Here is a 72089-nt window from a genome sequence, read left to right as displayed (position 1 = left end):
TAGGGTTCATCGAGCACCATGTCAATATCCACACAATATGAGATATGAATGTTGAACAACTAAAATTGTTAAACTAAGAATTTACCAAATCTATAATTGAATGACCATTAATAAATATATTCACTATGAAATTGGAAGTACTAATACACAAAGATAAGTATATATACCATGAGAGAAGGTATTTAAATGTGGATTGTGGAAAAATTTTACAACTTTTTCAACCTACTTGAAAATCATTTTTTTAATATAATATAATGCTATTTGTGCATCCATTGATGTCATATTAATAAAAATTCATTATTTAAAAAAATAATAAAAGAATCAAAATTATATAATTACAATATTCAAAAGACTTTAATTGTTGAATTAAAATTTAAGAAATTAAAATTGTTCACCTAAAAGTATAATTTTAAAAAAATCTAAAACTACATTGTCAAAGAACTCAAACCTTAGCCCTTATGACCAATGTATGATAGTATAACTTTTAATTGACCAGTAAGTATAATATATGTGTATTGCATAAGTATTTTTGAAATTTAGGAAAAATAAAAATAAAATATCAAAGAGAAAAAATAAGATTATAAAACACTACGCACAATTAATCAAAATATAGTATAAATAGATAATTAAAAATAAAACTTGTTAAAAGTTATATCGAACATAGATAATTGATTCAAAATAATTCAAAATTAAAATAAGAGCAATTAAGAATGGCACGTGACATCTAAAATCTAAATATCATTTATTATAATGATTTATAAAATAATTTTAAAAGTGTCAAACACCAACACAATATTATTAAGAGTTGTAGCTAACAAAGATCACCTAAACTTATAATAAATAAAAAGTAGTAAAAAATGATCTAATATTAATAGCTATAATTTTAGAGGGATAAAATTAAAGATTTTTTTTACAAAAATCAAAATCAAAGTTCTCTAATTTTGTAAAAATTAAAAACATATTTAAATTACATTTTGAGATAACTTTCTCAAAACCAATGAAGTAGATATGGAAACGATCATGGGTCATACTGTGTGTCCTATACAATAAGAAGGTCCTCGTGCAAAGAAAAAAACAAAAGATACAATTACCCTTATTTGTTTAAAAATTTAACCCTTGAAGATTTTTCTTGCAAGTTTATGTGTAGAAATTTGTATTTGGAGCATAGAATGTGAACTGAATTTAAATGACGAAGGAACAAAGCAGATTCAGAAAGTCGAGGTCGAGGCCTATTAGGTTTGACAAATCAGGGCGTGTTTGGAACTTCACACAAAAACATAAATGCTTTGGACTAAAACGAAGAAAACAATATGAATTTCCACGTTTGGGGAAAGAAAGTTGTGGAGTTAATTCATCTACCTAATTTGTTCCTCGAAAATAACTCGTAATAAATGTTGCAATTTTGATTTTGAAATAAAATTAAAAGGGTTCAAATGTGGATCTCTCTTTAACGTGTGTGTGTGATGTTGAACTTTCTTTCTTCTTCTAATTAATGTTTTCAACGATCAAAATCAAATATATTGCTTGCTAGATCGGTAATCTAACAAGCCGGATATGTGGTTGTCGCCAAGCAACCCATTCAAGTTTTGTTAATGTGAAAACGATCCTTCCACGTTAGAACAAAATATTTTACTTTTAATTCAATTATTTTCCTTATTTTCTAGGCTAAAATAACAAAGTTTAAGGGTTCTTTTATACAAGTTAAAAAGTTAGTAAATAAATAAAAGAGTGTCACAATTTTATAAAGTTAAGCTCATTAGTATATATGTATATATTAAAAATTCATCATATATAGCCTATATGTATATATTTAAAATTCATCATACATAGCCTATTTAAAATTCTAGACTCTAGGAAACTGAACTCTCATAGATGGAGCTTCATGAAAGACCACTGACAGCACACTCTTTTTGGCTAAAGCATCAATCCCTGATTTCCTTCCTTACTTAGAATATGTTGGGTAGTGAGTAGAACATTCCCCATCTATTTGCAACAAAAGATGCATAACAGCTAGTTCAATACTATAATGATGCAAAGGCTTCACATTTGATTAACCAAAAATCAATTCTATTGTTTCAATCAGAATAACAGACTAATCATTATTTATAGGTAATATTAAATATTGTTTTGGACAAAGATTAATATTTCTTTGTTCTCATAATAATTGTAATGCAGAAAGAAAAAATGTTTTAATAAATACCTTCTCTATTCTCTATTTTAAGTAAAAATAATTGATTTTATGTGTATTAAGAAACTGAATTATTTCCACTGCTATTCCCATAAAATTTTCCGGCTATAAAAATTAAAAGAAATAGTGTAACTAACATGCATTAAAGAAAAAATATTTTGAGAGAAAATATCATTAAATAAAAAAAATTAGTTAAACTTATTTATATTTAAGAAAAGAAACATATAATTTTCTTACTTATAGTAAAGAAATGAAGAAGTATATTTTTTTAGCGTTGCATTAATTTTTAAAAATTTATACCTTAATATATTTTAAAAATTTACTGAATTGTATAAAAAATTTCACGAAAAATTTAATAATTAGATTGATTTTATAAAACTATAATTATTTTTCATCTATTTATCAACTTATTTTGGCCTAGTAAAAATCCCTAGGACAATAAACTATTAAGTCTTGAATATAAACAAAAAAATATATATATATTGAACTCAAATAATTTTTTTTTTAACTTAATGATCATTTTCTTAAGTACTGTCCATTTAGTTGAGATTCTATTTTAAATGTTACTTTTATTCTTAAAATAAAGTTGCAATGATGTTAGTTCATAAAAAAATGAGTTATTTTCACACTCGCTCGAAAAATGTGCTTCATAAAAGCTACCCTTGGGAAGCATAATTCAACCTCATTTGTGAGAACTACTTATTAACATCAACAAAGAATAACGTAAGATCTAAAAGTTATTTGGAAGGTTCATCCATACTCTTCCGTTATAGCTGGAAAAAAAAAAAAAAAAAACAAAAAAAAACAAAAAGATGGCATAAAATCACTCGAAACTCGTCACAGCCTATGCCAGCGTCTCTAACGTTACACTTACATTGTAAACAAATCATATGTAGACAAAAATATATACCTTGAACTATATTAGAATACGGTACAAGCTGAAAAAGTTTTCAACTTCAGCAATTCAATATTCAATATCCACTATAATTAACATGGCAAACAAACGCTATCATCTAACACATCTTATCTTACTAACAGTGAAAGGCACCGAAGGTGAAGCAACAGAGCTGAGTTCATAGCAGAGAATTGATAGACAGCATCTAGAGATTTTGGCTTTCTTGGTGTCATCTCTGGAAGCTGAATAGATCACAAATCTTTCAAATTTTGGTCCTTACTGTTAAGTATTACTCCCTATATTTTCCAAACATGTAGATTTCAATCATCAAAATATTGTTTTCCTATTCCATTCAAAGAACTAGTCTCAATAATTTTCATTTATTAAGGTAGTAGTTCGGTGACCAAAATTCTAACGAATGAAAATAAAAGGATGGATATCCAAAAATAGAAAATCTGTAAGAAATAAAATCTTATTTAGTAAACTTAAGCTGTAATCTGCTTACTGTTTACAGTCATATGCTGGAACAAAAATTATAAGACATGTATTGAAACCTCAAACTAAAACATCTGTAGCAAATCACTTAAAAGAACTTAATAGTTTAATCCACTAACACTAAACAACTTTACACTATCAATGAACCATAAAATGTCACCTTCTAAAATGGGGTTAAAAGCTTTTACAGAAAAAGGAATATCTTAGTTATTACAATGATGTGCCTGTTCCTTGTTTACTAAAAACAATTTTACAATTTCAATCCAGTTCATAAAAAAAAATACTTACGCTGACTGTTGGGTGCCAGTTTGTTGTATCAACTGAGAGTAAATATATTCATCAACTCTCTGTTTTGCCAAGGCTACCTGCTAACAAAATTCAAGTTTCAACAAAAAAATAAAAAAAAATAAACCTTAACAGCCTAAAATAAACAAGTGAAAGAGCATGCAAAATGTTCAATTCCATGCAAGTACTCAGTAACACTTCGGCCGTGATATGAACACTCAAATTAGTATCTTGATCTAAAGCTGAACAGCCTCTCTATTTTCTTTTCAAGGAAGATCCTAGACCAGGAAAAAGGAGGGAGGAACGGACATAGCCACACATGATTTGAGAAGTTCACACACGTTTTGAATTGTCTAGTCTGATGTGTGACACAGACAGCCCTTTCCCAGTGTACTAGTTTCAACAAGGATTAATATTCATCAAGGTCAAAGATTGAGTTTTCTCGTATGGTGCGTTCGGTTTGAAAGAATGAAATATGTGAAAAACATAGTGGATGAAACTACGAAAGATAGCATTATAGTGAACGGAAATAGGTGAGATAAAAATTTAGAGGAGTTTGATTTAAGAGAAATTGAGGAAAATATAAAGAGGAAAATAGGAAAAGAATAAAATAAGTGCAAGGCAAACAAATTTTTTCATGACAATCGATAGTTGAATGAAAATCAATAATGTAGGATGGAACCAGGACAATCAATTATTTTCAGTTAGAAACAATATTACTACTCATTTCCATCTGGTTTTGCAAAAAAATAAAAAGTCGTATTACCCACACCTTTTTATTTCCTTCCCCCTCTACCAAAACGACACCCAATTTCTATTTCTCACTTATTTCTCCTTTCTCCTCCCTATTTCCACACCATTTCTTGGTAACCAAACGAAGCATGAAAGAAGATAGGACTATGCTACAAGACCATTGCCAAACACCCCTACCCTGGCCCCCAACCAGAGGAGGGTACCACTAGGCAGCCTACACTACAATGCCCCTAGCTCTCCCTCTCTCCGACATTTATTCACAAAAGAAATAAATAATCCACACTTCATTCCTTAATGTAAGAAACTAGAAATATTGAATTGTTAAATGGGGGGCCTGAACTAAAACCATATCGGAGAAAACAAGTACTAGCAAAATATATACAACTTGATTTATTAGTCTACTGTTGTAATCTCAGTTCAGGCCATAAACCCCAAGCCAGTAGCCATGTGATAAAATGCACGAGTCAAACAGATAAATAAAACACAACAATAACAACATAATAATGATAATAATAATAATAAATAAATAAATAATGCCTCATACATCAAAAGTATATTGTTTTTTCTTCTAGAAAGTAAAAACATTAAAAGGTTAAAAATCAATAATAAAAAAAGATCACCTGTTGTGCACTACCACCAAATTGAATTTGTCTATGCTTTTGTTCACCCTTACCACCATAAACCTGCAAAATTTTCAAATTGATGAAAGATATAAATCATATGAAAATTAGTCGGGGAATTTACATAGAAAAAAACAAACAATTCAACAACAACCATTTAATATACAATAGACTTAAACAAGCTCAAGAACTTATTAAAGTGTGTCATTATGTTAACAAAATTTGATTTATCAATATGGAAACAGATTAAGTGTTCAAATATGCTGTTTAATAAAAAGTTAAATGTAGTATGAAAACCAAGGGCTTCCATTCTAATCATTCAAGTGTAGAATCCTCAATTTTCTTCATATTTTGTTTACTAATGTCTATCTTTTGTAAGTACACTAGGTCCATATAGAGACTGAAGCTAATGGGAGATCCAATAAGCCTTGTTTCACAAATAAGGTAATACATAATACACAAAAAATTTAGGGTCCAGCATCTATTTTGGTGTGTCTATGTCCTATAATCTTATGTCTTCCATGGTTTCAAATGCAAATGTGAGATCAACGAGTGCTGTTTTTTATGCAGAAAACAGTAGTAATAACAATTGAACATGAATCCAAGAAGTAAAAAAATATGTTGTATAAGGACAGTGTCTTTCTATTTGATGCACTCACATATTTAAACTATTGTTGTGCTTTAAGCCAAGTATGAGACTAACCTTAATCATTGCTCCAGACTCGTTTCTGATCCTCGATATGTTTGAGCCGCACCGGCCAATCAACCCACCAACCATTGTTTCCGAAATCAGCATCTCGAAGGTAACATAATCAACTGCAAGATTGGTTGTCCTAGAGATGAAGTGATTGTAAGACAATATTCAAAACTTGATATAACTGTTAAATGGCAGCCAAACATTGTTCTGATATAGAAAACATTAAATAACCTGAAGTTGGGTCAAGATATGGTTGGGATGGTCGAATTGCAGCATAATTATATGTTGGGCTAATTGAAATCACTTGTCTCGGTGGGTTTTCCCTAAACAATATTTGAGTTGATAAATGGGTTAGGCAAAATGACAAACTAATTTTCAAAAGTAAATTAGAACCAGGTTCAAAATTAACATGCATACCTTAGCTGACAACCTATCTCATCCAAAGCCTTCATTACGGCAGGAAAATCTCCTGATAACTAAATTCAACAAGAATGTTGATCAAAATTCAGGAGTAAATTAAAGTATAAGAAACACACAAAAATAGTAACTAGAAAAAGTGAATCCATATTTGTTTTTCTTAAATTAAAAAGAAAATAATTTCCAAATCTACACTTTAGTTTGTGACCTTTCAACAAAAACCTACAACTCCTAAATGTAGTTTCACAATTGAAATTATTCAAAATGCAACAAATAAAAATGATTCCTCGTTAATTTTAAAAAGAAAAAAAATACAAATCTAAACTTTTCTGCGAAAATCTGTAATAAATACCTTTGAGTATTAAAAGCTTTTTCATGTCATTCAATATAATGTGTAATATTTTTTTTACACCCTTGAATTGTCTTTTTGGCTGTTGGATTTGGCATATATAGCATATTAACATGCTTCTGATCAGAGGATTAACCAACAAAAAGTAGAAAATTTATGTCCAAAAATTTTAGCAGCTTTGGCATGGATAAAGGAGAAAAATTATCTTCAGATTTGGACTGTCCAACTGAGAGCTATATCACAGATAAGACCAACCATTTACTACAACCAACTCACTCTATCACATTAGCAGTTGAGAGGCCCAACGACCTCAGTCTGTGGGCCTCAGACATTCAAGCCCAGTGTAATAAAATTGATAGGTCCTTCCCTGAACGTGATTGAGGCACCATTGGCACCCCCTCCCTTGCATGAGACAAAGGCATCATTCACATCACTCCCCAGAAAAGGTGGGAACCATCAAAGTATATGCTTGTTAAATAGTAGGCATGACTAGCCTAGGTCATGCATTGTTTAAGTTGACTGGGGATTCTTGAGTTCATACTGAGCTTTAGGAGCCTCCAACAAATGTGTTCTCCTTCTCTAGCATGAACAAGATTAAATAGCAAAATGGTATGGTCTGTGTTGTAAATAAGAATATCTTAGGAAATTTGATATTATTTTATAATATTTTCTTATTTTCTTTATATTTGTTTATTTTCATAGGGTACGAGAAGAATGTAATTAGTGTGATACAAATTAATATAAATTCTCTCTTTCAACTGTCTGTTTCATAAGTAGAATTGAGAACTATGATTTAAAGTAACATCAACACATCAATACTTCATGCGCTGAAGAGCATGTACCATTCAACACCAAGCATAGTAGTCAATCCCGGATAGCGGCGCGGAGCGGCCGACCCTAAAACTGGGATAGCGGGATGACGCGGAGCGGGATAACCGCTATTTAAATATTAATTTATATATATTAAATAATTAATAATATATATATAAAAGCTAAAAAAACAAAAATAATTAATAATATATATATATATAGAATCAGAAATTAAAAAAAATATGCTGCTGAAATAGAAATAGAATTTTCTGAAATTAAAAATAAAATTTTCTGAATTAAATTTAATCAGAAATTAAAAATAAAATTTGCTGAATTAAATTTAATCAGAAATTAAAAATAAAATTTTCTGAATTAAATTTAATCAGAAATTAAAAATAAAATTTTCTGAATTAAATTTAATTAGAAATTAAAAATTAAATTTGCTGAATTAAATTTAATCAGAATTTAAAAATAAAATTTGTTGAATTAAATTTAATCAGAATTTAAAAATAAATTTTGTTCAATTAAATTAAATCAGAAATTAAAAAAAAATCAGTTGAAATAATTTAATAAATAATTAAAAAAAAATATGTTGCATGTTGCATAAAAGGCATCCTCGAAGGAGAATAGAAGACAAACGCGCGTCGGAGCTTTCGGCCACGTCGGAGCTGCGTCGAACCTGGAGGCGCGTCGGAGATCGAGGTGCGTCGGAGCTGGAGGCGCGTCGGCGATGGAGGTGCGTCGGAGCCAGAGTTCGTCGGAGCTGCACGTTGCATGCACGATAGCCAGAGAAGAAGAAAGGGAGAGACGAAAGGAGGGGTTTGGTTTGGATGAGTCTAAAATCGCGAGAGGGAAAGGGAGGATTAGGGCAAAAAAAACCCCATTGAAAAGACCGACTTACCCTTAATGAAGGGTAAGTCTGAAATCGCGCCGCGATTCCGCGATTTGGGCCGCTCCGCTCCGCCTCCGACGCGGCCGCTCCAGCCGCTACACAAATCCGCTCCGCTCCAGCAGCCAGATTGCAGGGTGAGGCCGCTCCGCTCCAGAGCGCCGCGATAGCGGCCGCTCCGACCGCTATTGACTACTATGACACCAAGTAAGCATAATTTTGGAAAAACTACAAAAGATGAATAACATTGTTATTTCCTAGTCCATTTGTAAATTTAACCATTGAAGTTGTTAACGCACACAGTTTGGATACAAGCCTAGAAAGGCTTTTAAGAGCTTCTCTACTGGAAAATACTCTCTACTTTCTGTAGAAAAGCTTTCAAAAGCCCTTTTAGACTGGATCCAAACAAGCTCATCATACATGAAGTTTCAAAGAACAAACTAAAGTTACTTGTCATCTTTGTTAAAATATTGAAGTCAAAATATATGGTGAAGGCAAGGTTACATTGAAACATTGATAGTAGTGTTTCAGAAATAACCAAATCCATCATTTTAGACATCTCACCTGTACTACTCTATCAGATTCATGGGCAGAAGCACATAAAGGCAACTGATTCGGGGCAAGAACAGTAATAGTGGCACCAGATAAGTTCCTTAATTTCTCGATATTTTGACCAGACATCCCAATTAATCCACCTGCCTGGGACCCCGCAATCAAAAGCCTTATCGTATTGGCAGCCACATGTCCTGCAGTAACTTTTGATGCATCAAAACTGCTATCATCCTCCTGTTATATGAAGCATACCTTTATCAATGCCTTAGCCGACAAACAAAAATAACACCCAACATGGCCACATAATAATTAACTGAAGAACATAATTATCTAAAAAATAGTGGTCTATAGAAAACCTAAAGTGGCCATGTGCCTATCTAAATTACAAGAAAATGAGCAGATTAAGGCCCCTAAGAAGATTTACAATTAAATCAAGCATAAAAAATTATTTAAATCACGATGCATAGATATAGGGGCATGTACTGTTTCCATAATACCATACAGGGGTACATCAATTAATAAGAAAGATGGTATACAGGTTTGCTGGGGTATATAAAAATATTGTGCAACATGAATTCATGACAAAAATAAATAAATATTTGGTTTGACGTGTTATAGAATTTTAGAGCTAAAGATTTTATGTTCTCTGTATATTATCAAATGCCTTATTTGTAACATGGTTACATATTTCAACTTATTTCTAACCTGTTTAAACATCTACCAAAATGTTCCCTTTTTTTCCTCAAAATAGATAGATGTATCATGTATATAGAGGAAAGAGTAGATTAAAATGCAAGCATAGGTACTTCTCAAATTTTAAAGCTAGACAAACAATAAACCATGTTATTTTAAAATAAAAATTAAACAAGGTCCACCATGGTTTTAGAATAAATTATGAAATGGGATAATAACAAAATCAGCAATCAAAAGTCACAACAATCTTCAAAGCTCGTGTCTAATTATGCATATTACAGAAAGCATGCGAGCACAAATCGATCAGGACCATCTTACCTTTAAAATTAAATGAGCTATTTGCTCAAGAGCTTTCTCTGCATCAGTAACCTTTTCATCATTGTCCTTGGAACTAATAATTATAACACGCTCTTCATGTCTCTGCCCAAAAGAAAACATGAGACTGGATTTGGTAAAAGACCAATTAGTCTGAATAATAACCAGACAGTTTTATCTTAAATGCCAATTTAAGCAATTCAATTCATTAAACCCTCACTAATAATCAGCAAACCCAAAACTGAATGAAGTTTACAGCATCATTCAGATGATTCCTAGCCGAAAAGGAGAAATGGGTGAACTCAATGTAGCAGTTACACAGTAGTTACAGTCAGCAAAATAAAACTTTGCAAAAGAGACACACCAGTGCAATAGCCACACCCCATCATTGTAGGATTTGCAGCAAAGGGTGAACATGCTTCAAATTCTACAATACCATTTCCAATGTGTTTGAAAAGAGTTGCAGCTGAGAAATCAACAGCCTCTGATTACATTGTTCCAAATCCAACCAAATGGTAGAATAACGTGACCACACACCATTTTCAAGCAACAAGCATCCATTACAACAACTGAGTAGCCACTACAAATAATAAACAATTACCCCCTACGACCACTACAGCTATCTTAATTCACTAATTTAACTCCCAACAAGCCTTAAACCCAAACTAGATACTAAGGATGGTTTGGGTAAACTTTTAGGAGAGAAAAATAGAAAGGAAAAAATGAAAGAAGCGTCTATTTAACCTAAAATTAACTTATGCGTATGCTTATTTGTAGAAACTCTCTCCTATTATCTTCTCCAAAATCTCATTTTTAACTTATGCATAAGCTAGTTTTAGTTTAGGAAGAACCTTATTTTCATTTTCCTCCCTATTTTTCTCTCCTACAAGTGCTTCTGAAGAAGTTTATCCAAACAGCCTTGGAAAGTAGCTCTAAGCAAAGTAGTCCTCAGTTCACACATTGTTTTTCTCTCAGCTTACTCAGCCACTGAACAGATGCCAAAAACACTAATTCAAACAATCAATCCCCAATTCCACAAACCCCAAATTAGATAAATAATTCAACAGAGAACAATAGTGCTATATTCTAACTAGTACATAAACCACTTTTTTTTTTTTCTACTCCTGTCTAAAGCAGCTACCAAACAGACACCCTAAAACCAAAAACAACAAGAAGCCACAAACTGATACAGAATATTAGTTCTACCGAGCATTTAAATCCCAAAATATAAAACCCCCTATTCTTTTTTATCTCTGCAGCAAAAAATGTAAATTTATTAATGAATGAATAGAGAGACTTACAGCGATAGCATCCGCGATCTTAATGGTGGCTCTGGTGTCTTCTCGAATCTTCTGTATGCGGCACCCTTCCTTCCCAATGACCTTTCCGATCTGGCGCGAGGGCACAACGATCCTGAATATCACGTCCTGTCCCTTAACACGCTTCGCCGCCGACTGGTCGGCGGCGCCGGCGGTGCCCGGAGCCTCATCATCGCGGCGGCGCTTTCCGGAGGAGGGGGCCGCGGCGGCGGAGTCCTGGACGGAAAAGGGAATCTGGAGCGGCATGGGGAGGGGCATCTGCATCTGCATCTGCATGGGTAAGGGCATGGGCATGGGTATGGGCATCTGCATCTGCATGTGCATAGGCATGGGAACCTGCATGGCCATTGGGTTCTGCGGAGGAACCATAGGGTTTATCGGAATTTGACCTTGCTGCGACATCGCTGCTTCTTCTCTCACAGAGAGGTATCGGAGTGGGAAAGAAGGAGTGACGAGTTTTCTAGGAGCAAAATATAGGGTTTTGTCACGTGGAATTACTGATTTGCCCTTTGTCTATTTTCTGTTTTAAAAAAATTCTCTTATAATTTTAGCTTAAGTTTAGTTATGAGTAAATTATACATTTGATTCCTTTTTTATTTTTAGGTTCCACTAATTTTTAAATGATTTAATTTACTTTTTTAATTTTTAAAAAATGTTCAATATTACTTCTACTTAAATTAATATTAACTGTAATAATAAAATTGGGAACAAAATTTAAAAATAAGATGATCAAATTAAACTATTTAAAAATAGTGAAATTAAATTAAATTTTTTAAAAATAAAGAGATCAAATTAAATAATAATTCATCTAATATTTTTTATTTAGATAAATTTAAATTTATTTATTTATTTTATTAATTAATATTTAATTTGATCACTCTATTTTTAAAATGTTCTATTTAATTTCACTATTTTTAAAATATATAATTTTATTTTCTAATTTTTTATAAAAAAATATTCAATATAAATCTTTTATTTGAATTCATTAACATCAAATATTTTTAAATATTTAATTTGACTCTCTAATTTTCAAAAAAAAATGTTCAATGTAAATCTTTCATTTGAATTCATTAACATCAAAAACATCAATTTGGACAAAATGACAATATTAAGCATTTTTAAAAAAAAAGATAATTAAATTAAATAATATAAAAATAATAAAATTAAACTCAATCTAAAAAAAATATTACCTTTTAATTTAATTCATTAAGAATTGCACTAAAAAAATTTAAGTCATCAACAATAACAACAAAAATAATCTAAAGTCGTTAGAACAATAAATTTAATATTCGTTTATTTTTTAAATATGGAATTTGATAGTCTTGAAGATAAAAGTATAATCAAAAGTATTATTTTATATCTAAATAAGTCAAATAGGTAAAAATATATTATAGCTATGAGATATAAAAAAAAAAAAAAAAATACGTTTATAACAAGAGAATAATCGATGCATAATTTAGTATATTAACTTTTTTTAAGTATAAATTTAAGGTTTAATAATAATGTACTGTCAATAAAAAATCATTATTTATATGATTTTTAAGATAATTATTGTAAAATTTATTAAATTTATAATAAATAATAATTAAATAAATATGTAACATTCTGCATAATCCTTTTTCTATTCATTTAATATATTAATATTCACTTGTATTGATTTAATGAGAGAGGATAACATTTTGAGCATATTGAGATGTAAGAATCTCAAACAAGAATTACATCAAATAATAAATAAACTTTTTTTTTTGTTAGATATGGGGAGAAAATGATCATTCATACTTTAGATTTAGTTCCAAATATAAACTTATTGTGCTGGTGTTTAGATTTCACAGTCCTGAGATATGTTGAAGAGTTCATGACAACTTTTTTCGTGTGAATTTGCCCTGTGTCTCCAAAAATTAGGCTTAGATTGATCGATGTCGTAGTGTTTTCTGTTAAAGAAATTGTTTCTAAGTTTATTGCAATAAGCCAATAGCTTTATGTTGCTTAAATACATCTTATATTGTGATTACCATTATATTACAGTTGCAAAATCTGAAACTGCCCAGCCACTACTGGGGTACATGTTAAGAGATAAAGGAAGAGAAGCAGAGAATGACAACCCAAATGGATAGTTTAAAGAATTCAGAATATACTAATATGCCAGAAACTCAGATCCTTTCCTTTTCAGTATTGCAAAGCCTTCTTAGAAAATTTATCCATCCACAGAAAAATATACAAATTAATAAAATAAAAATTCTGAACTTATAAAAGAAATTACTAAACCAAATCTCTCATTTTTGAACCAACACTAGCACTTGAATATGTTCAGTTCAGTATATATATATATTATTATAAAGAGTATATAAATTCCATCTTAAGACATAATATTTTTTAGTTAATCATTCTTATACTGCCAGTATAAATTTTTTTACATTAACAATCAATCATATTTTTTAAAATTATTTATTTTATTATTATTTTATTAAATAAACAACTCACATGTCACTATTAAAAAATATAATTAATTATTCACTCACAGTGCATAACTCGTATTTTTTTTCCTGGTTATAATTTTTTACCGTGGCGCAAAACATGCACTGTAGTCAAAGTCAATAAAACCAAGAGTGTTGCATCAATGGAAATTGGAAACGCCTAGAGTGTTGTTACTCTGTTCCGTACACGATCCAGATATTACTGAACACGCGCATTTTCTCTCCGCCTCTTCGATTCACCTCTGGCGTCGCTAGTTTCGACTGATACTTTCGCCGTCAAAACGACTCGCCTCCGTGCGTTGTTTTCGCCAACGACGGTGCGTTTCGTATTCTACTTGTTCAACTCAATTCGATTCGGATTTCTGCCAATTGTAAGAGAATGAATGGTTTCTTCTTATTTTTAATAGATAATGCGTTTGCGACTGCTCTAATCGGTTAAATCGAAAAATGTTTTGGACTTTAGACACGTGTTATATACATACATATATATAGCATTTTTTTTTCTGTGTTTTATTAGTAGCTCTATTGTGTAATCGTTGCATGAAAGATGTTAGAATGCTTGAAATTTTGACAAATTAGCGTCGCATTTAGCTTTAATTCTATCGTTCTATTACTGTATGGAAAGTGCCTGTTTGGATTCACTTAACTTATTTTGAAGAAATAATTGTTTTTCTTTTGTTGTTATTGCATCTTTCTAAGATAGTTAAAATAAATAAATAAACTAAACTAAAAGTAATCTATAGTCAAACACGCGCTTGGGTTACTATTAGTATCGGCTAATTTCATAATGTGCTGCAATGAATAATTGGAGTTTCGCTTGCATTTTACAGGTGGTAAATTTCTGCATTCTTTGTATCTATGGCATTGAAACATTGAATTACTAAGGGTTTTGTTTAGGGAGAATTGAAATCAGAGGCTGGAATTTGTTGTTATGGCTTCAAGGGTGATTTTGCGAAAGAGAAGGAGCATCTTCTTCAATCCCTTGTGTAGCCAATCTACCCGCATTAGTTTTGGATTCTCAAGTGTTGGGCATGCTCAGCCATTTGAATCTAGTGAATTAGAAGGTTTGAGTCAGTTTCCCTTCTGTTCACCTGCCACTACCAAACATGTACAGGAAATAAATTTATTTACTATCAACAAAGATGATATGGCAGCTCATACAGCTTCGAGATTTATCTCGCATAGTTCCTTTAGAGTATCAAGTTTTGGATTTAGATCTGACAAGATAGAGTTAGATTGTCTTTCAAGATTGGGGTGGATATCCCAATGTACCCGTTATATTTCCACGGTTGCACCTGATCAATCTGGATTGGGTGGCAGTAATATGGGAAGTGAACAATCGGCTACTAAACAAAAGAAGGAAGCTTCACCAGAGGAATGTGATGAAGCTGTTGAAGGCTTGAGCAATATAAAAGCAAAAGCTAAGGCTAAACAGTTGCAAGAACCACAGAAGAGTGTTGATTCTATTTTAAAGAAATTATGGGCTAAGATTTTAGGAATTGGTCCAGCTTTCAGAACAATAATGTCAATGAGCAGGTTTAAAATTTACTGCATCTTTTTTTTTTTTGTATGATATAAATGTATTTGTGAGACTTGTCTGATTTTCCATTAACTAGGGATGACTGGGCAAAAAAGTTTAGTCATTGGTGGGATGAATTTAAATCTACCCTGCAACACTACTGGTTTGGTACAAAACTACTCTGGGCTGATATTAGGATAAGCTCCAGATTATTGTTGAAACTAGCCAATGGAAAGAGCCTTTCTAGAAGGGAGAGGCAGCAACTTACAAGGACAACAGCTGACATTTTCAGGCTAGTTCCTTTTGCTGTATTTATCATAGTTCCATTCATGGAGTTATTGTTGCCAGTATTCCTTAAACTGTTTCCCAACATGCTGCCATCCACTTTCCAGGACAAGATGAAGGAACAGGTGATTATTATTGTATTCATCAAACAATACATGCTTGGTTACTGGTGTGCTTTATTATGACTCAATTTTGGGAAGGCTTAACTTGTAGGAGGCATTGAAAAGAAGGCTAAATGCAAGAATAGAATATGCCAAGTTTCTTCAAGATACTGTAAAAGAAATGGCAAAGGAGATTCAGAATTCACGAAGTGGAGAACTGAAGCAGACAGCAGAAGATCTTGATGAATTTATGAACAAGGTCAGCCTTGCTCTTCATGATATTGTTTTACAGTTTAGACATCCTCTTATATGTGATTATGTGCAATATTTATATCATTGTGTCTGTATTTATTATGTGATTGAAATAGGTCAGAACAGGTGCCCGAGTTTCTAATGATGAAATCTTGGGATTTGCAAAATTATTTAATGATGAGCTCACCCTGGATAACATTAGCAGGTTGGGGCTTCTACCATTGCTTATGTTCAACAAGATGTGCTCTCCAGTTATTAATTTCTTTTTTTGGGATTCCATTCATTATCATTATTAACATTATTTTTGGTTGCAAAAATGGAGAACAGGCCTCGCTTGGTTAATATGTGTAAATATATGGGCATAAGCCCATATGGAACTGATGCATATTTACGTTACATGCTCCGCAAAAGATTACAGGAGTAAGATTCATTCATTCATTTTTTCTTTTTTTGAAAATTCTGGTTCTTGATGCATGCATAGCTCATTGGCCCTTATAGGTTAAGATATGGTAATTTTCATTTTATGCTTTATGTGAAAAGTTTCTTTGTATCTGGTTTATATAAGTTTTTGTAATTGTCATAGATTTCTTTTATTTGTTGCACGGTTGCACCAATTTCTGGATGTCTGCCTCATCTCTCATATTGGTTAGTCATTGTGCATAATTCAATTGTAGGAAACAGAATTCAAGGGATTCTTGCCAAATCCTATTTTAAGAGTGAACAGAAAATAGTATATTATTTCAAGATGTTGTGCCTTTACTGTTGCAATTGGGCAGTATTTGGTGACTGCTTTAATTGACAGATCTTGTAGAAGTTTAAATGTTTTTGTTGTGGGAGAAAGTTATCTTTTTCTGGCATGGCTTGCTGTGCTGATGGGATTTTAAGGGAAATTCTCTTGTTCGCATTTAAAGAACTTAGATGGGTATAGTCCCTTAGTCTCTTTCATTTTGTTAGAGTATGTCTTACTATTTGAGCCCATCTATTCTAGTTCAGATTGGTGTTTCAACTGATCTTCTGTGCACAACTCTGATAGCCCAATCTTAGTGCTCATATGGTTTAGAGTTTGGTATGCTTGATTTTGAATCATTGAATGTAATTGAGATGTATGTCTAAATTAATTTGAGCCATATATTTATATTGGAACGTGTGTTTTCCATAGGAAAGTGCAAGAGTTTACTTTCTAACTTTAAAACAAACAAGGCCTTAATATAAAAATATAATTGATGTGAGCTTAATTTCAGTGCATCCCCTTTATGTTCTCTCTCTTTCTTACATGGTCAATTCTGATTTGACAGAAACCCTATATTCCCAGTATCCAAAATTGTTTTATTGACATCCCCAATGCCTTGTCATACATCATATTTCTTCTCATAAAGTATGTCTTGGTCTTGCCTTCTTGTTGATGCATGTCTAACTGTCACACTTGATGACATCCAGTGTGTCCCAGTAAGTTGTGAAATGGTGGATTGTGTGTGAAGCAGGCATCTGTATGATAAGGAAGTGATAGGCCGCTGGGGGTGGGGGGAGGGGGGGGGGGGGTGGTGCACATGTCAATACAGAGTTCCACTTGAAAGGTGGAAAGAGACACAAATTGCACGCATCAGTGCTCAACAATTGACCAATTACTAAGAAGAAACTAGAAAGGGATGGATCAGTTTTGTGTAGAATAGGATTTTTTTGGGAAACCAGATGTGGATCTATATTTCCAACCTAGGTTCAGAATGTAGTTCTTGATACCATGAAAAAGAACATCAAGAGGAAGGGAAAATTCGAAAGGAGAAGAATTTGTGAAGGGGATGCATTTACCTCATACCTGTTAGGGTCTCTGTATATGTATTTATACTAATGAATTAAGGTCAAGCACATGTACAATACAAATAGTGCAAGTTTTACCATATGATGTTCAATTCATGCTAACACAACTTTCCAACAAAATGCAAAAAGAAAAACAAAAGGCCCTTCCTAGGAATGAAGAAAAGAAAGGGAAAAAGGGAATTTCTGCTTGACACTGCACAGAGCACACCACACTTAGAGTTTTGTGCTTTCAAAACTACCATATTTCTTGAACTAAATTTGCCATATTCAGTCGATAGCCTCATTAGTGTTTTGAGGGTCAATAGATGTAAACTGTTTGCCTTTGGCAGGATCAAGAACGATGATCTAATGATTCAAGCCGAAGGTCTGGAATCTCTTTCAGAAGCAGAGCTTCGTCAAGCTTGCAGAGATCGAGGATTACTTGGATTACTTTCAGTAGAAGAAATGCGGCAGCAGGTTAATCATAAATGTTTAAGTGGAATTTGGTGGTGCTGAAGCTCAATTATGAACTCTCTAACTTTGTGTTAATTTACAACGTTGGCAATTTTTGTGAACAATGAATTGGTCATACTTCCTACTTTCAGAAGTCAGAACCTTTATCTTTTCATAATTGCTACTTTGAGAACAACAATAACAGCCAAACTTTTGCCCCCTTGGTGTTTTCTGCTACATGGATCAAACAATACCATAACACTATCATGAATTATGTCTGTAGACTAACCATTGACCTCTAAATCCTTCTTAATGGTTTCTCCAACATTTTTTCTCAATTTTCCTCTAGCAATAGGGCTACCCTCCATCTGATCTACTGTCCACACATGTCAGATATATCTCAAACCAAATCTCAAGACTCTTGAATGCTATTGTGTTGGATTCATCACAAAATGTCAAAAACAAATAATTATAGATGTATCTCTTAAATGCGAAAGGAATGGAGAAAGCTACCACCAAATTGGATTGGGAAAGAATGTTGTATTAGGATAGTTCATAAGATCTAATGTTTCCAAAATGAATAGGTATAAAAGAAAGTAGGCTAACATAATATTTACATGATATAGTTGGAAGACATTTCTTAATGCTGAATAAAAGCAGCCTTCACTGGGTTGTTTGGTCGAAACAAATCTGATGTCTGGGGGATGTATATTGTTATATTTCTTTGCAGCTTAAGGACTGGCTGGATTTGTCTCTCAACCATTCTGTGCCATCTTCCCTCTTAATTCTTTCCAGGTATCTTAATGTTTCTCTGTTAAAATATTACCTTTTTTTAAGGATTTTCTGGAAAGGTGGGGTCATCTCATTCCCTCTGCAGAGCATTTTCTGTTTCAGGAAAGATCAGACCAGAGGAAGCTGTTCAAGCTACACTCTCTTCTCTGCCAGATGAGGTTGTAGATACTGTTGGGGTGACAACTTTGCCGTCTGAAGATTCTGTTTCAGAAAGGAAAAGGAAGTTGGAATTCCTTGAAATGCAAGAGGAGCTAATCAAGGTTGATTTTTTGCATTATGTATTTTGTTATTAGGGATATATATGTTCTGGGAGGGAGCCATAGATTGTTGATTTTCTCCCTCATAATTTTAAAGTAGCCTTGTTAAAAGCTATCCTTCATTTGTACCTATTAATATCATGAATAATGTCATAAAAACTATCCAGATATAACCACATGTCAACCTGCAGTGTCCTGAGGACTTTATTTTTTTTCTTCTTACTCTTTTTCTCTATATGCATGGGTTAACTGTCTAGTTTTATGTTAAAAGCGTTGCTTCATTTCACTGTAATTTTGTGGATAATTAGTAGGAGGAACATAATATTCAAATATAAATAAATAACTCATTTATGCTACTTGCATGTATGATGAAGTCTACTTGCAAGGAAGAAAGAGATAAAGATAAATTTATTGTGAAAACATGCATGAGTCATCTATAAATAAAATATGTATTTTTATTAGAGTATTTCCTTTTCTATTGCATTTTTTTGGAGCATATTGTAATCAATTATGTAAGAATTTTTCAATGGTTGTCATCCAAATAACATTATATATAAATCACCATAAATACTGTTTTTCTTGTTGAAGTTGCTAGGCTATTGGTGTACTTGTTGCTTTAATTTGAGATTGATGGGTGCCAAATATTAATAGGAGGAGGAAAAGAAAGAGGAGGCAGTACAGGCCAAAATGAAGGAATCAGTTGGTAGTGAAAGGGATTTGGCTACAAAAGAGAGTGCTTCAACAATCAAACAAACACAAGGAAAGGAAAAAACAAAGACATTGAATAAACAGGAGCAGCTCTGGGAGCTCAGTCGTGCATTAGCTGTTTTGGCTTCAGCATCTGTAAGGAGTGGAACTAGAACATTATTGTTTTTGCCAGACTTTGTTTATTTACTGATGAAGGCTTGAACTCGCTCATTTGTCTGCTAATTTTTCAGTCAGTGAGCAGGGAACGTGAAGAATTTTTGAGGCTCGTTAGAAAGGAGGTATATAGATTATAGAATCGACACATTTTTGCGACTGGATATTGCATAGTGAATATTTTCCAGGCAATCAAAGAAAAGTCAAATGGAAATTTCTTTCTAGATTCTAGTATTGTGTGTGTGACTCTCCCTTTTGGATGTAAATTAATATGCCTCTGCATTTGGATTATTTATTTAACATTGATTTGTTAAAAAAATTTGCTGGTTTAAACACATTCTGTCAGAAGCTTAAAATTTAACATGTCACTATTTTTTCGCAACAAAAAATTTCAGTAATTGAAATTTAGTTCTTAAACTTGTCATTTCTATTGTTGTTTTTGATAAAAATATTTTCAAAATGTGTTCTCTAGCTTTGTACTGTGTGTGAGAGAGACTTTGCTGAAAATTCTAGTCTCTAATATGACTGGTTCGCCTTCTAGTATCTGTGTTTACACACATAAGGTAGGCTTATGAGGATAAGCCCAGCCCACGCATTAAGTCTCATTTTCTAAGGGCTTTGAGAAAATATTTTCTGTTTTTTTAACACTTATAGAAAAACCACCCTGCTTGCACTTTATTTCTTGTTTGCAGAGATTTAAAGAGGAATTGATGAAAACAACATTTTGTGGAAAAAAGAAATTGAAACAGAAAATGTTTTCTTAAACCAACTAGCTATTCATCATGTCCAGCCTCTATTACATATAAAATCAATTCTATCCTACCACTTTACAGATGGAGCTTTATGATAGTATGGTAGGCAGAGAAGGTACTGAATATGAACAGGAAGCTAAGAAAGCCTATCAAGCTGCCAGGAAGGAAAGTGATGGTGCTATTGAGGCAGCTATTAGTGACAAGGTTTCTTCAGCACTTGTTGACAGGGTAATTCTTTGACCTCTTGTTTCTTTTGATGCCACTTTATAATTGAAAAACAATAACAAATCAGATCATCCGTTGATCATTAGCTGAATTTATATTCTGAAACTGGAAATAGCTAACAGCAATCGAAATTTCATTTGTTTTTCAGGTTGATACTATGCTCCAGACACTTGAAAAAGAAATTGATGATGTTGATTATAAAATTGGAGACCGATGGCGGTTGCTAGACAGGTTTTTCTTAGTTACATTTTTGCTTGAGAGAGCATTAAATGCTATGTTCTATAATTTGAAACCATGTTTAATTGCTTCTATTTTCTTTATGCAAATTATGAATATTTAAATATGGTATTTTCTAAATGGAAATTAGCCATGCTCAATGGCAGAATCCAGAAAAGGACACCATGACGGGGAGGGGGGACCTTTTCATTGTTATATGGAAGAACCTGTGATACAATAATTTCTATTATTTTTAATTAGTGACCTGTTCTGAGGAAATCTTAAGAACCGACTCACAACTATGATTACAACTAGTTATTGTAAATAATTCAACTTACCTATCAATATTCAATTGGCATGGGGTACATAACAGTTATATCAATTACAGATTTATCTGCTATTAGGATATCTATTGGGTGTCAATTTGGCTGTTTCGTTTAGCTAATCAAGCTTTCTCTTTGATATAAAGTTCATGGTAGTATTTAGCAATCTCAACACCCAGATGATATCTCAATTCTTGGAAGAATATATTCTGAAATTTACTTTGCAAGCAGATCTTTGATCCATCTGCCCCTGTTATAATCTCCAATATTCACTGTACTCATTCCCTCAGTAATATAGACTTGCAAGGTTGGAGCTTGTTTTAGAGCATTAGTTGCCCGCAACTTCGTTTATTTTGGGGATGAAAAAGTTACAAAAATTGTGATCTACATTTACAATCTATAAAATATCTACTAATTAAAATATCCACAAGATTTTCCAAATCCTATTTCACCTTCATTTTAACTGATAATGAAATATTTTCATGTTCTATTTAACAAGTACTACTAACATACCCACAATTGAATCCATTACTTGAGATTTCTTTTTCTCTCTGTTTTTTATTTTTATGAATTAACCACTACCAGAACTTTGGTCTTTCCTCTGGCTGGAAATGAATCCGTCCAAGTATTTAATTCGTTTAGGACTGATTGTTGTTTACTCCTTTTCCCTTATAATCTTTATGACTAATTGTTGGAAATATATGTCATTCAAATGTCTAGTCATGTTCTGGCAGAGATTATGATGGGAAAGTGACACCTGAGGAGGTTGTATCTGCTGCTATGTATCTGAAGGATACTCTGGGCAAAGAAGGAATTGAGGAACTTCTCAGCAACCTTTCCAAGGATAGTGGTCAGTTCTTGAGTCCTTTTTCTCATACTGCCCCAATAGATATCAGTAACGATTAATGAATGTCACTGATGTTCCCTCTCCCGTTAATGCGGCTAAAAATTTGTAGTATAAAAGTACAAAACAGAACCAAATGCAACTTCGGCTTTCCTTTTCCTTTTTAGCTTCTTTTTCTATCCTCTTTTTTCCCCCTTTTTCTACTTTCTCCCTTGCTTTGATTTTTAGGAGCCACGTGACTGACAGCTCCTGATAAAACACTTATTTTGTGTGAATGCATAACTGTACGCTTATTATTCTTTGTAATTGTAACTAAAAAAGAAAGTTGTGTAGTGTGTATAGCATGTAGTACATTAGTACAGTTTCCGAAGCCATCTTGGGACTTCCAATGATAAATTTCATCACAACTTAAAAAGAATGTCATTCTCTGAACCAAATGTAAGTCCATAACCGCCGTGATGATTGTGAACTAAACCTTGTACACATTCTTCCATGTATGCCATAGTTCTATAAAATCCTTCAGAATCTTACTGTTCAATATTATCTTGATTACTTATCTATTGTAATATCTAGAGGGGTGTATGCAATTGCGAAATAGTATAGATGATCCAACATCTTAATTTAAAAAGTAGTTCAGCTGCCAGATTGACTGCTACTTTTTTTTTGTTATTATTACAGATGGGAAAATATTGGTGGAAGACATTGTCAAATTGGGGAACCAGAAAGAAGATGCTGATACAGATGAAGTTGGAAGATCGTAGTGTTTTATTGATGTTAACTAAGGTTCTACTCGAGTTGGACATCATTTTATCTGTGAAATTTGTGTCGTATTGTGCCATGTTTTCTTTGAAATGTAACCATAAAGAACGATGGTTGGTTATCCGTAATGAATAATGTATTATGTTATCATAGAACCCCTGCCCCCCAAAAAGTAAAATCAAGGTGGGGATCTGAATCTTATTCAATAAGGTAGGAAAATAGCAGCACAAAGAAATTAAAATTATCACTAGCTTGTTGAATAAGAATATAAGATCAATGTATTTGCCTTCCCTTCAAATGCTTTGTTGCCTTCTCCACTATTTGAATATCAGTCCCGATCTTGCTTGATCATTGAAGGCTTTACCTTCTATCATTTGTATTTGAATATCACTTCACTCATCTTCCCCTTCCTCATTTTGTGGAAAAGATGAATGTCTCGCTAGGCTATATCTATACAGCATCTACTCGGACATGTGGTTAACTTCGTTAAATATATAAATATGGTTAATTTTTTCTTGCAAGTGCTATGTAATTATTGACGTAGTAAATATTAATCACTTGTAAGATAAAATTAACTATTATTGGTCGTGATGTTATTAATCATTGTTTGTTGTAGTAAAGGATGGATGAAGAGATGTTGTGGTTGTTCTCTTTAGTGTGGTTTTGATTTGGGTTAGTATTATTGAAATGCTTCGAGATGGGACTATGGGGTACAGTACGTTAGTGGCCTTGTTGCTTTGTAATGGAATGAGTGGACTGAAGGTGGTGGGTTGCTCTCGAACTCTTGGAATTAGTAGAACGAATTGAATAAGGGATTTAATATCTAGAAAAAGCGAATTTCTGTTTAAATTGAATTGTTTTTTTTACAATTGTTGCATCGGATAAAATGTGTTTCTGGGTGTCTCCTGTCCGTGAATTGCAATGGTGGCTGGATTCTCAAGTCTATTGCCTGGGTTATGTTAATGGTATTGTTGATATTCAAATAATCTTTCATTATTAAGAAAGAAAAAAATATATATATATGAGTTTACAAAATATACACATTTTATTAGAATGAGGTACTTTAAGTGATGATAAGAATAAATTTATGAAAAGTTTAAATTCAAACTGGACACTATTATACTAATATAAAGATGTGTAAATCTCTGGCGCAGGAGATATAATGTTTCTCATGAAAAATATATATTGCTGACAGTAAACCGAAGAGAAGGGCGTGGATTTGTTGAAAGTTTTGCTTTGAATTGGATTTTTGGAAGTAGAAGAGCAGTACGTTGGGGTACTTCATATTTGGGCCATGTTTGGGTCGTTTCCATTTTAGCTATTGACTGGGTAAGTAAAAAGAAAAGATTGTCTCTCACACACTGTGAAGTCTAATTATACTAAATTATTTCGTCAAACTAATTAATAACAATATCTTATCTTTTAATAAAGAAGTATATTTGAATGTACCAAAAAAAATTGTATATTTGAAGTTAATTCTTCTGTCTAATAAAAAAAATAACAAGATAATCCTTATGTTGCATAATTATTATCAATTTTATTTATCTATTTACTTGTTCAGAATTATTAATTTTATCTAATCAAAAAATTATTTTTAAATTTGTAATTTGTTAAATATGTATCAAAAGTAAAATTAAAAATGGGTTGAGTTTGTTTTAAGTTTCATAAAAATTATAAAATAACTAAAATTATTTTGATTGAACACAGACTAAATTTATTAATTTAACCTAGCTCCATAGAAATCATTTATACACATACACCCATGTCGCAAAGGTATGGCTCCCTGCGTCAATTGGTGAAATATTCTTCCATGCAAATGCAAGAACGTGAAATGACGTCAGCTTGTGCTAACAAAAAGTGAGGAATATACATATCTCCGGGATTCTTTATTATCACACCCTTTCTTGTGAGAATGATTAATTGTATTATTTTTTTACAAGTGTTTAAATGACTTGGATAATTGTTCATGATTCTTAGGAAATAATTGATCTGTACGGTTACTCATAATTCTCCAAATCTAATATAATGGTGTAATAGTGAATTTATATAGGGTAATTTATTTATTTGAAGAATTTTAAATTTTTTGAGGTGAAATGTTTTGTTTAGATGAAGAATTTACAAAGAATTTGAAATTTAAGCATTTGTGAAATTCCTTAAAATAGTAAAATTTCAAATTTTCCCAAAAAAATAAGAATTTGAAATTTCTCATATTTGTTTTTCTTATTTCACCTATATATTTTATTTTATCTCTTCATTGTTTTAATTATTGAATATTCAAAAATATTTTTAAAATTATTAAATATTATCTAATATTAAATTTTGAAATTATTAAATATTTAAAATGAATTAATATTTATTTTTATAAAATTTAATTTAAAATTTTCAATATATAAATATATTTTTAAAATCAATTTTACTATGGTGGAATCAAATTATCATATTTAACCTAACAATTTAAAATTTAAGAAATTTGAATTAACTTATCCAAACAAAATATTTTAAGAATGATAGAAATTGAAATCAAAGTAACTCAAATACCAAAAATTTAAAATTTCTTAAATTTGTAAAATTCTTCATCCAAACACACTATAAAAAATTTATTAAAAAAAAAAAAAAAACTTCAATTGTCTCATACCATAATCTTATTTATGCAAGTATAGACTTACTTCTTGCTTTCGTCATCCGATTTAACCAATATATAAAATAAATAAAACTCATCATGTAAAATAATTCAATCCACCATAATTTCCAAGATAACGGCGTAGTGATAAAGGTTGGAATAATATGTATAAATTTTTGTGTTCAAATATGTTAGATAAAAAAATATTTTTTTAAAACACGAATTGAATAGAAATGAAATATAGAATGAACATAAATTAAAAAAAATTAAGTGATTTTAAGATGTAATTTAAAGTTACTTGTATTTAAGTATTTAACTTTTACACAAATAAAAAGTTAGTTTTCAAATAAGTAAACATGAGACGAATTTTATAATTTAATTTATGTATAAGTTATTTTTAGTTTTTTAAAAAAATATTTGATTTTTTTATTCTTTTATAAGAGATTATAAGTTTGTACATATAAGTCCTAAGATAGATAGAATGAAACTAAATAGTTCTTTTTATGGTTGTTTGGTTGGATTTAAATTAAAGTAAATAAATAGAATATAAGAGATAATTTTACCCTATAATTAATATTATTGTTTTTAAATTTTAATAATTTATTGTATTGGGTAATTTTAATTATTAATTATTCACTAATAATATGCTAAAGTTTATATTATATATATATATGTAAAGAAGTTACATATTTTAATATCTACTTTTTTGTGTTCATTTTATTTTTAGAAATTTTTACTCAAAGGATGACAAGTAAATAACGTCTGAACACGTTCCAAATTTTTACGAGAAATATCTAATTTTATTGGATATGAGTAATATTTAATTTATTAATACTCATTTTCAATTTATAAATATATTTTTAGAATATACTTAAAATTTATTTAATTTCCTACTTTATTTTTAATTTATATCAAATAAAGCTTAGTTAATTTTATGTTAAAAAAATTATTTTTTATATTTTTTGTAAAAAATAATATTTAATTAATTTTTTTGACAAATACAGATATACTCAATATTTGACAAGTATATAAATGGCGACAAATTCTATATCCATTAGATTTGGGGAAAAAATGAATATAAAGTAGGAGAACAAAAACAAAAACAAATATAAAAAAAATATGTATTAACCTTATTTTATTGTGATCCTTACTCAAACTATATATTATTATCTAAAATTTGCACATGCAATTCACCTACTTTCTATTTATCATTTTATTTAAAAATAATAATAATAATAACAATAATAATTTTTTTAACTATCCACACGCTTATGTAAAAAAAGATATGCACAATTTCTCTTCCTCTCAATATAATGACTGCATACTTTATTTTTATTTTGTTTTAAATAAATATATAGAGATACGAATTACTATTAATTACCTAGTATATATGTATGATAAGTGGTATGTTACACAATAGCCATTGGAACCCCAGCTCTAATATGTAACTAATTTCGATATCTATAGTTGGTAAAAGGTTAAACACAAGTAGATAAAAATTATTTGGTTTAAATATATATTTTTATAATTAATGAAATTTATCAATTAGTCTTTATATTTTTTTATTTTTATAATTTTATAAATTTTACCTTTAAAATTCTATAACAATATAGACAACAAAAACTAAAAACAAAATGGTACACATCAAGATAAAAATAAAACATTTTAATTATAGGAATTAAAAAGTATAATTTATAAAATTATATGAATCAAATAAATTTTAAATCATTTAATTTTATATAATATTTTTGGTATTCAAAAATAAGGGGTAGCTATATATCTAGATTAGTCTGTAAAAAATCGATGAATCTAAACTGATTCAAATGAAAAAAAATTAAATTAGTTTGGATTGAATAAAATACAAGTTCAATAAATTTATATTGGATGACAAATTTTAATGTTCAAAACCAATTCAATTGATTAATTATTGGATATTATTTTTATAAATATTTATAATTTATTGTTGAAATAAAATATTTTATAAAAATGTAGGATTTATCTATAAAAATATTGAGAATTTGGACTAAAAGATGAATCAAACTTTCAATTCATTTTTTATATTATAATATTGGTTAAATTGTATTTTTCGATTTCTTTATTTTTGTAAATTTATAATTTTGGTCTTTTATTAAAATGTAGATATTTAGTCCTTCTATTTAAAAAAAATGAAGTTTTAGTCATACTATCAATTTAATGTTAGTTAATAGTTAAACTTTGATGTTATCCAATAACATGACATCACTTAAGTGACATAATATTCAATTATATGAGATGTAGAGATAAAAGAACAAATAAATAATTAATTAACATGCAAAAAATCTTCATTTGTATCAATTATAAGAAATAATTGATATTTATTTTATTAATAAATTTTATTTACATTTTGTTTATCTCAAAATGTCATGTCATAATTGTCACATCACTTATGTATAAGTAAACGTTACAACTTGATTATTAATAAATGTTAATTTGATGAAAGATCAATGTAACAATTCTTCGTGACCATTACACTTTTGTAAAAATCTCCAACTAACAATAAAATTACTCCTATTAAAGTCATACATTCACATGTCTGGATATGTATTGTATAACATACATACAAGTGTGAAAACAATTATACAAATGTAAACAATATATGTACAGTCATCCTATAAAACTCAAATATATGATCTAAATGTCAATCAAACACAATTATACAACTATCACGTGAGGTAGCACAAAACATCCAAAGCACCATCATCCACCCGATGGCCTCCACTGCACACTTCTACAAGTTTAACGATGCTCTACTCTCATACCAAGTATGATAATCACAGTCCAACCACGTAGAAACAGACAATTGTAAGTTAAAGTTCAAAAAGTAACAAGTATAGTAATAAAACTATACTCAACAACATCATATGAATCAAGCAAACACATCACAAGATTCACATCCAACAACAATCATTGTGTTTGAAAGCTAAAACACCCAAGCAATCAAACTTTGACCATGATCATATCACACAACATACTCATCCAATGCATATGAACAACAACTCACACCATATCATATGCATACTCAACAACTAATGTGTTGTTGTGCATTTACCTATAAAAATATCCTAATACATTTGAGTAGTTTAAGTGACTTGACCTACCAAACAAATCCTAATCATTTCCACATCCAATGTGTTTGTTAGATAAACATCTATGAAAGGATACCAAAGTTTGGTTCCACGATTGAAATAGTATAGATGGGTATAGGCATACTATGACCATGGTATGCATAACCATTTCACTTGTGCCATTAGCCCACTAACTATTTTAAAAAATCACATAACCTTTTTAGTAATCAGTTAAAGGTTGTAATCTTCAATTTCATACTTTACTTCACATTGACTAAAAACTAAGAAGAGACTCAACAAAATTTATTTCAAGAGTTTCATTCCTACTTAATGAGGGATTTCAACAATTGGCCTTCTAAAGCGCCAAAAACAATATTTCATATTTGTGACCTTTAACATTCAAACAACATTCTCTCCTTTAATCCTAAGTCAATCAATATATTTTAATGTTTACAACATTTTCAACACCACTGTCTTAACATACATTATCTATATATAATACCTAGGTCAATGCATATAATTACACTAATTGTACTTAGCATACCAATGCTCCACAATTCATCCAAGATTAGCATATCAATACTTAACATTTTTTCTAAGATTAGAATACCAATGCTCAATAACTTATTCAATATTATCATACCAATGTTTATTCAATACTCCAACTATGCAATTTATAACATATAAATCATACGTAATATATCAATGCTCGTCATTATTTCAACTACATAAACAAAGCATGTCATTGCTTATTATCATCATCCTACATACAACATGCAATAGATTAATCAATGTTATTCATGTCCACCATTCAACTCACAAATCAATAATTAATCATCAATATACATTATTATGGATCAATATATAAAGAACAAATAACATATAAACTACCTTCATTATACATCATGTGAGCGACCAACTCAATACAAAGAAGAAAGTATTTAGTTAAGTTTTTCACACTTAGCGTGGAAACTCACGCTGAGTGCTAGACTCATAGAGAGTCATAAAAATAAATTAAAGTTTTCATGTTGAGCGTGGAAACTAACATTAAGTGCCAACCTTCTAGAGGCATCCTTCAATCTCCATGCTAAGCGTGAGACTCATGCTTAGCATCACAAACCCAAAAAATTTCGCATACACGAAGAACAAACCCAACAACTATGAACACCATCAAATCTCCAAAATCCTTTCATCCAACCAGTAGTTCATGCATGCAATTCAATATTTATCACTTATTAGCAATGTACAACTCAAATTTTGAAGAAAATCAAACATGTAACAATAACACATCAATTAGATCGTCAAATCTTTTCATTTTTTTCACTAAGAACACCAAGTTCTTAAAAAATCCAACACCCACTCCAAATTAAGCATACCAACAAGCATTCAACCTAAATCAAGGTACATGCAACACCAAATTCTACTAAAAATCAAATTTAGGTTTCTTTACCTCGACTCCTATCCCACTAAGAATGGAGAAAAGGAAGAAAGAAGAACCAGCTCTAAGCTTTCAAAATCAAATAGCTATGATAATGACTCGAATCCTCAACTACAAGCTTCAAATCCACTGCCCAATCACACTCCCTCACGCACCAGAGAAATTTAGGAAAAATAAGAGAAAAGAAAGAAATCATGAACCAGAGTCCATCTCTTTAAAAAAAAAATTATCTCTTTGAGATTCGAAGAATATGAACGTACAAGGCTCGGTTCTAATTGAAAATCTTGTATACTTCCCTCCATCTATGTCAACTATGCCTCTGACTAAAGACCTCAAAAACTAACAAAATTCTTGAGAATTTCTCAACTCTCAAAGTCCCACTACACACCCCAACTACATATAGATAAATAGTTATTGTTAAGAAAATAATAGTTAAAACTTAAAGTTTTACAACCAAAATTGTGTATTTTTTAAAATTAGAATAACTAAATGTTTGTTCTAAAATAGAGAAACTAAAATGATATATGAATTGATAAAAATAAAGGGACAAAAATTACAATTTAGCCTATAATATTTCAATCAACTATTTATAGTCAATATACAGTTTGATAATTTTATATTTTTATTTCCCTCAATTTGTTAGGATTATAATTTAAGTGTAAATTTATTTTAGTTATTCATACTTCACGAGAATGAATATAACACTTTAATTTTTCTAATTTATATTTTTTTTAAAATAATAAATTCAATAATGCGAACCAAGCTAAAATAATTATATTAGCACTAGTTTGATTTGAATTTTTTTTAGAGAAATCCGATTCAAATCAACCTAATTGAATTTTATCAAATAAAAAAAATACAAATTCAATTTAAACCGATTCGTACTCATCTCTAAAAATAATAGTTGGGAGAATATATACGAATTTTTTACTAAAATAATATTTTTTTAAAAAATTTTTACCAAAAAAGAATCTGTACAACTTTATTTATCCAAATAGAACTTTTTACTGTTCATGTTCAGAATTCGGTTCCCGGGGAACCGAGTTCTGAACTTCAATTTTTTTTTTTTAGCTCAGAATTCGGTTCCTCGGGAACCGAATTCTGAGAAGTGTTTAAATTCTTTTTTCTTTTCTGTTTGTAGTTCGGGTTGTGGGTAAATATTGCAACCGGAACGGCCCGTTCTCCAAGCAGAACAGGCCGTTCTGCTTGCACGAATAATCTGTTATTTTTGAAGCTGAAACGTCCAAGCAGAACGGCTCGTTTTGATGCATTCGTCATATATGTATTTTTGCATCCGGAACGGGCCGTTCTGAATGGAGAACGGGCCGTTCTTGAACATAGTAAATTTTAGTTGACTTAATCTTAGAGTAAACGGATCCTTCCTTTTATATATATATATATATATATATATATATATATATATATATATATATATATATATATATATATATATATATATATAAGGAGAGATCTATTTATTTTAAGAACAAGTTAACTTAAACTTATTCTGTTTAATAATTCATACGCTACAATAAATCTCAACAATCTAATTGTTAGATTTAAAGTTTTTAATACATAAATTAAATTTATAAATTTTTTTAAAATTTAAAAATTATTAGATACTTATTTTCATTAATTAAAATTAACATATATAAAGTTCACAGGTCTTTTAAAACTAACTTATAAGTTAGTTTGACTAAAATAAATTTATTTGATATAAAAATTTATTTTAGAAACTTATAATTCTTTTTAAAAACTAATTAAAGTGACTTATAATTTATAAGTTTTTTTTTCCTTTTCCTTTTAATTCTCATTAATTTACTTGAAATGGTTTTTTATTTAATTTTAAAACCTTTTTGTCTTTCCTTTTATTCTCTCACTAGTTGAAATAGTTAGTTTATACATTTTTTCATTTTCAACTCTTAATTTATAAATGTGTTTGAGAAAATATTTGAGAAACTCATAAGCTAGTTTATTTCATTAGTTTATTTATTTTTTAAAAATTTATAAACTATTTTACGTACCTTACCATTCTTTTACTCCCATTGTAAAAATCATTGCATGTCATTTTATATTTATTACCATTGTTAATTTAAAAATTATTTTACCTTTATATTATTATCTTATTTTCATTTTCAATTAAATAAAATAAATAGATGTCATTTTACATCAACCAACTAATTTTACCAAATATTTTTAATTCAATCAATTATAATAATTTAAACCCCCGAATAACTCAATTTAATGCAAATGATTAACTTTTTAAACATATGTAAAATGATTTTTTATACTTATAAGATAAAATAAAAAGAGTATAATTTATGTTCTCGGATTAAAAAATATAAATAATGGTCTGAAATTTATTAAAAATGATAATATTATGAAAGGGAAAAATAGAAAAAGTGTTGGTATAAAAGAATGGGCAAGAGTTATGGAAAGGCAAAAACAATTTAGTCCCATTTTAGGGAAAAGAAAAAAGCATGATAGGAATTATTCCCAGAAAAAGAAAGAGAGAGGCAATGAAAGAAAACGTGCACATTTGTCTTGGCCTCAACGATTGTCCAATCACAAACTGACAGCGCATCATGGCCAAATGCTAATTACATCTTACTTTCACACTTATTTATTCACTTTCCATTTTATTTCCAAAATTAAACCCAAACCCAAACCCAAACCAAATCTCGTTTTTCGCTGCACACAAATCGCTCTCTTCTCTGTTCAAATTTCAATTTCAAATTTAGCATTTTTCCCCCAAACCCCCCTCTAATTTCTCATTTTCACACTCAATTTCACGCTTCTCGCGCTGTTAGGGTTTTCCACTTCCAACCCAGCTGTGCATGCTCACCCACGATTTTCGCGTTTTCCCGATCCAACCACGTCCTTCTGCTCAGTTCCTGTTCGCTTCCCCTGCCAGGATTGCTTCCCTCTCCCCCGCGATTCTCGTGTTGACCCAGGAGCTGCAATTAGGGTTTCCATAGGGGAATTCGAATTTGGATTTGGTTTTGTGATGGGGGTTTAGGTCTGGGGGACCGTTGCTGGTGTTCTGGAGAGGGGAATTTCGTGAGGTGAAGAGGAGGGATGTTTTACTCGCAGTTTATTTTGGCCAAGAAAGGGCCACTTGGGACTATATGGATAGCCGCGCATTTGGAGAGGAAGCTCCGCAAGAACCAGGTGGCGGATACCGACATTGGCGTCTCTGTAGGTGAGTTTTGTTCGTTAGCTATGGCTGCAGTTATGGTTTTGGAATGAAAGCCTTTGTTTTTATCTTTGTTTTGTTGTTTCCTCGTCTGATTATGGTTTTAGTTTTGTGAATAATTGCTTATTGTTAGTTTCAGCTAAGAAAATCTTTAAAAATTGAAGGAGCTGCTAGTAGGGTTTTACCAATTAGCTAACTAAAACAAGAGCTACTGCTTAAACTTGTAATTATGCTTAGGGTATCGGCTTATATGGTTAGGGCTTTAGTGAGATTTGAGAGTGGTATGGAGGATAGTTGATTTGGTCTACGTGTTTGGAGTATTTTCTGAAGATATATTTTCGGCAAGCTTTTTATATGTCCCTTGTTGGTAGAGTTTTTCACTGAGGTGCTTTGCTGGTGGTAACTTTAGTGGATCGTCATTGTTTATTTGCAGAAAATATAGAAGGCTCTTTTGTTTGATGTATTGTTTTCTCTGTTGAGTTTGTTCAAGCATAAGAGAAGTCCTTGTATTCTTTTGAGGAGTAAAAAACAGCAGTAGTTCTAAGACCAAATTCAATCGATGAATGGAATGGTAGAATATAGAACAAAGCTAAAGATGGATTAGAATTGGAGACCTTGCAATATGAAAAATTCCAATAGCGTCCTAATAAATTATGCCCAAGGGACTATGGTGCATTTGGATAAACAACTTAGCTAAGTGGTTGTTCTACAAGCTCTTATCACATTGGGTCTTATGCCATAAATTTGACCTTGAAACTTATGGGAATAAGCTACAAGTAGTTTATTTTGATAAGCTACACTAAGAAGCTTGTTGAAATAAAGCTAAAAGGAACATATGAGAGTCATAAGTTATTTTCATTAGCTCAAATAAGCTCCCTATATGTACTAGAAATTAGAAAATATTGGAAAAGGCTTAGTTATATGGTGTCAGGCTAGAAAGAACACTCTTAGAGGGACACTTGACTTACTGACAAAAGGATCATGAACAATGTGGAAGACTTTTTGTGGGACTGTGCTGAGGACTTACTGGTCCTATTAGGCTAGCATAGAACTGTCAGCCATCGTTAATGCCATTTAGTGACCATGATAGCTATCTTCATTTGATTTTAGTTATTGCATTAAGTGTTGGACTTATTCTTATGGTTTGTTTTCTCTGTAAATTCATATTTTCATGCTATGAATACTCTGAGATATATCATTCTTTATGGAAGTGGGAAATCAATTGGGGGAATTTTGGAAGAAGATCAAGCTAGAGTGGTTGATGAATGCTTCCTGGTTATTATTCACCTAAAATCATGCCTGCTGCATCTTCCATTGGAAGTTTGTTTAGATCATGTTTATTCATCTTCTAGCCATATATATAATACACACACACACACACACACACACACACACACATATATATATATTGTTGAAATTATGGGGTTTTAGGTAATTAAGGAAGGAAGAGAGATAAAAGAGAATGAAACACATTTATATTAAGTGAGATGTATTGTAATGCATTGGTGTGCTCATAAAACCTAAAGCACTAATCCTTATTTTTTTAGTCTTAATTCTAACTAATCATCAGTAAAATAAATATGATAAGAAAAGAAGGTAACCAATCCTAAGAGTTATGGGAGAAATAGGGAAACTAAACCTAGAGGATAATCTAAGATATTCTCGTAAATATAGGGAGTTAATCAAGTGAGAATGCTTGGTTATTGTGGAGATTAATGGAAATAGATCCATGTGTGATTAAAATTTACTGAACTTGCATTCTTAACATAAGAACCATTCTCATTTTATATTAGATAGATAGATAGCTAAAGGTACTAATCAACAAGGAGATTAGAAAACCTAGTTTAGCTTGGGCTCGAAAGAGAAACAAAGAACAAATAGGCAAAAATGTTTAACAATTAAGCTTTCCATTCCATTTGCATATCTGCTACAGACACCCCCTGAAAGAGACCATTAGCTGTGCTCTAAAGAGACGCAGAAAAGACCATCTTGTCCCACAACAGATGTGTTTGTTGGCTGAATAAATTTCTTAATATAAAGACATTTCTTTCAAAGAAGACACTCCAAAGAACAGTGAAGATTGCTCACTGCCTTAGCCTTCCCCTCCTCAGTTCAAATGAAACCCCTGAAGTTGATTGTAGTTTGCAAGTAATTGATCTAGATTACAAGGGACCTAGTTGTCAGCAAATCCTTAAAATATTATCTTCCAAATGAATCTATTTGTTGGGCAGTGTAAAACAAAAGTGAGCAACTGTTTCTGAACTAGAGCCTTTTGTGGTCACCTAATTATTTAGCATATTGTTAGTTTACTGATCTTCCAAGTTTGTTGTGCTTTTCTTCTCTTCTCTTAATCATTTAATTGAAACTATTCTTTTAGGCTAAATAATTATAATAATGATAATAATAATAGTGATAATAATACTTGTTTAAACTAAAAAAAAGCTCTTCTTAAAAAATTGTTTTTTTTAAGCAGATTGAATTTGCTTCTTAAATAAAAAAAAGCAAAAAAGCTGCTAATTTTTAAAATAAGCAATTTAGACAAACACATTAAAAAAGCAGAAAATTGTTTATTTTATTAAAAAAAAAAATTTTGAAGAAAAAAAGTTTCAACAAACGGGCTCATAATCTATACCAATATATAATGGTATATTGGTTTCTACTTTTCCCTAGACAACTTTACCCCTCTGTTGCACCTGATAATTGATCACACTCACCTTGTCATAACTGAAGTTTTAGTTTACACATTTTAGTTACTTATTTTACCCTTTAACTATTATAAAATTCACTCCGCATCCTCCTTTTCTATATAACTTCCTCACTCATTTTAAAAAAAATGTAGAGAGGCATAGGGTGCCTTTCTTTTCCTTAGTAGTAATAATAAAGTAAAATATATTGATCTTATTAAGAGAAAGAGTTTGCCTTGATTTGGATAGTTGTCTCTCAGTAGATATATTTCACGCAAGTTTTTTTAAGATTGTAAAATCTGAAAGGAGGATTAGTAATATAGCTATATATGGAGAATGAGTGAGGACTACCATACATTTGCATGAATTCATTTTGATTGCTTAAAATTTGTTATGAGTAATATTCCTTTGTATGCTGTATTTGAACATGCTGCATTTTGTGTTGTCTAATTTTGATCATATTTTATCATCTCATATCATTTATTTATTCAATTTTTTGAATGAACAGATTCCATTCTCTTTCCTGAAGTACCAATTGCACTCCGTTTATCCAGCCATCTTCTTCTTGGTGTGGTAAGGATATATTCTAGAAAGGTGAATTACCTTTTTGATGACTGCAGCGAAGCCTTGCTTAAGATTAAGCAAGCTTTCCGCTCCACAGCAGTTGATTTGCCTCCTGAAGAGTCCACTGCACCTTACCATTCCATCACCTTACCTGAGACTTTTGATCTTGATGATTTTGAACTGCCAGATAGTGACATTCTTCAAGGGTTAGTTCCTAAATACTTGATTATTTGATCAATTTTAGCTTTAGCTATTGCTTTCTGCAACAATATTTTTACTTTAAGTTGATTTTTTTATCTAATTTTAATTTGTTTCATTTCATTTGAAAGCATCTGTCAGTGGCTTTATCTAAGCTCTTGTATCAGCTTCTTCCTTGGCATTTTCAGATGACTGATACAAATTTTATAATAATGCCTGAATTTTTAAGTTGCTGATATTTTATTTGGCTGTGCTTTTTCAGAAGTTCTCTATATCCTAATTGGTGATTCTATCTAAGATGGTTCATGTGGAAGATTTATTGTTTTATTAACGGAAAAATTTATATGTTGCGAACTTGCAGTAATTATGTTGATCACCATGTCAGTACTAGGGAGCAGATTACACTGCAAGATACTATGGAGGGTGTGGTTTTCACTACTTCTCAGTTTGGCTTGGATGGTTAGTATATCTTTTTGTCTCTTTCTGTTTCTCTTTGTACTTTTTTTTTGATAGTGCATTTTAAATATGCTATGGAGAGATATGTGCCAAGTAATTTTAACACAAACATGTCTTGCAGAGCGCTTTGGTGATGGTGATACTTCTCAAATTGGGTTAGACCTTGATGAGGTAATTTGTTTTCCGTTTTCCACAGCATCCTATGCATGGAGCTGATTGATTAAATGTGATCTATGTAGTTTGAACCCAACATACTGAATTGGATATTATTGTTTTGTTGCCCGGATATTATGTTATTGGAAATTTGGAACACTTCATGCTTTTGATTTGACACAACCATAAACAAAGTATCTTGATGTGTATTGCTTTGGAGAATAATTGACTTTAAATTGACTATGTAGAATTGCAGATACATTATTCTTATTTTACTTCTGGAGATTTTAACATGATTTGATAAAATCAGGTTTTGTTAAATGACAAAGCTGCTACTTTGGAACATGATGACATTGGTGCTAGTCCTCAAATGTCTCATCAAAATGATGAAAAGAAAGAGGAGGTAAGTAAAATCTGAGATTGAACATAGTGGAAGCAAGATTGATTTGATATTTTAAAATATTTGCATGCCTATCAATCTTTGGTTTTATTCCTTATATTCTTTATTCTCTTTCTTTTATTTGTTGGAAAGTGGGTGAAATGCGTTCTGTTTCTACAGATTGTAGTTTCTTCTGGTTTTATTTAGTGATCTGATTGGTTTTGAACAGATTGATGATTTACCCTCCACTGCTGAAGTACGCGAATATGCTGAAGGTCCATCTACCCCTGGTCTAGAAGAACCAAATTTATTTGGAACTCAAATGGATCAGTGCAATAATGAAGTTGATTATCATAATTCTGCTGATTTAATATCAATGGAGGCCTCACAAAAACAATTCTCTGGTCTCCAAAGGGAGAATGATGTAATTGATTGCTCCTTGCAAAGTAATGGGAATCATATTTCTTTAGACTTGCATCATGAAGATAATGGCCGTGATCTGGTTAAAATGGATAGCAAAAGAGAGGAGCAGGAGCATTTAGCATGTCAGGTTGTGATGAAGGATCAAGAAAATTTGACACCCAATGATCATTGCTTAACACCGTTATCCTTGGTGGACCCTTCAAATAAAGAGTACCCTACCACCCTGTTACCAGAATGTGAACATGGGGTGATTAATGCTTCTGATGTACCTGAGAAGGAGGACTTGCATAATGGAGTTTTGATGAACCATGACCCAATTTCTGTTTCTTTGGATCAAACTGATACAAATTGTGTTGTTTCTGCTCCTTTGATGAACAATGATAATGTTGCGACTCTTGGTTGTTCTCATGTTACTTCTGATCAAGAGGACCTGTCATGTAAACTGTTGTCTAACAAGGATGGATCTCAGGATCCAGGATCAGATGGTCATTTGGAGGATGGTAACACAGTATCAAAGCATGAAGTTCTGAGTAACATTGAAATTTCTAAGAGTGAAGGGCAATCCTGTCTGCTTGACAATGCTCAAGTTTCCAATGTTATTAGTCCAATCGGATCTCCTGGTAGACCTGAAGTTGTTGATGTGGAAGCTGTTGCCTCTCAAGAACCAAAAGAAGCAGAAACTTTAAACCATTTATCTCATGAAGCCTTGCAGCCCACTGAATCAGTCCTTAGACCATGCACCTCCCATCCGGGCCATCCTTCTCTGCCATTTATTGAAGGTATCAATATAACAAATTAATCTCACATGATTTATATCATTTTAATCAGGGGTTCTAAATAGTGGTGCAGTTCAGTGTATTGCTTGTGGGTGAAATAGTGGCCGTAATGGATAGGATGCTAGCATTATCTCTTTATTCCAGAAAAGCCCTCTGAACACTAACATTATGACTTATTTGGTGGGGGTATTTTGGGGGTTTCAATTTCCAAAACAATATTTTAACTTATATAATTAATCTAAAAGCTATGATTTCTCACTTTCTCTCTCAACCCAACCCTTGCTTCTGTGTATGATGTCTCAACCTCATTTCTCTCGACCCAGCACTCTGACGACTGGTTGCTCTCTTTCTCTGCCTGTGTTTTCTCTTTTAGCAACTGGTTTCTCTGCCTATGTTTTATCTGTATGTTATCATTCTCTGCCTCATTTTTGAAGACTTAATGCCTTTCTTTTTAGAATTTTTAATAACTATATTTATTATATGGTATAAATTATATAAACTATATCAGAATTTCAGAATAGTGGCTATCCCACGATCCACTTTCCCATTATAGCTTTTTTGGGGCCGGCTGCTATGTGCTGCCATCCTGGATTTAATACACAATTTAATTATTTTTTTTCTTCTTTCTTCATGTACTTTGCTGTAACATCCGGAGGGAATGGGTACATCACAAAGAGTTCTGTTATCGGTGTTGTTAGGGTTGCTAGTGAAATTGTGACGATCTTGCTCCCTGCTTCTGAGGTGGATTGTGAGTAAAATTGTGAGACAGTGGGATTTGAAGTAAGGTTGGAGTTGGATCATTGTGAAATCAGACATTTTTCCCCTAATCTTGTGCACTGGGTTTTCTGGGCCGGGTTGCTCAATCCATTTTTCCCCTTGTGTGTTTTAACCTGCTTTTTGGTGACCTAAATCAATGCATTCCACTTCTCCCCCATTTTCAGACCTAGACCCGCCTTCTCTCTCTCTCTCGGCCTCTCCCTCTCATCTCTCAGTCTTGGTTTGACCCTCTCTCTCTGCTGTGGGTGCATTCAGTTTCTCAGTCTCATTCTTGACCCTCTCTCTGCCGTGAACATGACTGAGTGCTATATTTTGCACTTATGGTTGTGAAATTTTAGGTTTAAGTTTGCTTTAATGTTGTCATTTATAGTTTTTTTTCCTCTTCATATTTTCAGTGAGTGTGTGTATGTATAAACATATAATTTTACACTTAGGTAGGGTCTTACAATCCTTGTTATGATACTATGTTTTACGATCGTGCAGCTCCCCTCTCAATCCTAAGTAGAATCTCGATCTTGACAACATTGTCTGTTATTATAATACAATTTTACATTTATTTTAGGTAAGTAGAATTTATTAAGAGAGACTTGAATGTTAAGATGGTTTTGGAAAAGTATTTCTCACTCTTTCTTCATTACTTGATTGAGTATATAAAAACATACAACATATGCTGAAAAAGGCTAAGAGCCTAGGACTGCTGAGAGCCTAGGACTGCTGATCAGACATACAAAAAGAAGATAATATTAAATACAAAAGCTTCCCTAATAAGCTATTCTAACAGAGAGAAAAGAAAGTTACAAATAAAGATAAGAAATCCCAAGAGACTAAAGATGACAACCAAAAAAAACAAAAAAAATGAAGCAGATATTATGTAACATGCGGCATAGCATTGCAATCTCTGGAGTTCTAAGGACACTCCTTTGAAAGACCATGAGTAGAATCCAACAAAGAGGCTAGAAAAACTACTTGATCCCAAATTAACTCAGTAGAAGATTGCTGTCCCGAGAAGATTCTAGCACTTCTTTCCGACTAAATACACCAAAGAACTGCGACTGAGAACACCACCAAAGGTTTTTTGGTATCTTTCCTTTTACCAAAACATCTGAACATGAAGGAGCTTCAGAAGGTCCTTGAGACAAACCAGTGTTCACCAAAAACACTGAACAATTTATTCTAAAGATGCTGGTGGGCAATGCAGAAACAAATTATAACAAGATTCAGAATTCATAGTGATATTTGAACATTGTTTCACCACGATGTTGTTGACTTTTACATTTTGACATACACTTCTCATTTGAATTTTCTTTTTGTTTTCTGCGTGAGTAATTAACATGATATTAATTATATCTTTTCTTTTTGTAATTTGAGGTGATTCTGTTTTGTTGTTAAGTTACTCCATTTAATTGTTAATCTGATTGATGGACATTATTAAACATGCAGAATTCCATTTTAGGTAATCTGTTGCTTTTACTTTTAACAGGTGAAAAGTGTCATGTTGATGTTTCAAATCCTGCTTTAAGTTACCAAGAAACTATGGTTCCATCTGTATGTGAAGGAACACCTGATTTGGGAAAAACAGATATGCAAATTGAGAGTCTGATATTCAATGAAAATGTAGAAAGTGTAAACAAATCTGCTGCTACTGACATGCCAGAGCCTGAAAAATTGCTCTCCTTGGCTTATCCGCATGATGGTGAAGCAAATGATTTGCTGATGACATCTACTCCTGACATCCATGGTGCATCTGAAGGCCATACCGGTGCTGCGGGAGTAAATTGCATCTCTGGTAAAAAACGCAGCTTCACAGAAAGTACTCTTACAGTGCAGAGTATGGATTTCTTTGAATCTTATGGGGGAGTTCAATCCAAGAGAACTACTGAGTCTGTTCCTGATGATGATGATCTATTGTCATCCATATTAGGTATAACAGTGGACTTTTAATGCTTTTGCTATATATATTTAGTTACAGTCTTTATTTTCCTTGAGAATGAGGTTGAGGCTGAAAAGAATTTGTTGTTGCTGCAGTTGGTAGAAAATCTTCAGTTTTGAAAATGAAACCTAGTCCTGCAGCCCCTGAAATAGCATCAATGAAGCGGACTCGTTCTGCACCACGTACTAGTGCCTTAAAGAGGAAGGTTCTTATGGATGATATGATGGTCTTGCATGGCGAGTATGTTTTTATGATGTTCCATCCATTCATTTGTACATATCTATCCACTTTATTTTATATTGATTAGAATAGAGTGAAAAACATAATATTGTTTGTCATGGATTTTTAATCTTTCAGATATTAGATATCTATCCTTCTCCCTTCTTTTTACTATTTCTGATAATTTATCTTTGCACTCTTTTTTCTCTATTTAACTGCCAAGGCAAGCCTGGCTTAGCAATTGATTTTTTTGTATTAAAGGTAACTAAATAGCTAAAACCACTCAGCACAGTTGGAAGAAGAGATAATTTTTTAGATATGCTCAATTTTTTTTTGTATCTTTAGTTATGATGTATAGTATGATAAAAATACTGAGATCAATATTGGTTGGTTATCCAGTTAACTCGCAAATATCATACCCATTTATTTAGAGCTCTACTTTTTGCACTATTTGTTTACCCTTTGTCATGTTCCCAAATTATTTACTTCTAGTTTGTTCCCTGGGCTAGGTGCAAAGTAACTTTTATTTACTAAAGGATAACTTGAGAACAGATATCTTGCTTAAATTGATTGGTGATAGATGTAACTTATAATAAACTCGAATTTTTCTACTGTCATACTTTGCTCACATTTTAATTTATTATAAAATTTATGAAGCCACTATTGGTTTTTAGCCTTACATAGCATACCACTCTCCTTTTGGTTCCCAGCATACTAATGGTTTTTCCTTCTCTATTTTGAAGTACAATACGCCAACAGTTGACAAATACTGAAGACATACGTCGCATTCGGAAAAAAGCTCCTTGCACTAGTCATGAGATTTTAATGATTCAAAGACAATTTTTGGAGGATGAAATTTTTCATGAACCAATATTTACAGGTGAGTTGTGCATTTGCCTATCTTTATGTTGTATTGTTGATTATTTCGAGCATTTGCTCAAACCTCTCTCACCTCCCTTTAACAAGTTAAAATCCTTGAAATAAAGTGATTATGCTCATCACTAATAATTTTGGTTTGTTATGTTTTTTATAACTTCGTACACAAAATCCTGGAAACACAAAACAAATGAAAATAAGTTGGTATTTTTGTTACTGCTAGTGAAAACATATAAACTGAAAATGGTAGCAGAAAACAAACCAAACACATTCTAAGTACATTTTTTATGTTTTGCAAAGCAGCCTTTTGTAGGTACATTCATTTTGATATAAGAAAAAGGAATAGTTGTATGATCATATGTTGCACCAAATCAACTGTAAATTTAATGACACCATTTTCCTCCATTAGTGAAGCTTCTAATATATTTTGTTGCATCTCTTAAATATTTTTTTTTATAGAGATGGCTATTGCCTATTAATTAAGAAACATAAATGATATTTGACAAGATCACTCTTTTTGTTTTGGGCAGATTAAAGTGGTTTACTAAATGTTGTTTCTTCATCTATGGGATGGTCACATCAGTTCCTTTTCAATTGTTGTCAATTGTTTTCAAAAATCTATTTTTATGAGAGCATGTGGCCATTTTCAAAAATATTGTGATTAAACCATTTTCATTTACTCTATTTCAAGAGTCTCATCATATTCTTTTATGAAATTTCCGTCTAACATTATTTAAGTCAATTCTCTCATCTTCCAGATTTGTCTACTGATTTGACTATTCTGCGAAATGAGACATTTGATCTGACTGGAATCAAGGTTTCTGATAACTATTTAGATAGTTCTCACGTAGAAAAAACAAACATTCAAGAGTCATATTCTAGAACAAATACTGAAATTCATGGAATGGAGGGGAACAATGAACCTATGGCAGTCCAACTCCAAGAAGATGCAGAAGTGCAACCTACTGAGATGCCTGTTTTGTCTGAGAATCATCAGTCTGAGGTTAACTTGGGATCTCATGATATTGATGCTCACGGGCACACAAATATTATTTCTCATGTGGAGGAGCTTGACAGCTCTCAAAATGTTGTAATGAACAATGTTGGAGGAAATATTGCAGTTTCTGAGGCAGAGAATTGCTCTATTGGCCCTGGGAATGAATCTTCATCCTTAATTGAAGTCTTAGAAAATGATTTTGCCGCATCACTGACTCTCATGGACAAAACCAATGATCTCGTTGGTTCTATCCATACTGATATATTGAGCATCCCAAATGCTCAGAATATGAATACATTCCCTATTCTAGAGGGTGAGTTTGTGGAGAATCAAAGCGAAAGAAATGGAGTAGGTGCTATTGAGCCTAGCATGGAAACTAGAATACAAGTTCAAACAGATGGTGTGGAAGCCAATGATATATATGCATCCTTGGCTACTGGATCTAAAGAAACTGATGAATTTGCTGATATTCAGGCTTCCTTTAATGGTGACATACCATTAGAGGACAATGGAAACAGCACAGTAGGGCTGTTAAATGAGGATCAAATTATTGCTTCTGGCATGGAGTGTGATGACAAGGATGCAAGGTCTGGTTCCATATTTATTGAAACTGCTAAAGTAGATTGTTTACAATCAGAAACACTTGGTTTAGATGAAAAAGAGAGTGCTTTGAAAGATGAAGAAAACCCAGTCTGTCAGGAAGCTGGACTACTAAGTACAATGTGCTCTGAAATCATAGCTGCTAGGAGTCCTTTGGTAGATCAGAACGATGTAAGTTCTCTTCCCTAAGTTAAATGCCTCTTTTGATATATTTTATTTGTTACTTGTCTCTTATTCTTCTACTAGACTCATTTAACATATCTGATATAGCTGACAACAATTTGTGTTGTTTGATTACATTGTGCTATGTGACTGAAATTTATTATTGGCAGAAACTTTTTTTTTTTTATTTCAAGATTTTTTTTTTCTTAATGGAACTGTAATCATGGACATGGTTGAAGAAAATTTCGTAATGAAGTTTGGATTTTAAGCAGGAGCTAGAATTTGGGTTTTGAGAGTGGTCTTCATATATAATTTTTTTTTTTGCAATTTCTCAATTCTCGGAACAATTAAAGCTACTAATGCTGGGACTAGTGTGTTGTGGTTCTTAATCATTTTCTGTCTTGTCACTCTTATGTTGCTTTGTATCATGCCATATTTTTAGTGCTATTTCTGGAGCAGTTCATGCTTATAATGCCATATTTTTCGTGTTGTTTCCTGAAGCTGATCATGTTCAATATATGATGTCATGTAACATGCAGTATATTATTGAAATATTTTTTACTAAAAATTCAATTAGAAGCATGCATGATTGTTTTTCAGTAATTTTCCATATAAATTAAGTGCTCAAGCCTAACATTCATTGTGAAAGTCAAAATAGATGTAGCAGCCCTAAAGATTAAAATTGGTACCAAAGAGATAAATGGTGAAGTAAGGTACCCTAAGTATCTAAGGTTCAGGAAAATAGCAATATGTTAGTCATAAAAGGCACCCCATCCAACCAGCAGGTGAACCTAACTTCTGCGAGCACTTAGCCTCTCTTCATTGACATTGCCTTAGAATGAGTAATTCTGTTAATTTCATTATTCCCTGATTCATGCATATAATTTTTCATTTTTCATTTTATTTTTAAATATTATTGTGCTTGTACATGTTCTATTTTCGGTTCTTGGTCATTGGCATGATTGGGTGACAAGTCTTTGAAAATTTGATTTTGAAGTAAAATGTGATGTGCTGTTCCTAGACTTTGGCAGGATAGTTTTCATTAAGATGCTGTTTATGTGGTATTTCTTTACAATTGTATTTATGCCTAATTAAGTTCTATGGCTACATGGTGCAGGAAAATGACATGATTGCTAATGACACAGGTTTGCTTCTAAATGCTCCTCATTGTTCATTTTATGAAAGTGCTTTATGTGTCAATATTTACAACCATATGGAATTGATCTATAGGTAGTTTTCTAGTTTAATAAATCATATGCTGGAATACTAGCCTAGATTTGTCAACATATTTAGCAAATAATAGGATATTATTCAATTGTAGATGCGACTGCAGATTATAGATGTTAATTAGCTGTGTAAGCTATTAGAGTATTGTATACTCTTGATTAGTTTTTTTATCTGTATTCACTAAGCTGTACAAAATGTCCTCTGTGATTTTTTGCAGCTTATTGTAATGGACACTGGTTCCCCCTTTTTAATTCGTTGGGGATATGCAAATAAATATTAATGTGTCAAATATAGGCAATAGGTTGTGAAGCAGGAGAGTGAAGCTTTTATTGCTGCTATATTTTATGTTTCTTTGATGATTTGATCTGTTTTAACTCATTCTCTCTGTATTCTCCCAGAGTTTTTGAATGTTGGTGATGATGATATAATTGATGATGATGATGATTATCAAGCAAGTGCTGAAGGAACTCACCTTGAAAATAGTGGATGGTCTTCCCGGACCAGGTTTGTTTGTGCAAAACTTTAATAACTAAATTTTCTCTGCATTGAAAGTGACTGATATTTTTTCCTCATTATAAGCATATATGTGAAACTTGGACCTAACATTGTACATTTTGTCATGCCGGAAGTGTACACGAGTTCTCTCTTACACTTGGTGCAGTTCAAATAATTTCATTTCTTTTAAAACTCCCCCCAGCCACCTTAGATCGTGTGTATTCCCCAGAATATATGGACAAATCACTGCATTTGCTATTATGAGGAGTCCTTTTTCACTTTAAAGAAGCCCATAAATTGTGGTTGTGTGCACTGAATCATATAACTTAAACAGTTTTAGCTTTTAAGTCATCTTGCTAAAGTACCAAAATATATTTATCTATATTGTTTAGGATCATATAACTAAATTTTCTGCGTGAATTCATTTTTGGTAAGATTTTTATGCAGTGACTCCCAGTTTCATGCATGTTATATTTCAATAGCTAACTAATGCATTTATCCATAGGGCTGTTGCCAAGTATCTGCAGACTGTGTTTGATAAGGAAGAACTACATGGAAGGCAGGAGCTGCATCTTGACAACTTATTAGTCGGTAAAACACGAAAGGAAGCATCACGGATGTTTTTCGAAACTCTGGTATGCTATTGAGAATTACAAACATAGTATTTAATATCTATTGTCTAATGATCTTGTGGCATTAATTTAACATCTTCACGTTTAGGATTATAATAATTGAAATATTTTAATAGAGAAGGAGAGAGAGAGAGAGAGAAATTATTAACAATGAGCCGAGAACAAGGTTTTCTTTATAAGCCCAACAGAGAAGGTAGGGGAAGTGAATGAAAGGGAAAAACTAATAATGCAGTAGGGCTGCTATGCAAGTCGGAGTCAAATACCCTTGGGATGAACACCAAAGGGGGGCTGAGAACAGTGTCTTGATCTTGGTCATAAAACATATTCTATTGATTTAGCTTTATTGGTAGTTCTCTTAGTTGAATATTTGCTTTGGAGGGGTCACACTCACAGCTCCCTTTTATGATGCGAGATTTTTCTAGTGCGCTCACACAAACCTTGGATGTGTTACTTCATATGCTTTTTTTGAATTCTTCAAAAGCTTTCTCGGCAACTTTTGCATTGGTTCACATTTAATTTCGACCATGATTGCAGGTTCTCAAGACAAGGGATTATGTCCATGTAGAACAAACAAAACCCTTTGCAAATATTAACATAAAACCTCGAATGAAGCTTATGAAGTCAGATTTCTGAATCATCGTGTAGGAGTGGCAGATATAGTTGTAAAGATCCATGCGGTGGTAGTTTGGCTAAAATCTGCAGGGTTGGGATAATATTTTCAATATTTCCCCCGATTTAGCTATGGATTTTCATTTATAATTTTTTTGAGATAGAATTTAGCTGTTCAGTTTTAGTTCAATGGCTGGGGGGTTAAAGTGGTACATGTATCATCCTATTGATTATTCTGGGTCTTAATGTACATATTTTTGTAAAATGTCACTGTTTGTAAGTTACAGATGCTAATTTGTATGTCGTTTAAACGCATCCCTCCAAGTAAGAATGGTATTCTACTTTCTCTAGGCATAAAATTTATGGGAAGCTCATTGTAATTTAACTGTCGGTGGACAAAGAACATTTCTGTACTTTTGTTTGTATAGTATCTAACTGTAACTATCCTTTTAATAGTGTGTAGTTTTCTGTACTGTCCACTTTAAGGTCTAGTCATGATGTGTGGCCCCTCATGGATAGGGTCGCTTGGCGTAAAGTCTTTTTACTTTTTGATTAAGTTATTGGTCCTTGAAAATATTATTGTTTTTTTGGTTTAATCTCTAAATTTTATTTAGTTTTAGCTTTTGAATATGGCAAAACTCACATGGCCTAAGTCCTTAATTTGTACTTTTTATAAATTAAAAATTATAATAACTAAAGTAAAAAAAATATACATTATTTTCAGGATCGATAACTCTTTCGTTGGTAATTTTCCAGTTCGGAAAAGGGATGAAAATAGTTCAAGGCGTGGGTGATGATTCAATCAAAATTGACTTGCCTTCAATACAAGGAGCTTAATTATTTTCATAAGGCATCGGCTATATATTTAAATTGTGGGTGAAGCCAAATGAATAGCAAATTTGGTAGCAGTATTAATGTAACATTTTGCTTTGGTGAAACCAACGGTTGCTCAACTTATGGGGGGCTAATAGAGTATCTTCGTAAGTTATACTTTGGTATATCTTAAAAAAATGATGTTATAATTTGTTAATGTATTTTTTCTAGAAAAAAAAAATAGTACTTATTTTGAATGTGTACGTTAGTATGTTACACATCAAGCGTTTTTCTTTTTTTTTTAATGAGTACGCATCAAGTGGTTAAGATAATTGTAGTACTCTTTAAAAATAGTAAATATACGTTGGTAAATTCTATATATACATATTGGTGTACGCGGGTGATGTATTAATACTTATAGAAATTTTAGTGAGTAAATAGTTTATACATTAAAAGGGTAATGTATGCTCATTGTCATTTAATTCCAACTTTTTATGTATAGTTTGTTGACTCTTATAAGTATTTTAAGAATATGTTTGGGACAGATTCATTTTGAAGAGTTCAACTGTTTTTTTTTTCTTAAAAAAAGTTATTTTCATGTATATAAAAATTTTCAATTTATGATTATCTTGTAACAACATTTTTCTCACTAAAGAATGTTATTTCAAATTACCCCGAAATTTTTCAATAGTTTTATTTTTCCTTTTACCTTCATACATCTTTCATAATTTACTGTAAGAAAGCTAATTGTTTTTATTCTATCCAAATGAATTAGAATATTTAAAAAATTATTTTCAGAAACTTACACAAACAAAAATTCATTCTGATTACGTGGAATTAATTATTAAAATAATTTAATTTTTATAGTTATTCTGAACATGCTCATAATTTCTTATTAGTTAACTGTAATTTTTTAAATTGTAGTGCATAAAAAAATGTGTTTTTTTGTTAAGAAAAATGTTTATTATTAATATTTATTTTAAAAGTTAAATTATACTTTTAATTTTTTATCTTATTTTTTACATCCAATTTGGTCCTTTATTAGTAAAATATTTATTTTTTACCTTTATCTTTTCATATGTAGATCAATTTAGTCATTTTAGAACAATGATCATTTTCAATTTGCAGGAATCAAATTTTAACTAAATGAAGATGTGAAACTTATAATATTAGAGTCATCCATATGAAAATCACAAAAAAAAAATTATTGTTCGAATCCAAAAGGGCTATAAGCATAGTGAAAATCATGTGGGAAATATATCCATAACAACTAGAAAATAGGGTGGAATTAGATTTTTTTAAAATTTTCAATTTTTACTATATATATAATATTTTTTATTTGAACTTTACCGACATTTAATAGTTTTTATATAAGTGAAATTAATGATGCAAGTTTTTTAAGTATTAAATTAGTAAAAGGAAAGAGTTTAAAATGACTAAATTAACCTAAATTTAAGCGATAAAAGACTAAAATAAATATTCTAAAAGATAAATAATTAAAATAAATTAAAAAAATAAGATAAAAGATCAAAAATATAATTTAGTCTAAACAAATATAATGATTATGTTAGTATATTGAAGGAATTAGAATTAAAAAATTATTTTATTTAATTCTGAAAATTTTTAAATTAAAAGTTTTTGGAAAATAATAATGAATCATAAAATAAATTCTTTAAAGTATAAACATGGATCTTAAATTCGGCTTATGGGAGGGGATTCGAATAAGAAAGAGGTGTAAAAATCAAGCCCAAACCACACCAAGCATTCACATCAGTACAATATAGACAAGATAACCAAAATCACAGTGCAATATAGATAAAATTACATTCCACCAAAAAGAGGAAGAAAAAAAAAAAAAAAAAAAAAAAGACAAGACAAGACAAGACAAGGAAAACGAGCACGTTGTATGCATATATTCTTAGTGGATCTTAAAATTTGATCGAAGTCTTCCGAGTTCAGTGTATTGTTTTATAAACTTCATATTGTTTGGTTGCATAAAATCCAGATAATAAACGGGCCTGGAAATGTCTATTTTAGAACCAATGATTTTTTCTTTTTTGAAAAATAATTCTCAAAATATTACAGATGTAATTATTTTCCTAAAATAAACAAATTCAATATGCAAAATACAGTGCTTCTGTGAAAAAATATATTTCTTTGATTTTTATTGGTTTCAATCCTATCAAGTGATAAGCTCTCTTTAATTAGAAAAATAAGGAGTTTAATTTTATAAAAACAAATAATTCCTAATCTAGAAGATATTTAACGTTAAATCACATTGAATTCCATTAAAAAAAATTGTATACTCATTTTAATATGTTAGCGACCTTATATGCCCTTTCAAAATTAATTAGAAAAGCTATGAAAAAGTACGTGTTTATTTGCTCATATAAAATATATTTCACACATTCCAATAAACTAATAACTGAAAAGGAAAAAAGAGTAACGAGCTCATGTTGAAAATGATTTTGAAATCATACTCAAACACACTGATGTTGGACACAAGATTTTTTTTTTTTAAATGGATGATAAAGGAAGAAAAAAAAATAAGTTTAGAAACAAAATATAAAAAATTTCTTTATCTCATTTTCTCTTTAATTTAAACTTTAAACTTTAAACCATAAGAATTCTGACCCACAATCTTCTTCAAGAAAAGAAAACCCCATGAACCCAAAACAAAACAAGAAAATTAAACCCAAATTAAAAGAAACGAAAAACGCCAAATGTGAACCCAAAACCAAAAGAGTGAAAGACAGAAACTAACGTTGGACTCTAACGTTACACATCCCAGCTGGCTGGATCTCCTTTCCCCCAACGGTCACATTCCACCGACCCAAACACAAAATATGACCGTTAAGCACCTATAATAGCAACCACCACCCTCAACACTACCCATCACATTCCCAGAACATAAACATCATCACAACCACTGCAACTGCACTCCCCTTTCTCAAAGTTCCAATCTTTGCTCTCTAATCCCAAATGGGTCTCTCCACAATGAACACCTCCATCACTCCTCGTCACTACAACACCCACAAGGTGTTCCTTTTCTGCAACTACATCCTCTTGGGTGCAGCCTCCAGCTGCATCTTCCTCACCCTCTCTTTGCGCCTCATTCCCTCTCTCTGCGGCTTCTTCCTCATCCTCCTCCACGTCCTCACCATCGCCGGTGCCGTCGCGGGCTGCGCCGCCGTGGGGACCAACCGGTGGTACTCTGCTCACATGGTGGCCACCGTTCTGACTGCCATCTTCCAGGGGTCCGTGGCGGTGCTGGTGTTCACCAGGACTGGGGACTTTCTTGGGGAGTTGAAGTCCTATGTGAGGGAGGAAGATGGTGCTGTGATTCTGAAATTGGGTGGTGGACTCACTATTTTGATCTTTTGTTTGGAGTGGGTGGTGCTGGTGCTGGCATTCTTCTTGAAGTACTATGCTTGTGTTGAGGGGAATAGTGGGGCTGTTGTGCCTGTGAGGAGTGGGAAGGTGCAGCAGGATGAGGACTTGAAGGATTGGCCATGGCCCTTCCAAGTTTGAGTCTTGGTTGGTTTGGACTTTGGACAAAAACAAAAACAAGACACTTGCAGCTGCTTCTCTGCTGATCATGATGATTCGTTCATTTGTTGGAGAATTTGATGCTTTTTTCTCCTGATAGATTGTGTTTGTTTGACTATGATGTAATTAGTTGTGTGGTTGGTTGGCTATTCTTTTCATTCATCTTTTTTGTTGTCGGATTACCAATATATCAACTTGTTGTCAATCAGAAGTTCAGTTACCATATAATATCAGTTTTGCCCGTTTTATATTTTGAGGTCTTTTTTTTTTCGTACTGTTATATTTTGAGATCTGTTGTTTTGATCGGCATATTTTGAATAACCTAATTGGTATTGATATTGAACATTTAATGTTTTCTTTTCTACGCTAAATGTGCTCTTCGAAATTTTTTCAGACATTATAGAAAATGTTGGCCTGATTCATAGAGGCACTCAATTTCACTCTTGCTGTGATCTCAGACCATGTTGGTCGGCTAAGAAAGTTAAGGATTCTACAGAGAGATGTGCGACTATCTTAGAAATTTATCGCTAGAAATTAAAGATTCTAGAGAGATTAGGACACTCAACTCTCTAATTACTAACTGCCCTTCATTCAATTAGGGAGATGACCTACAAAAAAGACAACAAGTGTATATCACGAATTCTATTGCTTGGAAAACATTACTCTTAAAAATACTCCTAAATTCAACATCTTTTTATTTTCATTTTTACTTTTTGATTCAACAACGATAACTCAATCAAAGGACTTGTAAACTCTTCTTTCTTTGTGACTCGACCAACGTATAGTTAGGACTCCTTTTATGAATTCTGATTGACGGACCAACTTTGAACATGAGAGGGTTTGAGTAATTAACATTATAAACAAGTTTTATATTGATAGATAATCAAAAATAGATTCATGATCTAGTAACATAAAAGTAATAAATTTTTATTTGAGAAATAAAAAATCAAAGGAACTCTATCTATTTGCAATTTACTTCTTAATACATGACATTTCTCACCCTCATTTGGGGATAATGTATAAATATTATAGTCATACAGCTGCAGCTTTCAGAGAAAGAAAATCTGAAATTTTGTTGGTATAGAAGTCTGGTTGTATGGAGTTGTTGGGACTCTGAAGCATGGGAAGTGTGGTGACCCCTGAGAGCACAAGAAGAGTTTTGCAACCACCATTTTGTCCAAACAAGATATCAGTGTCTAATCTGTCCCCAACCATGCATATCTGTGACTTGGAAATGCCAAATCTGTTGTTCAAAGAACAGAGTCAAGAGAAATTCTAAAGCAAAATATTTTGCTAATTTTATTTACAGTTCTACAATTCATTGCCCTAAATAGGGTTTTATCAAAAATCAAGAGGTGCTTTTGTGGCATTAAATGGTACACATTCTAATAAAAACTTTATACTTTCAATTTCTTCACCATTACATTACCCGTAACAAACTGATCTATTTTTATACTGTAAACTAATCTCTTATTTATGTCTGTCTCCCTAGGTCTGTGCGCGTGTATGTGTGAATAAACACATTATAATGTCTACGTGCCAAGCTACTTGAAAAATACATGCAAATGTGCTTTGCCCCTTTCTCATCTCTGTTTCCCCTAGCCCTCCCCATGGGGCCCCCTGTGGACTTCTAGTGCCCACCTCAACGGTGGGTGTTACCACATTGAAAAATATTAAACTAACATTCAATCTGTGGCTAAGAGTCTATGATGAATAAATATGACAGGTTAATTTAATGGAAGCAGAAAATGATCGTATAATAATGTGATGGAACCTTGCCCGATAGAAATCTCCACTTCAACCCCAGGCATGAACATTTCTTTCTTTATTACTACTTTAAAAGCAGGAGAAAAGGTTCCATATAGCAACAGAGATGATTTTGAGATAGAAAATGAATAAATGGAGAAATGAGGATTTAGTGTCTTATCATAGGAAGACCATGCACAAACATTATGCAACACAATGCCATTCACTCACCTCAGATTGTTTATGCCATAGATAATTTATCTATCATGCACTGAGAATAAGGAATAAGGTAATAGAAAGCTTTACTTGTTTGCTAAGTAGTCCATCATAAACGTTGAGGGTTTTCCAACAACTAATGGCTCACGTTGAGTAGATCCACTGATGGCACCAACCATTGATCCCCCACCTGAAATTCAAGTACAAATTATAGCAGATTTGACTATTTGAGTAGTTTTAAGAATGATTGACTATTGGGATAAAAAAAAGTAACTGCATTATCATATTCCCCATGTTATTGATTGCGTTTAACTGTTTTAGTTTGTGAGCCTGCTTGGAACTGCTTATTTTGCTGTTTTCTTAATGAAAACTACTCTAACTCCGTAATTGTAGCATGATAAAGGAAATTTGAACAACTAGCACATTATTATGTACAAAGTAGTACATAAAATCAATTGTAAGAGAGGGAAGACGGACAAACCTGCCCATTCTTGAGCATCTGTGAGATGAGTAACAGCATCTCGATTTGTAGCAATGAAAAGACATCCAGGGTTTTCACGTATACAGAGTGTCCCATACCTTTCATCACGAAGGAAAATGTAATATTTTAATAATTCCATGAATAGTTTCGACTAACCTCAGCATAACTTAAATAGAATTGCCATCTTTGTCATATGTTGAAGGGCTCTCTCAAACCCCTTTCTCTTATATTCGGATGCTCTCTTCATTTCTCTGTTCCTTTTCCAACACACCATATATCACATTTCTCACTTTCCCTCTCTGCCTTTCTCCTTCCATTTTGTCTCTCTTCTTTTCACTCATCTCAGACCTCATAAAGGGGGGTGAGACAAACATATTGTACTTGAAAATACTTATTACATCAGTTAATTTAGTAAAATATTCCATGCTCAAACCCAGATTTTGCCAACCAAATAAAATAAAATAAAAAACATCTTCTGCCTGTACAAGTACAAATTTGAAAGAATAAAACAAACTTTCTTTTGCTTAGAATCTGAATTGCAGGAAAAAAAATGGAAACATTATAAAAAAATGCCTATGCAAACAAAACCTCTTATTTTTCAAATCACAAGGCTGCTATGTTTCTAATTTGAGTGCGTACACATTTCCATATAATGTTTCAGTGTCAGTGTTAGAAATCTTACTGGATTTTATAGTAGTTGAAGTAGCGATCAAACCCAACAACAACTGCTCCAACCTAATAATACACACATTTTCTTTTTACAGGTACTAGGAATGATATTAAACAAAAAATCGCTAGTTATCAAGAAGCAGGGAGTACTTACATTTTCATCATGTTCCATCAAAAATCCTGGCTTCAGTTCTATCTTTTTCCCACCATCTTCCTAAAGGAACACATGCATATAGAACAGGGATTGATAATTATACATAAGAATAATTCCATAGTAAAAAAGACTTCTATATTACAAATGGAAAATGTTCAAAACATAAGTCAATGCATTTAAGCCACCCTTCATTAGAATAAGAAATATTTGAGCCACAAGAATCTTTTACCAAATCTATAATACAAGCAACCTTCACTAAATTTAGCTTAAAGTATTCTCTTGCCTCTCATTCTTACGAAATGTCATCTTAGGCATATATGGATAAATGTCCTTTGACTCTAACACTTGTCAATGAACAACTCCTTTAATGTCCTCTCATGAATAGTTTTATATCTAACAATGTTATTGTTGCAAATTATGATATGAAACAAAGTTAATCTGTATTAGAGAAGAGACTAGAATAATAAATACTTTTATTATTCTTGTACTAATATTGTATATTTTCTGTTTTCTGTTAGTACTGCCAACTCATCAAGTTGGTTAGGTTTGTTAGCCCTATATATGTAACTGATATCCTTCAGATATCATTACTGTTATTTCTCTAATAATACACAAATTCTTCTCTGCCTACTCTCTCTCTTAATTCTCTGTTTCTTATTGATTTTCTATCTCTTATATGGTATCATCGTGAGCTCGGTACGATCCTAATTCCTTGTCTGGTTGATTGATTCGTGTGGCTTGCTTCGTGCGCCCTCCCTCACCTTGCGCGATTCTGCTATCCGCGCTTGTGATTCCTTCTGCGATTCTGTTTCTGCGCCCGTAATCTTGATTCTTCGTGTGGCTTGCTTCCTGCGCACTTTTCTGGGTAACCCTGTCTTTCCTTGTGCTAATCCTGTTCGTAGTGTTTAATTTCTCTGTCTGGCCTCCGCTTCCGCAATGTCCAGCAATTCTGTTTCCCACACCTTCTCCCAATCCGTCACATGTAAACTGGATGAAAGAAATTTTATGACCTGGCAGCAACAAGTTACAGCTGTCATCCGTGCCCATGATCTTGAACGCTTTGTCGTCAACCCCAAAATTCCCTTGAAGTTCCTTACCCCTGAGGATCGTGATGCTAATCTTGTTAATCCGGAGTATACTGCCTGGGACCGCAAAGATTCGCTGTTGGTTTCTTGGCTTCTTGCAACCCTATCTGAATCCATCCAAGCCCGTGTTGTCTCGTGCCGTCATTCCTACCAGATTTGGGATTTAGTTTTTCAGCATTTTCAGTCCCTCACCAAGATCAAAGCCACGCAATTACGACTAGAGCTTCGCACCATCAAGAAAGGAACAAGATCGTGTTCTGACTACCTCCTTCGCATTAGCACCATCGTTGAGACCCTTGCCTCTATTGGCAGTCCCATTTCACCTCGTGAACATGCTGAGTGTATTCTTGGGGGTCTTCCACCAGAATATGATTCCCTAATCTCCACTGTCACTGCATTTGTCAGCCGTGATGATCATTTTTCCCCTGCCGAACTTGAGACCATGATTCTTGCTCAGGAAGCAAGACTGGACCAAGCAAAGACTGCTGCTATTCAAGAACCCCTCTCCATCAACCTTGCTCAAGCCTCTTCTGTTCCAACCAATGTCCCCAATGTCAATTTGGCTTTTCAGCCGCCTCTGATGACAAACTCTCAGCCTAATCCTGTTCAGAATTTTTCGCCTCAACCTCAAGCTGGCTTTAATAATCATGGAGGTCGTGGTCGTGGATCTCGTGGAGGAAGAAATCGTGGGTCTCAGGTTCAATGTCAGATTTGTCACAAACGTGGCCATGAAGCCTCCACGTGTTATCAGCTTTCTAATAGTCTTGCCTTGGGAGGTTTTCAGTTACCCTTTCATTCATTGTTTACTCCTTACCCCGCCTATGGCCCCAACTCTCAACATGCGTATGTGTCTCAGCACCCTGGCTCTGCTGTTCCCTATCATGGAACAGTTAACATGCTTGGCCATCCTGGTCCAGCCTCGTGGTCTCCCTATTCCTTGGGTGGCTCCCTTCCTGGCTCTGTTTTTCATCCTCCTGGGTTCACTTATCCTACAGCACCAGCTAATCCACCACCTCGACCACGTACTGCATCTGCATCTGCTGCACCACCTGCTGCTCCTACACTAAACACTGCCACTGCTTGGATTCCAGATTCTGGTGCCTCACATCATGCAACCCCGGACCCTCAGTATCTCCTGCAGAGTGCTCAATTCACTGGTGCCGAGCACATTGCAATGGCCAATGGCCAAGGTACCTCCATTACCTCAGTAGGTTCTAATATGTTTCGGTCCCCCACAATTTTATCTCTCAAAGACTTATTACTTGTTCCCTCTTTAACCAAAAATCTTATAAGTGTTTCAAAATTTGCCAAAGACAACAATGTCTACTTCGTTTTCCATCCTCATTCATGTTTTGTCAAATCACAGGATTTGAACGAGACTCTTCTTGAAGGGCACCTTGGTGAAGATGGTCTCTATCACTTTCATCCGCATTTGGCGACGAAGACCTCTTCTAATACTAACATTGAGCAGAATTTAATCTTTTCTAAACCTGACCCGTGTATTTTCCTTTCTGAAAAATGTAATTCTGTTGTTCCCAATACATATAAACAATGGCATTTACGGTTAGGGCATCCTCATCATGATTCCCTAACTAGAGCTCTACAAACTTGTAATATTCGTCTTCCTACAGTAAATAAAATTTCTGACTTTTGTGACTCATGCTGTATTGCAAAGTCTCATAGGCTTCCCTCTCACCCTTCCACTACGATTTACTCCAAACCACTTGAACTTGTTTTTCTTGATGTTTGGGGACCAGCATCTTTAGAATCTAGCTGCGGTTATTTGTATTTTCTAACGTGTGTTGATGCTTGCACCAAATACGTATGGATTTATCTTCTTCGTAGAAAGTCGGACGTCTTCTCCAACTTCCAAAATTTTAAAGCCCTGGCTGAGAAACAATTTCAACTGCCTCTCAAATCTGTTCAAACAGATGGTGGAGGTGAATTTCGCGCCTTAATATCCTTCTTCCAACAAGAAGGCATCCTTCACAGACTCACTTGTCCCTATACACATCATCAAAATGGAACTGTTGAACGACGACACCGACACATAGTTGAACTTGGCTTAGCCATGCTTCATCATTCGACCTTACCACTAAACTTTTGGGATCATGCATTTCTAACTGCTACCTACTTAATCAACAGACTTCCCTCCTCCTCTGTTGGTTTTCAGTCGCCCTACAAACTAATTCATCACAAGGATCCCGATTATACATTTCTAAAAGTCTTTGGTTGCTCTTGTTTTCCCTTATTAAGACCTTACAATCAACACAAGCTTCAACCTAGGTCTGAAGAATGTGTATTCTTGGGATATTCTCCTCTTCATAAAGGCTACAAATGTTTAAGCAAATCTGGCCGTATATACATCAGCAAGGATGTGATCTTCAATGAAGGGAGATTTCCTTATCATGATCTCTTTGTTACCGCAACTTCTGATTCTATCCCTGCCACCTCTGTTTCCACACTTCCCTCCCTTGTCTGCTCCCACAATCCATCTTCCTCTACCCTTGTATCACCTACTGTTCCCACCAATTCTGGATCCTCTGAATCCAATTTCTCTCTCCCCTCCATGCCTGACAACAGTTCTACAAATTCTCCTCCGGCTTCATCCTCATCACCTTCACTCTCTGCTCCTCCTCTTAATATTCATCCCATGATCACTCGCTCAAAAAATGGCATTCTACAACCTCGACTTAACCCCACCCTCTTGTTGTCTAATGTTGAACCCAAAACTGTCAAGTCTGCTCTCACGGATCCTCATTGGCTCTCTGCCATGCAAGCTGAACTCACGGCCTTACATGACAATCACACCTGGACTTTAGTTGATTTACCTCCTGGTAGAAAATCCATTGGTTGTAAGTGGGTTTTTCGTCTTAAAGAAAATCCTGATGGCTCTATCAACAAGTACAAAGCCCGACTTGTTGCCAAGGGTTTCCATCAGCAACCGGGTGTTGATTTCTCTGAAACTTTTTCTCCTGTTGTCAAGCCTGTCACCATCCGGATTGTGCTCTCTCTTGCTGTAACCTTTCAATGGCCACTTCGCCAACTTGACATTAATAATGCATTCCTAAATGGAATGCTTGAGGAAGACATTTACATGTCTCAGCCGCCTGGCTTTATTGAACCCAATAGCAAACATCTTGTCTGTAAACTCCACAAGTCCCTTTATGGTCTCAAACAGGCCCCTCGTGCCTGGTTTGACAGGTTGACTTCGGTTTTGCTCAAGCTTGGGTTTCACAAAAGCAAGTGTGATCCTAGTTTGTTTATTTTCTCTACTCCCTCTGCCATTGTCTACATGCTCATTTATGTGGATGATATCATCCTCACTGGCAATTCCTCCTCCTTAATGCAACAATTTATTAATCACCTTCATGCCACCTTCTCTCTCAAAGATCTTGGCACACTTGACTACTTCTTGGGTATTGAAGTCAAGTCTCTTTCTAATGGCCGGTTACTGTTGTCTCAACATAAATATATTTCTGATCTTCTCACCAAGGTTAAAATGGAAGACTCTAAGGGCATCTCCACTCCTATGATTGGAGGTCAACAACTTGCCAAAACCGGAACTCTGTTTAATGATCCTACCTTGTATAGGTCTGTAGTTGGTGCACTGCAATATGCAACCATTACACGGCCTGAAATTGCCTTTAGTGTCAATAAGGTAAGTCAGTTCATGTGTTCCCCTATGGAAGAACACTGGAAGGTAGTTAAAAGGATTCTAAGATATCTCAAAGGCACTCTCAAACATGGTCTTGTGTTCACGCCTGCTCGGTCCTCCTCTTCCTTCAACCTTACTGCCTTTACTGATGCTGATTGGGCTGCTGATCCCAATGATCGACGTTCTACCTCGGCAGCCTGTATTTATCTTGGGCCTAATCTTGTGTCGTGGTGGTCCAAGAAACAGTTGCTTGTTGCCAGATCGAGTACTGAGGCTGAATATCGTGCCTTAGCTCAAGCTGTCACTGAAGTCTTGTGGATTCAGTCCCTTCTTCAAGAACTCAAAATTCGTTTCAACACTCCTATGGTACTCTGTGATAATCAAAGCACAGTTGCACTATCTCACAACCCGGTTCTTCACTCCAGATCTAAGCATATGGAACTTGACATCTTCTTTGTTCGGGAAAAAGTCATCAGCAAAGCTCTTGTTGTCTCGCATATTCCTTCTCAGCACCAATATGCAGATCTATTAACCAAGGCACTGTCTCCCAAGCGTTTTCTGTCTCTGCGCTCCAAGCTCAATGTTGCTGATCCGTCTGACATGCTTCATCCCCCTTGAGCTTGTGGGGGGTGTATTAGAGAAGAGACTAGAATAATAAATACTTTTATTATTCTTGTACTAATATTGTATATTTTCTGTTTTCTGTTAGTACTGCCAACTCATCAAGTTGGTTAGGTTTGTTAGCCCTATATATGTAACTGATATCCTTCAGATATCATTACTGTTATTTCTCTAATAATACACAAATTCTTCTCTGCCTACTCTCTCTCTTAATTCTCTGTTTCTTATTGATTTTCTATCTCTTATAATCTGTATGGATAAATTTTCTCTGTTTAATTATGATTTATATTCTTATTATCTTCTCCTTTTCCCCTGGAAACACATAAAAGAAGAATATAAAACATCTACTAGTTCTGTTAGACTTAAAACGCCCTCTGCTTCTGTTTCACTTACTCCAAAATTCTTTCTCTCGTGCATCATATGGTGATACTAATATATTCCATGCATTATCATTTAAATTTGATGAATATACATTATCAGTTAAACTGATTTTTAAAAAAAATGATACACCACAAGGTGCCAAGTGATCAGATTTACAAGTATGTGAAAGGGCAGGCAGTAAGATTTTGCATGTGGAACACAATACTAACCGGCCCACCAAGGTACTGATATCCAGCAAGCTCAAGCTCCTTCAAGATGCCATCTTCTCCAATGACATAAACCTAAATCACGCTCATCTATCAGTCATTAACTTTCCACTTTATACACTGATCCGACAAGTAGTTAAGATCGTGAAAGATATAGCATCTAAGCATAACATAATTCAAATGATAATGTTCTAAAGTACTGCTCAAGAAATATACTTTAAAATTATATAAATCATGTAAGCATTAACTTCAGCATTGCAATTACTATGACACAAACAAATATGGTTAACTTCACCATGATTCATGTTATGACATATGGTAATCTAATCCGCAGTAGGGACCTGTTCATTACTACAACAACAACCAAGCCGTGTCCTACTCATGAATGTGAGATCAGTGGACTTTTAAATTTGAGGGGAATTACACTGACACTTGTTTTGTTTGGGAAAATTACACCAGCATCCCTTGCTTTATCGATTGCCCTTACACCCAGATACCCTTCTCTGTTAAATGACTCACACATATCCCCCTTCATACACGGATCCTACACAAATTCCTTTGAAAATAACAAAGAAAGGGAGATAAATGCCACCTCCCAAACAAAATATATGTCAGTATGATAAGCGTTAATCTTAAGGTAGGTCACAGTGATTTATTCCCTAACTGGCGTGCCAACTTAGGTTAGAAGAGCTGCTAGTCTGCTACCTTCAGTGATTAAATACTTATACTAGTCTGGATCATACAACAAAAGATGATATATATTACCTTTTTATCTTTTGGGAAATCAATGGACTTTAAATATGCAGCAGCTGCAAAGGATGACGCAAAAATCTCCTCCTGAAATAGCTCAGTAGTTCTAGATTACAGTGCAAACAAATGAAGTGAGGAACAACAAATGTGGACTAACCTCGCTGACATTCAGGCCAAGTGTTTCAAACTTCTTTCCATATTGCTTCCTAGACTTTGTTGAGTTATTGGTGACAAAAACTAATCTTTTGCCCTAAAGAAGTTTATCAAGAGACCCAAATCTCAGACATTTTGCTTAAAAAGAAAAAACAATAGTAAATGGAAGAATACTTAACATTGACACTTGCAGAAAAAGCCTAGTGCCTACATTAGTATACAAACCTTTGACCGAAGCATGTCAAGCGTTTCAGGCACTCCTTCTATTAATTTGTCACCTTTCCATATAACTCCTGCAAATTATATTTTAATGAAAAGGGAAACTTTAGTATGAAGGTAAGAAAAACAAAACAAGAAGCAAGAGTCATTAATATTGTAATTTTCCCTTGATGAAACTCAGAAAAATCAAATATCACTATTTTTCCCATCAATAACTCGGGTCACTTTTGTGAGGGTTCTGTATACAAATATTCTGTACAATTTCTATTAACATAACACCCAGACAAGCTGAATTATTAATCTGATATAACTTTAAACAGTTCTTTTAGAAATTAACTAAAATACACGGGTATTGTAAATTTTTTTATTACTATTATCTAATCACATATTACCAATTTGTTGTGTATAGTAATTTTAATTACTTTTATGACAAGAAAAATGATGGCAACACACTCTTTTTCTTTTTATAAGTTTCAAGCAACGAAAATCGAACTTAAGATCTGATGCATTTACTCCAACTCTTCCACAACCTATCACTAAACTGATCCTAGTAGTTTAGCACCACACTCTAACACTTCTTTTAATAAATTTTCTACTATTAACCGAAATTTATCCGAAATCACAATTTTGTGGGTTTCACTTGTTATTTAATTACTCAAGAGTATGATTTCATAACTTTATAAATGTTAATCAACAATAAAGAGTGTATTAAGAACAATCTATTGTGAGCCCTCTTTTAGTTATAGCCATATTTAGTTGACTTAAAAGTTTTATATGCATGGAAAGTCATATCTAAGTTGATTTATAATTAATTAGATTGAACAATGTGTAACATACTAAGCTCTTCCTAAAACCACTAAAACAGTATATACCTGAAACGATATGTTTCAGTTTGGAGATTCAACGAAGAATGAGTGACATACCGTCACAGTCGAAAATAAAAGTCTCGACGGAATCGATGAGTTCGTCGGCATTCTTGAGCGGCTGCGCCACCGCGCGCGTGGTGAACGTTCCCATTCCGTTACGGCTACGATTAGAGTTGGCCTTTGTTTTCAACTTGAAGATGGTTGAGTTGGATAATAGAGAGTTACGAGCAGCGTCACAGAATCTATAATTTAGGGGAAATGATTGGAAGCATCGTTTGTGACTGTGACGAACACAGGTGACTGTAACAGTCTGTGCTAAAGCGCTGGTACTACTAAGCATCGATCTGGTTTGAAATTGAGAAGTTTTATGTATTTTGTTAATTTGGGGTATTATTTTTGTGGTGCGTGCATGGGTGCAGCAGCTACTACGAAGGCCAAGTGGTGTTAATCGATTGAACATGAGCCATAGGTTTGAGTGGACCAGGTTGGTGCAATTTTGGATCATAATCTCCTGCCCTACCTGAATTTTCTATGGATCGGATTCTCTTCACTTTCCAAACATTACCACACACCCACATTGTTTAGCTTAAAATTTTCTAAAGAAGCTGGTAATTTTGTATAAAAATTTGAGAAGAAAAAAAAAATGTTACATTGTTGAATGTTTGATTTTCGGATGTTGGCTATATAATGATTTTTAGACTGACAAATTAATTAGAAGTTCACATGTACATTACTGGGGAGGGTTTGGTATTTTTGATAAGAAAAAATAGGTGGGAGCGTTTTGCCTTTTTAACTTTTATTTTTATTTTTTATTTTTTAAAAATTCGGTAGTTTAAAAGAAAAAACCTCTAAGAATAGGATAAGTTGGGTTCGAAAAACAAGACTTGTAAAGTAAAACATTTTATATTCTTTTTTAAAAATTAAAGTTGTGTTTTCAAAATGTAATATTTTATGTGAAAAAAGTATTTAAAAAAAAAATCAAAGTAGGTTGTAACTAGGACTCGTGACTTTGTTATTTAAAATAAATATAATAATAAATAAAAGTCATGTATTAAATTTTTATTTTTTTAACTTGCTCTTAAAAAAAAATTCTTCTAAAGTAAAAACACTAGGAGTTTCATATGATGAAAAATTTAAGAGTGACAAAAGGGTCAAATCTCTATCCGTTTCACCTCACGTAGAAAAATTGGATTGAAAATTATAATGTTAGATTTTTTATGTTTTAATTAAATAAGGTTCAAAGAATAGTTTGAGTGTCCATCTGATAGTTATTAAAATGTATCAAGACCTTAAGATGTTTTAGTGGCATAATATAAAGAAAGACATTTTTCAATTTGTGAATGTTTATCTAGTGTACCAAAAAGCTGATGCAGAACACTAAATTTTTTTAGGTTTGTTGCAACCTTTCAAAATACATGTATGAAAATAAGACTTTAGACACCGATAATTCATCTCAATACTTATCTTTTCTCTCTTTTCTTTCTCTATTATTTTTAGGGCATTAGTTGTGAGGCTCCAACATGTTTGGCCTTAGGTGCACATGTTCAAATACTTTTTTGTGTAAACCTTAGATAGTAAGTTGATTACTAAATTACATTAGAGGTCCACTGAAAATTATTTTCATGCTAGAAATTCTTGTTGCATCACAACTTTTATTCTCCTATATTTCCTACAAGATTGATTTGATTTATTAATTTCATTTCAATAAATATTAGATACCCTTTAGAGAGGTTGACTAACTTATACATTAGTGAGAGATGGTTAGGTTGTACATAGTTCCTTATAATATAATGTTAGATAGAGACTATAGGTTTACATCAAGGTTATGGGAAAGTTTGCATAGAGCTTTGAAAACCAAACTTTAACTGATTTCAACTTACCACTCACATACAGGTGGTCAAATCAAATCAAACATGACATTCAACCTTTAGAGGATATCCTTAGAGCCCATGTGTTAGATGAAAGTGATGGTTGGAATAATTTTTTACCATCGATAGAGTTTATCTATGAGTTATTATAACATTATGATTTTTTTAAGGTTGTTTGATCATTTCTATTAATTGAATGAATATTTGATTAGTTGCTTAATTGTTGCAAAACTTTAAGAATTAACGTGTTCTTAAAAGTTTAGTTGTTTAAGTTGAAGTCAAAGTTGACCAAGTTTAGGATACAATATATAAGATTTCTTAAGACTTTAACTTCATAAGTTCATTTTATTAATAAATTAAGAGAGTGTTTAGAGATAAGACTTTTAGAGCCAAATTAGATTTATCATTCCTTCTGACTTCACAAATCACTTTTATCCTTCCACGAAATGTAAATTGTGTAACTAAGTAAAGATTCAAAACTTGGAGAATTGAGAATTCGAATGTAAGAGTTGTCATGTGGAGTACCTCGAAAGATCACATTCTTACTTTTTTCTACCTTATTTTCTCGGTGAATTGAGGTAAGGGAAACCTTTAGCTTGTTGATTTTATGTTGTTTATGATGATTGCTACTTTTATTCATCTAGAATTTGTTGTGTTGTTGTTGATTTGAGAAACGAGTGTCTTGCTATTTGGGTATTGGGAATTTTGAAGGAGAAATGGTTCAATCTTTAATTGTTTATTGTTGCATGTTGTTCAAAATGGTGAGTTTGAGTTATTTTACTTGTATACATGTTTGTTGAGCTGCATGTTGAATTGGTTTGGAGAATGAGCCAAAATCACAATTTTGTCAAGTGCAAAAATTGCCATCATGTTAGTCGCAACTTCACGACATCGACCATGATGTACATTAAGGGTTCTCTACCTTACTAATGTTGGGCACTAGATTGGAAGTGTTGATTGTGAGTTAGTTGTGAGCTTTCTAACTTAGTCACATCAAGCATGGAATGAGAGGCGTCATGCATGATTGCTCAAGAAGTTGCCTAACTTGGTAACGCTAAACATAAGATTGGTGGCATCTGACGTGGTTAAAATAATGGCTCTTTGCCTTGATGATGTTAGACACGTGTTTTGTGGTGTTAAACGTGGGTCAGGCAACGGTTCTCTACTTGAATAACATTGGACTTGGGCTTTATGACGTCGAGTGATGTGTACATAGAGACCTTATCTCATTTAAGTTGGGTACAAGTGGAATGGTGTTAAGTGTGGGTTAAAAGTCGTTGGATGTGATTATGCAAACTGGAAATTGTAACTTAATTAATTTAATTGTTTAACTATGATGATAGTTTACTTTGTATAAATGGTGATTTGATATATATCATTATATGATAATATATAGTGATGATTCAGGTTGATAAAGTGAAAGTTAAATAAAAGTTGAGAGTTTATATTTTAGTAGAGTTGTATATTGTTTAATGAAGTTGTGTTTAGATGCTTGAACCATGTAGTTGTGTTATGTTGTTGACTTTGGACTAAAGGAGATCTATTGTTTTAAAAGACGAATATCCCATTGTGGGAATATGGGTTGTGGTACTCTTAGAGCCCAGTTGTTGACAATCCCTTTTTTAGTATAATTATCTCTTTAATTTAAGTGTTGAGTTTCCTTTAAATCCCTAGTTGATATCATATGAGGACAAGGTCGAATCATATTGGTTTAGCAGCGATTAATTGAGTAAAGTACAAGGTTAAGAGTCAAAATTCCTAACAAAGTAATGGAAAGGTGCGCAATATTTGAAGGATAGTCGATAGACTAAATCTGTATAGACTTAGTTATGCATGTCAATGTCATGGAATGCTCACACCCAAGTTGTTATACTTTTGACAATGAAGCTAGACTTTCTTAGTCTAAGTAGCGAAATCTAAGAAATCATGTTGTGTCATTAATTAATATCCAAATTTGTTGATCTAACAAACAAAAATAATCGCATTATTAAGTTAAAATGATAAGGTCAAATTACTTAAATTGCTCACCTCATTGTAAAAAATCTCTTATTTGAAATGTGCAACGATGCATTATGTTGTTGTCTTATTATGTTGCAGTGTTGTTTAAGTTATCATGTCGTTAAGTAGTTATGTTGTTAGTTGTTGTGTTGCTCACATAGGTTGTATGTTGTTATGTGTTGTTGATTGGGCTTTTGGCCATGGTTGTGTTGAAATAATGTCATGTTGTGTAGTATTGATACAATGATATTGATGGTATAATTGTATTTTACTTATATATTGTATGTTGAATTTTGTTTGTAAGTTTACCTTTGCATTTTTCTCGTTGTTGGACCATGAAGATCATATTATATGAGAGCATGACAATATTAGGCTAGATGGCGAGCTGAATTTTTGGAGGCCGTGCTGGAAACAATGATGTTTGTCTTGGCTATTATGATACAACTATTGTTAGTAGTTGCTTGACTAATAACCTATGATTTATGTTTTTTTTATAGTATAGATTATTGTATGTGTGTGTGAGTATATATATATAAATTATTGCATATATATTTAGTGGTTGTTTGCATGGTAATTCTATGTAATTATATTTATGTTTTGTGTTGCTTGGTGTTGAGTTGTAAGCTGTAGGGACGTGCCTTTTGTTAAAACTATCATCCAGTATTACAAAGTTTTGTATGGTAGAAGGTGTAAGCCATTTTTATGTTAGTTTGAGTAGGAAGACAACCTAATGTTAGGACTTGGTGTAGTTCAAAAAATTACAAAACAAAAAAAGTGAGCATAACCAAGAGAGGATGAAAGTAGCATAGAGCATGGTAATAGAAGAAAAACTTAAAATTCTAGGAAAATGGTTATGTATTTTTGAAAGATAGTTTGTGGAATCAGACTAGATGTGCTTTAAAATCACTTTAAGTTTTAGAGTTTGTAAAGTTGTATACAAAGTAGGTTTACCACCATCTTTGTTAAACCTCTATAGTGTTTCATATGTCTTGACTCAAAAAGTGTGTTAACAATCTTTCTCATATCACTGAAATAGGCGATATCCAAGATAGAAAAACTTAACCTGCGATGCTTATGAGGATTGTGGACTAGAGGGTTAAACAACCAAGAGGAGAATATATTTCTATTGTGAAGATTGTTTTGGAAGAGCAATTGAATAAAGTGTTACATGAAAGCGTGATAGTCACATGAAGGAATTGTACCCCAAACTTTCCATTTTAGGTAAAAATTTAAATAACAAATTTTTTTTAAAGAAAAATAGAGTTACAACAACACCTTAACTTTATAAATAAAATATTTTAATTATATATATATATATATATATATATATATATATATATTAGATTAAAATAACTATTGTCAGGTACCCACACATGTTATGAACAATTTTCAAGAAAAACATAAAAAGAAGGAAAGACTAAACAAATCAGAAGAGATGAAAAAATAAAAAAAAATAAAGAAGATTTTACTTAATTGTTATTAAAATAAAATTGGATTTAAAAAAAAAATATGCAAAATAGGGTTGTCACGTCTAACCTCACTCCAAAACTAATGTTAAATTTTTTTATTTATAATTTTTATACTATTATATTTTTTTTATAAATCTTTTGTTTAAAATATAAATTAATACTTAAAACTCAATTTTATGCTAAATAAATACTATTTTCTAAATGTTAACCTTTAAATCTAATTTTCCTAATTACAATATAGTTGTTGTAATCATTTTAAATTTTCATACATGAAGTTTTAATTGATTTTCCAAAAAAAAAACTAAAGTTATAGTTATTCTATGCATCTTTATAACTTAAATATTGATTTTAAATATCTATATCTATTTTTATTCTACTATTATAGTTTTTATATTTTTTTTTAGGAATGTACAACTCATTTTACAATATCTCAGTTATCGAGTAAAAAAAATTATTAAAAAATTATCTGAAATATATTAATTATTCTGAACACAAGTGCACACTCAAAATTTACAAATTCTTAACCAAATGTTTTAAAAAATATTAAATAAATAAAAATAAAAATAAGCAAATAGGAGGGTTTTATATTGCGAAACGCAAATTCATTTCCGCATTTCATTATCAATGTTTATATAATAATAATATTGTTATTATTATTATTTAGGATGTTACTAGATGAAATTAGTAGTTCAAAATATCTGAAGAACATTTATGTTACTCTTATCGTCTCTAATGTATTTTTTAAACTCAGTTTCACTTATTGATATGGTTAAATTTATTTTGTGAAAATTTAAAAAATAATAAAAAAATGTGATAATATAAAAAATGAAATATAAAGATATTATAATGCGAGATCCAAATTAATTTCTCTGTTTTATTGACAATGTTTATATTTATAATAATGATATGAGGGTGTTATGGGTTAAAGTTGGTGATTAAGGTATTTGAAAAATATTTATGACATCTTTGTTGTCTCGTACATTTTCTTTACTCGTATCAACTCATTGGGATAGTAAAACTTTCATGTTTAAGTCTTGTCTACATGCATCAATTTTTGAAGAGTTTAAAAAATGATTATATGAAAAATGAAATATAAACCCAACTCACTTCTTTATCTCATTATTAATGTTTATATTATAACAATAATAGTATTCTTTAAGGTGTTAGAAGTTAGGCTTTTTGACCAAAGTGGAGTTGTTTTAAAAGTTTATTACGTAAATGGGGTTGTTTTGAAACTATTTACGCCTTTGGGGCTGTTTATAACGGTGTCGCTATGGGCCATAGCGACACCGGTGACACGTGTCATTTTTTTCACTTCAGGGAAGCCATGAAAGCCATATAGATAAAGTCGCTACAGCCCATAGCGTCACTAAACGGCTTAAATAAAGTCGCTATAGCCCATAGCGCCACCAAACGGCTTAAAAAAAAATAAATTCAAATGTAAAAAAAAATTAAGTTAATAATTTAAATAAAAAAAAAATAGTGGCGCTATGGCCTATAGCGACACAGTGGCGCTATGGCCTATAGCGACACAGTGTCGCTATAGGCCAAAGCGCCACTGTGATAAATAATAAAGTACATATTTAATTCGTGATAAAATAATCTAAAGGAAAAAAATATATATAAAGAAAAGAAATTACACAAAAAATAAGTTTATAAATAGAAATTAATATTTAATTTGTAATATAAAATAAATAAATTTTAAAAATAATTAAGTAAATAATTCAAATAAAAAAAAATAGTGGCGCTATAGATATGTATAAAATAAACAAATTATAGAAATAATAAATTTATAAATATATATTTATATGAAATTGATAATATAATTTACTAGAATGTTGAGTATATAATAATTTTTAACAGATATATTTTATTTAAAAAAACTGGGCAAAAAATAAGTGAAGGGAAAAAATGTAGAAAAACAAAAATGAAAAAGAAAAACTGGTAGAATAAATCTGGAGAAAAAAAGAGACCCAATAACCCAAAAAAATGAAAAAAAAAGAAAGAAAAAGCTAGTGTCGCTATGGGCCACAGCGACACAGTGTCGCTGTGGCCCATAGCGACACCAGCCTTTTTTTTTATTTTTTTTTAAATTTTCGTTTTTTTTTTCTACTTAAAGTCGCTATGGGCTATAGCGACAAAAAGTCGCTGTAGCCCATAGCGACTCCAGCTTTTTTTTTTTTTTTTTAGTTTTTCATTTTTTTTACCTCAGTTTTTTTTTAAATTTTTTTTTTTGTGTTTTTCGGTTATTGGGTCATTTTTTTCTCCAGATTTATTCTACCAGTTTTTTTTTTTATTTTAAATTTTGTAATTCATTTTCTTTTGTTTTTCTACAGCTTTTTTCCTTCACTTATTTTTTGCCCAGTTTTTTTTTTAAATTTACATATAAAAAATTATTAATAAACTTAAATAATAAATTTTCTTTAAACTACACAATTAATTATTTTTAATTAAATTTATTAACAAATTAATGATATTATATTAATTTTCTTTATTTACTTATTTTTGCCACAATTTTTTTAAAATTTAACATATTATAATATAATTTTATTTTAATTATCTAGTTTCTGTACTTTTAATTTTAAATATAAAAACGCAAAATTAAAAATAAAATCTCATTATTGCACAGTGTCGCTATAGGCCATAGCGCCACTTAAAAAAAAAACATTAAATAATAAAGGAAAAAAATATATATACACAAACCTAATTACAGAAAAATTAAGTTTATAATTACAATATTATTTAACTGCTAATATAAAAATAAACAAATGGTAAAATAAAATAAGTAAATAATTAAAAAAAAAACAAATTAAATAGTGTCGCTGTGGCCTATAGCGACACTGTGTCGCTATAGGCCATAGCGCCACTTAAAAAAATAAATAAATGCATTATTTAATTTGTCATAAAATAATAAACGAAAAAAATATATATACATAAAACTAATAAGAGAAAAATTAACTTTATAATTACAAATTAACATTTTTAACTGGTATTATAAAAATAATTTTAAAATAAAAGAAAATAATAACTAAAAAAAAAAACAAATTAGTAGTGTCGCTATAGCCTATAGCGACACGGTGTCGCTATAGGTCATAGCGCCACTTGTAGAATAATTATATATATTTTTTATGATTACGTTTTTAAATAAATATTTTTTATTTTTATAAATATATAAATTCACTTCATTATTTTTAAATTTAGAAATTATTTTACTTTTTTTTGTTTTTTTTCTTAAATGGTGTCGCTATGGGCTACACCATTTTTAATGGCGCACAAACTGTGTCGCCTCAGCCCATAGCGACACTGTTTTGGCTCATTTGAGCCCACCCCACACAAAAAAAAAAAAAAACCACGTGGCATTGGTGTCGCTATGGCCCATAGCGACACCGTTGTAAACAGCCCTAAAGGCGTAAATAGTTTTCAAACAGCACCATTTACGTAAATAACTTCCCATTCAACCCTACTTTGGTCAAAAAGGCTAGAAGTTA

The 72089-nt window shown here is 32.2% G+C and overlaps 5 protein-coding genes across 9 annotated transcripts; 3 read left to right on the top strand and 2 right to left on the bottom strand.

Moving 5' to 3' along the window:
- Positions 1 to 3079: 3079 nt before the first annotated feature.
- Positions 3080 to 11729, bottom strand: LOC109802288 (flowering locus K homology domain). Of its 3 annotated transcripts, none has more exons than XM_020363594.3 (9): positions 11260 to 11729; positions 9962 to 10063; positions 8963 to 9184; positions 6351 to 6409; positions 6165 to 6256; positions 5940 to 6052; positions 5237 to 5299; positions 3867 to 3943; positions 3080 to 3325 (listed from the first exon to the last, which is right to left on the bottom strand). In XM_020363594.3, the coding sequence occupies exons 1-9, from the start codon at positions 11677 to 11679 to the stop codon at positions 3313 to 3315; spliced, it is 1161 nt and encodes a 386-aa protein (XP_020219183.2). In that variant the 5' UTR covers positions 11680 to 11729; the 3' UTR covers positions 3080 to 3312. The 3 variants fall into 3 exon arrangements, 2 of the variants coding, with proteins under 2 accessions (XP_020219183.2, XP_020219184.2); XM_020363595.3 differs by having other exon boundaries at positions 3080 to 3379; positions 11260 to 11728; XR_002240082.3 differs by lacking the exons at positions 3080 to 3325; positions 3867 to 3943 and having other exon boundaries at positions 5940 to 6069.
- Positions 11730 to 13895: 2166 nt separating this feature from the next.
- LOC109801898 (uncharacterized) lies at positions 13896 to 23482 on the top strand. Of its 3 annotated transcripts, none has more exons than XR_014433380.1 (15): positions 13896 to 14068; positions 14582 to 15287; positions 15368 to 15680; positions 15769 to 15915; positions 16025 to 16113; positions 16236 to 16328; positions 18053 to 18179; positions 18886 to 18950; positions 19033 to 19207; positions 19856 to 20047; positions 20143 to 20190; positions 20899 to 21045; positions 21191 to 21273; positions 22302 to 22431; positions 23104 to 23482. XR_014433380.1 is itself a non-coding variant. In XM_083073003.1 (15 exons), exons 2-15 carry the CDS (start codon positions 14683 to 14685, stop codon positions 23184 to 23186), a joined length of 2283 nt encoding a protein of 760 aa, XP_082929129.1. In that variant the 5' UTR covers positions 13898 to 14068; positions 14582 to 14682; the 3' UTR covers positions 23187 to 23482. The 3 variants fall into 3 exon arrangements, 2 of the variants coding, with proteins under 2 accessions (XP_082929129.1, XP_082929130.1); XM_083073003.1 differs by having other exon boundaries at positions 13898 to 14068; positions 22316 to 22431; XM_083073004.1 differs by having other exon boundaries at positions 13898 to 14122; positions 22316 to 22431.
- A 9500-nt stretch (positions 23483 to 32982) lies between these two features.
- On the top strand, positions 32983 to 48152 carry SYN4 (sister chromatid cohesion 1 protein 4). The gene is made up of 14 exons (XM_020362854.3): positions 32983 to 33548; positions 36735 to 36996; positions 37350 to 37447; positions 37566 to 37615; positions 37908 to 38000; positions 38206 to 39178; positions 41433 to 41873; positions 41978 to 42122; positions 42845 to 42981; positions 43736 to 44745; positions 45854 to 45881; positions 46362 to 46467; positions 46964 to 47093; positions 47625 to 48152. Exons 1-14 carry the CDS (start codon positions 33425 to 33427, stop codon positions 47721 to 47723), a joined length of 3696 nt encoding a protein of 1231 aa, XP_020218443.2. The 5' UTR covers positions 32983 to 33424; the 3' UTR covers positions 47724 to 48152.
- A 3238-nt stretch (positions 48153 to 51390) lies between these two features.
- On the top strand, positions 51391 to 52311 carry LOC109802470 (uncharacterized). The gene has a single exon (XM_020363853.3). It carries the CDS (start codon positions 51495 to 51497, stop codon positions 52041 to 52043), a length of 549 nt encoding a protein of 182 aa, XP_020219442.1. The 5' UTR covers positions 51391 to 51494; the 3' UTR covers positions 52044 to 52311.
- A 653-nt stretch (positions 52312 to 52964) lies between these two features.
- Positions 52965 to 63757, bottom strand: LOC109803045 (phosphoglycolate phosphatase 1A, chloroplastic). Its single transcript, XM_020364502.3, has 10 exons — positions 63324 to 63757; positions 62407 to 62474; positions 62186 to 62278; positions 62044 to 62115; positions 61282 to 61353; positions 55328 to 55387; positions 55187 to 55239; positions 54505 to 54602; positions 54114 to 54213; positions 52965 to 53304 (listed from the first exon to the last, which is right to left on the bottom strand). Exons 1-10 carry the CDS (start codon positions 63724 to 63726, stop codon positions 53094 to 53096), a joined length of 1230 nt encoding a protein of 409 aa, XP_020220091.2. The 5' UTR covers positions 63727 to 63757; the 3' UTR covers positions 52965 to 53093.
- Positions 63758 to 72089: the final 8332 nt, after the last annotated feature.

The sequence above is a fragment of the Cajanus cajan genome, chromosome 4 (assembly GCF_000230855.2).
Source record: "Cajanus cajan strain Asha chromosome 4, NIPB_CcT2T_4, whole genome shotgun sequence".
NCBI classification, from domain to species: domain Eukaryota; kingdom Viridiplantae; phylum Streptophyta; class Magnoliopsida; order Fabales; family Fabaceae; genus Cajanus; species Cajanus cajan.
Note: the sequence above shows the minus strand (reverse complement) of the source record. Positions and strands in the feature narration are given on the sequence as shown.

Excerpts from the sequence above, each read along its gene's own strand:
- LOC109801898 (XM_083073003.1), top strand. The coding sequence starts at position 14,683 with ATGGCTTCAAGGGTGATTTTGCGAAAGAGAAGGAGCATCTTCTTCAAT. Across the intron at positions 18,180-18,885 it reads TAGAAGAAATGCGGCAGCAG|CTTAAGGACTGGCTGGATTT; the intron begins GTTAATCATAAA and ends ATTTCTTTGCAG. Across the intron at positions 19,208-19,855 it reads TGCAAGAGGAGCTAATCAAG|GAGGAGGAAAAGAAAGAGGA; the intron begins GTTGATTTTTTG and ends AAATATTAATAG.
- LOC109802470 (XM_020363853.3), top strand. The coding sequence starts at position 51,495 with ATGGGTCTCTCCACAATGAACACCTCCATCACTCCTCGTCACTACAAC.
- LOC109802288 (XM_020363594.3), bottom strand. The coding sequence starts at position 11,679 with ATGTCGCAGCAAGGTCAAATTCCGATAAACCCTATGGTTCCTCCGCAG. Across the intron at positions 6,410-8,962 it reads AATCTGATAGAGTAGTACAG|TTATCAGGAGATTTTCCTGC; the intron begins GTGAGATGTCTA and ends TGTTGAATTTAG. Across the intron at positions 6,257-6,350 it reads GAGATAGGTTGTCAGCTAAG|GGAAAACCCACCGAGACAAG; the intron begins GTATGCATGTTA and ends AATATTGTTTAG.
- SYN4 (XM_020362854.3), top strand. The coding sequence starts at position 33,425 with ATGTTTTACTCGCAGTTTATTTTGGCCAAGAAAGGGCCACTTGGGACT. Across the intron at positions 42,123-42,844 it reads ATGATGGTCTTGCATGGCGA|TACAATACGCCAACAGTTGA; the intron begins GTATGTTTTTAT and ends TCTATTTTGAAG. Across the intron at positions 44,746-45,853 it reads CTTTGGTAGATCAGAACGAT|GAAAATGACATGATTGCTAA; the intron begins GTAAGTTCTCTT and ends TACATGGTGCAG.
- LOC109803045 (XM_020364502.3), bottom strand. The coding sequence starts at position 63,726 with ATGTTCAATCGATTAACACCACTTGGCCTTCGTAGTAGCTGCTGCACC. Across the intron at positions 62,475-63,323 it reads TTTTATTTTCGACTGTGACG|GAGTTATATGGAAAGGTGAC; the intron begins GTATGTCACTCA and ends TATAATTTGCAG. Across the intron at positions 54,603-55,186 it reads TTCAACTACTATAAAATCCA|GTATGGGACACTCTGTATAC; the intron begins GTAAGATTTCTA and ends TCGTGATGAAAG.